At 40.9% G+C, this 72,089-nt stretch overlaps 1 protein-coding gene and 1 pseudogene across 1 annotated transcript; one reads left to right on the forward strand and one right to left on the reverse strand.

Moving 5' to 3' along the window:
• Positions 1-2,046: 2,046 nt before the first annotated feature.
• LOC146559166 (uncharacterized) lies at positions 2,047-6,289 on the forward strand. The gene is made up of 3 exons (XM_085245210.1): positions 2,047-3,120; positions 3,169-3,848; positions 6,064-6,289. Exons 1-3 carry the CDS (start codon positions 2,047-2,049, stop codon positions 6,287-6,289), a joined length of 1,980 nt encoding a protein of 659 aa, XP_085101336.1.
• Positions 6,290-45,514: 39,225 nt separating this feature from the next.
• Positions 45,515-50,954, reverse strand: LOC146559167 (uncharacterized; annotated as a pseudogene).
• Between the last annotated feature and the right edge of the window lie 21,135 nt (positions 50,955-72,089).

A 72,089-nucleotide genomic window follows, 5' to 3' on the forward strand; every position in this document is an offset into this window, starting at 1 on the left:
ACAACCACGACCCAGCGCGAAATAATCAGAGTAAACATCATTAGTATGAACACTGGCTTTAGGGGACGAATAAAGAAGCCGAATCCAGGAAATAAATTTATCACCAAAACCAAATTTCTCTAAAACTGCAAACAAGTACTCCCACTCCACCCTATCGAAAGCCTTTTCAGCATCTAAAGAAATCACAAGTTCAGGAAGTTCAGATAGACGCTTTGAGTAAATAACATTAAAGAGTGTACGGGTATTAAAAAACAATTGCCGTCCCTTTATAAAGCCATTCTGCTCTTCAGATATAATTCGAGGAAGCACATCCTCAAGGCGAGATGAAATTACTTTAGCCAATACCCTTGCATCGGCATTAAGCAGAGATAATGGCCTGTAGGAACCACAGGAGGTTGGGTCCTTGTCATTTTTGAGAAGGAGCGCTATGGTTGCTTGTGTGAAAGTAGGTGGTAATGAACCGGTTTCCAAGGATTCGTTAAACACAGACAAAAGCAATGGTGCCAATTTACCAATAAATGTTTTATAGAATTCAATTGGAAACCCATCCGGGCCCGGGGCTTTATTAGACTGCATAGCTGTAATAGCTTTTAATACTTCTTCAACAGATAATGGGGAGTCCAATTGCCCCGCATCATTAGCACCAATAACAGGGTTTGAAAGATTATGAAGAAATGCATTCATTTTAGCTTTATCCGTGGGAAATTCGGACCTGTACAACAAAGAGTAAAATGTTTTAAAGGTAGAATTAATTTCCAAGGGATCTGTAGTAATATTGTCATCAGAGTGTTTAATAATGGGGATCACACGCGAGGAGGCCTGACGTCGTAACTGATGTGCCAACAAGCGACTAGCCTTGTCACCATATTCGTAATATGAGCCACGACTGCGTAGTAATAAGCGCTCAGCCTCTTTGGTTGACATAAGATCAAATTCTGCTTGCAAATCAAGGCGCTGCTTCAGTAATTCTGGAGAAGGGTTCAGTGTATAACTTTGATCAAGGTTACTAATTGCAGCTATAAGTTCTTTAAGCCTGGCATTAATCTTTTTATTAGCACGGACAGAGTAAGAAATAACTTGACCTCTCAGGTAGCATTTAAGAGTCTCCCATAGCAGAGAATATGAGACAGAATCATCCTGATTGAAGGACAAGAACTCCTCAATAGAGCCTGAAATAAATTCACAAAATTCTTTATCCGCCAGAAGGAGAGAGTTAAATCTCCAAAGTGGAGGGCTACGTTTATGGGTAGAAAGATGAACATCCAATAGCAGAGGAGAATGATCCGATATTACAATACCAGAATAGTCGGAAGAATTAACACATGAATTAAGAGTTCTGTCGATGAAAAAATAATCAATCCTGGAATAAGACTGGTGGACCTGAGAGAAGAATGAAAATTTTTTGATTGAAGGGTTGCGAAATCTCCATGGATCAACAAGATCATTCTGTTTCTGTCACGGTCCTGGGTCTCCTGACCCAGCGTTTTTAGTTCTTTGTGATTTTCGTATTATTGTACTTGTGTGATTTATTCTATGGCTTCTAGTTTTGATCCCTTGCCCTTCATGTCTCCCTGTGTGCCCCTCTATGTATTTATGAGCCCTCGTCCCCTTTCGTGTTTATTCCGTGTCTCCCCTGCCTGTTATGTTGGTGTTCTACTCGTGCTCTCTCTCCTCCTGTCTGAACCTCTGTGCTCCCTGTTTCACCTCTCCCGTCAGTGTTCAGTTCACCCCGCCCTGTCTCGTTATGGTTATCAGTGTCACCTGTGTTCCCCGTGTGTTCCCACTCCCCTCGTTAACCCTCTGTGTATTTCTGTCTGCGTCTCCCTCTGTTCAGCGTGACGTCGTCCCTCATGTTGTGTGGATCTCCCTGTGTCTCTTCGCGTATGTGAGTTTACTTTTCCCAGTTTAGTTTTGTATTTCCTATGTTCGGCCATTCCAGCATTAAAGCTGTGATTTTGAGTTCATCCCAGTGTCTGTGAGTTTTGCGTTTGGGTCCTCCTCCTGCCTGCCACACAGCCGAGCCTTGACAGTACGACGTCACCAGATATGGACCCAGCAGCACTCAACCCACCAGAAGAACTGCGTCTGGACATTATCTACTCCGTGGAAAAACTCCTGCATCTGTGGCTCGAACATGAGGGAAAGGAATTTCGCCGCGCCGTGGAAACCAAACTACAGCGTTTAATCTCTGGTCTTCCCTGGCTACTCAGTGCGCTCCACCCACTCGAACAGGACTTAATCCGCAACGAGCTCCACCTTCATCCCCCAGCTGCTACTACCCACCTGCCTGAAGGGCCGGATGCGGAGCCGCTCGGCCCGTCAGAGCCATCATCAAAAAAGAAACGGCATTCACGCCGCCGACGCGCCACCCCACAGCCGGACATTCGGCCTTCTAATTCACCTTCTGTGCTGCCAGAAGCTCCGTTAGCTCCCTCGCCGCCACCCACAGCTCAGTTAGCTCCCTCGCCGCCACCCGCAGCTCAGTTAGCTCCCTCGCCGCCACCCGCAGCTCAGTTAGCTCCCTCGCCGCCACCCGCAGCTCAGTTAGCTCCCTCGCCGCCACCCGCAGCTCAGTTAGCTCCCTCGCCGCCACACGCTCCATTTTCACCTCTACCATCGCTTCAGTCATCAGTTCGGTCTGCCACTCAGTCGCCCTTAGCTCCATCATCCACACTACCACCTGTTTCTCCTCCACCACAACCGTCACTACACCCAGCCACTCAGGCTGCTACTCAGTCAGTCATTCAACCCATAGCCCTGCCGTTACCATACCCTGTAGCTGAGCCACTAGCCGTCCGACCCACAGCCACTTCAGCCACTCCTTCACCCGTTACACCTCCACTACAACCATCACTGCAGTCTCCAGTGTCCCCAGTGCAGTCTCCAGTGTCCCCAGTGCAGTCTCCAGTGTCCCCAGTGCAGTCTCCAGTGTCCCCAGTGCAGTCTCCTTTAGCACAGTCACCCACTCAACCACCAGCACCACAACCGTCACTACCTCTAGTTCATTCCCCTGTGAAGTCATTAACTCCACCACCTACTCCACTCTCACCACCACCGTTACTACAGACATCAGTTCAGTCCCCTGTGCAGTCATTTACTTCTCCACCGTTAGCAGCTCAGGTCCCCGTGTGTCCAGCAGCTCAGGTCCCCGTGTGTCCAGCAGCTCAGGTCCCCGTGTGTCCAGCAGCTCAGGTCCCCGTGTGTCCAGCAGCTCAGGTCCCCGTGTGTCCAGCAGCTCAGCTCGCACCTGAACCTTTGGCCCAGTTCCCCGTAGCAGTGCGGTTTTTTAGCCAGCTTAACATTGAGCCCGGGGTCCCTATCCTCTCTGGCTCTACATCAGCTCCTGCTGGAAGCTCGGATGAGCTCATCCAGGACTCCGTGGCTCCCACGCCGCCATCTGCCTCATCCGCTGGGGGTTCCAGTGAGCCCGGCCAGCACCTCCTCGTCCCCGCTGGAGGGTCCGAGAGGCCCGTTCAGCCTCCTGTCTCCGCTGGAGGGTCCGAGGGGCCCGTTCAGCCTCCTGTCTCCGCTGGAGGGTCCGAGGGGCCCGTTCAGCCCCCTGTCTCCGCTGGAGGGTCCGAGGGGCCCGTTCAGCCCCCTGTCTCCGCTGGAGGGTCCGAGGGGCCCGTTCAGCCTCCTGTCTCCGCTGGAGGGTCCGAGAGGCCCGTTCAGCCTCCTGTCTCCGCTGGAGGGTCCGAGAGGCCCGTTCAGCCTCCTGTCTCCGCTGGAGGGTCCGAGGGGCCCGTTCAGCCTCCTGTCTCCGCTGGAGGGTCCGAGGGGCCCGTTCAGCCTCCTGTCTCCGCTGGAGGGTCCGAGGGGCCCGTTCAGCCTCCTGTCTCCGCTGGAGGGTCCGAGGGGCCCGTTCAGCCTCACGCCGCATCAGCTGGAGGGCCCGAGGAGCCTGTCCAGCCGCCATCTGCGACCGCCTCGTCATCACCTAGCCCGGCTACATCCGCCTGTGCTTCTGCTACGCCTGGCCCGGCCTCAGCCTCTGCAACCTCGCCTGGCCCGGCCTCAGCCTCTGCAACCTCGCCTGGCCCGGCCTCAGCCTCTGCAACCTCGCCTGGCCCGGCCTCAGCCTCTGCAACCTCGCCTGGCCCGGCCTCAGCCTCTGCAACCTCGCCTGGCCCGGCCTCAGCCTCTGCAACCTCGCCTGGCCCGGCCTCAGCCTCTGCAACCTCGCCTGGCCCGGCCTCCGAGCCTTCGTCTGCCGCAGCCTCCTCTTCAGAGCCTTCGTCTGCCGCAGCCTCCTCTTCAGAGCCTTCGTCTGCCGCAGCCTCCTCTTCAGAGCCTTCGTCTGCCGCAGCCTCCTCTTCAGAGCCTTCGTCTGCCGCAGCCTCCTCTTCAGAGCCTTCGTCTGCCGCAGCCTCCTCTTCAGAGCCTTCGTCTGCCGCAGCCTCCTCTTCAGAGCCTTCGTCTGCCGCAGCCTCCTCTTCAGCTGCCTCGTCTGGTCCAGCATCCTCATCAGCTGCCTCGTCTGGCCCTGCGCCCACCGGGCCATGGCCGGCACGCCTGGGACTGGAGGGCCGCCGCTGCCTTCCGCGCGGTCGGCCTCCTGAACTGCTCCGTCGTCTCCTTCGCCGCCGCCGTTGCCTTGCGCACGGCCGGCCTCCTGAACTGTTTCCGCGTCGCCGCCGTTGCCTTGCGCACGGCCGGCCTCCTGAACTGTTTCCGCGTCGCCGCCGTTGCCTTGCGCACGGCCGGCCTCCTGAACTGTTTCCGCGTCGCCGCCGTTGCCTTGCGCACGGTCGGCCTCCTGAACTGTTTCCGCGTCTCCGCCGTTGCCTTCCGCACGGTCGGCCCCCTGAACTGCTCTGTGTTTTGGGTTGTTTTCTTGGGCTCCGGTGTTTTCTGTGCTCTTTGTTTTCTGTTCCGAGCCCTCCGTCCTGGGCCCCCGCCGCCCGCCCTGGGTTGTTTTCTGTTTGGTTTTGTTTTTCTGTGTTTGGGCTGTCTGGAGCCAGCCCTTGAGGGGGGGGTACTGTCACGGTCCTGGGTCTCCTGACCCAGCGTTTTTAGTTCTTTGTGATTTTCGTATTATTGTACTTGTGTGATTTATTCTATGGCTTCTAGTTTTGATCCCTTGCCCTTCATGTCTCCCTGTGTGCCCCTCTATGTATTTATGAGCCCTCGTCCCCTTTCGTGTTTATTCCGTGTCTCCCCTGCCTGTTATGTTGGTGTTCTACTCGTGCTCTCTCTCCTCCTGTCTGAACCTCTGTGCTCCCTGTTTCACCTCTCCCGTCAGTGTTCAGTTCACCCCGCCCTGTCTCGTTATGGCTATCAGTGTCACCTGTGTTCCCCGTGTGTTCCCACTCCCCTCGTTAACCCTCTGTGTATTTCTGTCTGCGTCTCCCTCTGTTCAGCGTGACGTCGTCCCTCATGTTGTGTGGATCTCCCTGTGTCTCTTCGCGTATGTGAGTTTACTTTTCCCAGTTTAGTTTTGTATTTCCTATGTTCGGCCATTCCAGCATTAAAGCTGTGATTTTGAGTTCATCCCAGTGTCTGTGAGTTTTGCGTTTGGGTCCTCCTCCTGCCTGCCACACAGCCGAGCCTTGACAGTTTCATAAAATCTGAGAATGTTTTAGACATAGATGATTGAGTCAAATTACGAGGACTAGATCGATCCAAAATTGGATCAAAAACACAATTCAGATCACCACCAAGGATAAGCAAATGTGTATTCAGAAAGGGGATGTTACTCAGCAATCTATTAGCGAATTCAGCATCATCAAAATTCGGGGCATATACATTTACCAACAAAACCTTTTTCTGCATTAGGGTACCAGCAACAATGATGTATCTACCGTTCCTATCAGCGACAACATTGGTCAAAGTGAATTGAACTTTCTTATTAATGAGAATGGCCACTCCTCTAGCCTTCGAATTAAAATTTGAGTGAAAGACCTGACCTACCCAAGGGCAATATAACCTATAATGATCCTTAATGCGAAGATGAGTCTCCTGTAAAAATGCTATGTCAGAATTTAGACGTTTCAAGTGAGTAAAAACCTTAGATCTCTTAACAGGGTTACCCATACCTCTGATATTCCAACTAATGAATCTAAGAGGCATACCTGACCCAGCAATGCTGGGGTCTATATTTCCATTAACCATTTACAAAAAGGAAGAGGAAAAAGACCAAACCAAAATGCCAGTGGCCATGAAGAGCCGAAATGGGACAGCCCCCCCCCAACCCAACCCTGAACACAAATACACCCCCAAGTCTCCACAGAACAGAACAAAGGAGACAGCAGTGTACCCCCAAAGTAGCAAAAATGATTCACCGAAGTGACTGGACTAATTGTTGTCTAAATAAAAATAAAAGCGAGAGAGGGAAAAATAACCTCTCACCAACTTCTCTACAGCATAACAGTGTGCGCGTAACAGTAAACATGTTTTTTTTTTTTAAAAAGGAAAAAAATAAAAAGGAAACCAACCAACCAAAAAAAGATCTCACAGTACAAAATATGACTTCCTCAGAAGGAGAACTTTCCAACAAATCACCGAACGTGCATAAAATTTAAAAAAACAAAAAACAAAAACAACATACATAAATAGATAAACAATTAAAACAAAAACAACCAAACAAAAAAATAAATAAATAAAAATTTAACAGAAACGAAAAACAACTCAGTCCTATGCAAATCAATGCAGCAAGCTTGGAGAAGATTGTGCCGGACTGGTCCGAAGTTCAAGAGTATATTATATGATCCAGTTTCAATAAATAACAATGAAAATAAAAGGAACCAGCACACCAACAGTACAATAACCAGCACAATGGCCTAAGAAAACAATGCACAGGTGGCGTTAAACCTAAGGAGAGCGTGAACCCTTAGCAGCATTACAGTATCAAACTGAGGAGCTAACGAGGCTCACCCAGAAATCAAAGTTTTGACATAATCACTGGCCTCCTCTGCCGAAACAAAGTCCTTCTCGACACCCTTATATGTGATGCGGAGTCGCGCTGGATGAAGCAGGCCATACCGAACACCGTCAATGCCACGGAGTTGCTGCCTGACCGTGTTGAATGCAGCACGAGCCCGTGCCACCCTGGCGGTGTAGTCGGGGAAGACTGAGATGGTCCGATCTCCAACTTTAATCTGTCGGCGTTCTCTAGCACGTCGTAAAATGTCGACACAGTCAGTGTGGTAATGAAACCTGCATACAATGGCTCGTGGACGGTCGCCAGGCTTAGGTGCGGGTTGGAGGGTCCTGTGCGAACGATCCAAAAGCGGCTCCTTCCCCAGATCAAATGCTTCTTTTAGCAAGGAAGCTACGGCGGCAGTGGTGCACGTGTCAGGGCCCTCCGGTACTCCCACTATCCTAACATTGTTGCGCCGCGATCTGGACTCCAAATCTTCACACTTACTTTCCAGCTTGGCTACATGAGCTGTGAGACCCTTGATAGTGTTTTTCATCTCAGCTATATCATCAGAGCAGACAGTAAGTGCGTGCTCCATCTCCTTCACCGTACCTTTTAGCTCAGACATGGTAGCGTCATTTGCAGCTTTATCGATCGCCAGCTGCGTCTTCACCGCCTGCAGGTCGAACTTAATGGTAGACAAAGCATCACCCAGAGTATCCTGAAGTTCCTTTTTAAAGATGTCGGCGATATCTTTCCTCAGCGAAGCCAGCAACTCGACCTTGAGAGCCTCAATATCAGGATTAGCTTGACATGTGGGGGGCTTTGCAGGAGACGACGGCTCACTCGAGGGTGTGGTCGCGGTTTGCAAACTAGGCCTCAGTTGTGTCTGAATAGTACTGCGGGTTTTAACATTTTTTGCTGCCATTTTACGCCGGCCCGAGTAAAACTTCTCAACAAGACAATCCACAAACCAAAACAGGACTGAAAATACGGCCAAAACGCGCGAATAAATAACAATTTAATCGAAATCGGCGGGAGCTCCCAGACTCGCGTCCTACTCCATCAAAGCTCAACCGGAAGTCACAGCAGCAGTTTTAAGAAAAGATTTTAAGATTAATTCCCACCCTCCTCTCACTCTAGCAGTTGAGCTGTCTCACTCTAGCGCCAACATTCCGTCCCATACACACCCATTATAAACGGCTGAAAAAAAGGATGAAACTTAAACTGGAACTGAAGAAAAAGTACAATAGATATTGAAAAGATAAATACAAGTTGAATAGTTGAATGTCTTGTCTGCGTTTGAAAGTTTGAATGGTGGCTCTACGTCAATGTATGTGGAAGTAGTTAGAGTTGAAAGAGGAGTGAATTGAAGGAGAATTTGAAGGGTCTCCCCATTGAAATACATGGGAAATTTTTGTTGAATAAAGTTGAATAAATTAAAAAATATAAATGTTAAAAATGAGAAAAATACAAGCAGTCATGTCTAAAAGAAGAGCAATCTAACGGTGTTTGAATGCTTTTACAGCATTCACACTAATTAAGAACAGAAGAGCAAAAAGGACACTTACCATAAGACAAACAGCATTAACGTTTTTCTGTGATGTCACAAAGCCATTTGTGACATCACAGAATTGCCTTTGAAGATAGCTGTAGGGGGCGGAGTCAGGTTTCAAGAAAACCTATAAATACACCCCATGTAGACAGAAACTGTAAGTTTGAGTTTCCATTTGGAACGCACATTACCTAGTTGAGTAGATAACTGGTTGCACTTGATAACTTTGCGCAAACAATATAAATACAAATTAAATACATTCATTTAAAAATAGCTGCCACACTAGAATTACAGCATAAAAAAATTGAAAAATTAAGGAGAAGAGAAAAACACCTCATGGCTTTAAACAAGGAACAGCAGAAGACAATATCAAAATTTGTTAAGGTGTGTAGAGAACGTGTGGATGATATTTCGAGCCTTAAACAGGAAGCCCGCGCCCATCTCTCACAAGTAGACCAACTAAGAAAACGTATGGCTCAATGTGAGATGAAGGCTGCAGGATCAGAGAAATATGAGAAAAAAATCCTGGACCTTCAAAAGAAATGCAAAGACTTGGAAAGGAAACATGCCACTGAAAAAAAGAGACGGGAGCAGAAAGAAAAAGATGTGGAATTTCTGTCTCGTCTTCAAGGCAAAGTCAATAGACTGAGCAAAGAAAATGAGGCCTTGAAGCAAGAATTAAAGCAAGTGACCACTGAAAAAAACCTAAAAGTAAAAGAACTGAAGGAAAAAGAAAAACAGATAAAAAATGAGCTTAGAGTCCAGGACCAGCTCAAAGAAGAGAGGGTCAACTTTGAAAAAAGGACATCACAATATCTTGTAGAGGCTAGCACGCTGTTTCAATGTAGAGACAGACTTAAAACAGTGGAGGCACTAGAAGAGAAATTAAAAGCTGAAATTAAAACATGGCAAAAAAAAGCAGAGGATTTTGAAGAGCAAAAGGACAGGGTCATTATGGAGAAAAGCGCATTGATAATGAAAAATAATGAACTGTCAGATTTGCTTTTGAGAAAGGACTTGGACAATAACAAACTAGTAAAAGAGTTAAAAGGAAAACGAGAGGAAATAGAAAGTCAGACAAAGGAAGCCTCAAAGCAGCTTTCTAACACGCAACACAAAGTCCTGCAGATGAAAAATGAACAAATAGCCAAACTTGAAAGTGAGAGGCGGGAATCCTTCAAGAAAATGACATCCCAAGATCATGAGATTGTCAGTCTGAGAAATGCTCTGAAAGAAACAGAACACAGACTAAAAATACAGATGACGCACGACAAGTTTTGGAATGAAAAACTTAATAAGGAGTTATCTGAGGCTAAGACCATGATCAGTCAATTTAAGGACACCATAGAGTCACTGACAAAAGACACAGAACAAAAGAATAGTGAACGAGAAATGATTCAAGCAGAGCTATCCAAGTCTCAGACCAGGTATTTTGCTGTGAAAAATCAACTGGAGCTCATCAAACAAAAGCAGGCAGAAGCGCAGACGGCACAGGCCAAACAACTTGCCTGTGTCAACAAGGAGCGCAAGGTAGTTAAGAAAAGGCTGGTCCAGAATTTGGCAGACAAAGAAAAGGTGGACAAAGAGCTCACAGACTACAAAGAAATTGTGTTTCAGCAGCAAGAAAACATAAAAGAGCTGGAAACTGAAATTCAAATGAGTTCAACTCAAAGACAAACGATTGAAGGACAAAAACAGGAAATTGACCATCTGACGAAGCAGGTAAAGGACCTGCGTGAGGAGAATTCCTTAAAGGTTGCCATTGAGCTGCACAAATACGCTGCAAAAACACAGGAAAAAATCTTCTCGCAGCGGCGAACAAACAGACTTAACGCTAAAAGAAAAATGCACATGTCCAGTCACGCATTAGTATTTGAACAGCGCCGCCGGGACCGCCTGTTATGCAAATATAAACAACTGGTCACAGAAAAGGACAAAGAAATTAAAGAACTGCGGCCAACGCTGAATCAGGAGGCTGCACTTCAAAACAAAGATGCCATACAGAAACTCCACAGATGTGAGTGGGAAAATCGCGACCTCAAAAAGCAGTTAGTAACAACACAGCGAATCCTTTCTGTATATGAGGCTAAGAACAGCAGCCTTGTAGAAGAAAATAAACAACTGACACTTGAGGTCAGCGCAAAGCACGCCCCGCTACCTCAGATTTCCACCAAGGCCAAGCCAAACTCTATGGCGAAATCATATCAGCAGTCTGAGGTTGGGCGCTCAACCAGATTCATCTCAAGCATTCCTCAAAAGACAGAAAAAAAGGTTTATTTCCTCCCTCCTCTCGTAGGCAAAACGTTGGCATTGCAGAATGTAAGCAGTAGACCCTCCAGATTAACCAACACACCCCCATAATTAAGTAACAGACCCCATCAGCCGGGTCATCACACCAGTAAGAACCCTGCTGCCCTGTTCCCACACCAGAAAGAACAATTTTAAACAATAATTCCCATTCATACATTGAAAGAAATAATCAGTTTTTAGACTGGTCAACAAACACAAACTGACTTTTAAAAAAATTAAAACTCAATCACTAAGAGATATGGTTAAAAACAATGCTAAAAATACACTGAGGCAATTACCTCTCTAACCCAGGAGGACCTGTATTTCCCTTAACACCAAAAATAGTAGACAACACTAAATAATAACATCTGTTTGCTGTGAGGAAGTGACATGAACACGTTCCATCTGTGTCACTACCTCACCCCCAACCAGTCGCGGCAGATGACTGCCCCTTTCTGAGCCTGGTTCTGCCGGAGGTCTCTGCCTGTTAATAGGCAGTTTTTCCTCCCCACTGTCGCCAAGTGCTTGCTCATAGGGGGTCCTCGGATTGTTGGGGTTTCTGTAATATTGTAGGGTCTTTACCTTACAATATCAAGTGCCTTGAAGCATCTTCTTGTGAACTGGCACTATGCAAATAAAAAATTATTGGACTGAACTGATTTTCCTTTTGTTTATTAAGTCTGAGTGGTTGTGTTTTAGCACTTTTGATCTACTTCTATACATTGTATTCATTCCTTGAAACGAAGTAATAATTCTAAACTTTCCACTGTGATTCTAAAACCTTATTATTATTATTATTAACCTTTATTTAACCAGGAAAAGTCCCATTGAGATTAAAAACCTCTTTTGCAAGGGAGTCCTGGCCAAGAGGCAACAACACGTTGAAATTACATACATATTATAAATAACAATTACATTTTAAAAACATTTTTCTCTGGCTCTCTCAATCTGGACTTAAAAGCATTTAATGAAATAAGATCTGCTATCTTCCAGTCTTTTTGCATCATGTTCCATGTGAAAGGGGCAGCATAAGTAAAAGCCCTCTTTCCCAGTTCAGTTCTGGCAAATGGAACATTGAGCAATAAAAGATCGCTTGAACGCAGGCTGTAAGAAACAGTACTTCTCCGTGTGAGCAGATCGCAAATGTAGGTGGGCATTTGTCCAAGCAGGGCCTTATAAATAAAGATGCACCAGTGAGCAAACCTCCTGGAGGACAACGAAGGCCATCCCACTCGAGCGTACAGATCAAAACCTTAGCAGAGAGCAGAGTGATAGGTTTGTAGCTTGAACCTATTCGCTGGAACGTTGAAGACAATATAATTACACAGCAAAGCAAGACACAAGTAGGCAAAGTTCTTCATGTTTCTCGTGCACGGGAGAGAACCGGACAGGCGCCGTTCCTTCGCTTGACCCCAGTTGCTCTCTTCGTTCTCCCGTAACACTGTTCTTTTATTGAGGTTACATGAATATGCATCGGTTCATTAACATATGACGTCTACATACACACAAAGAGTACCTTGCCTGTGTGTGTATATGTGTGTGTGTGTGTGTGTGTGTGTGTGTGTGTGTGTGTGTGTGTGTGTGTGTGTGTGTATGTGTGTGTATGTGTGTGTGTGTGTGTGTATGTATGTGTGTGTGTATGTGTGATACCTGAATCTATGCAGTGAAATGAATTAATTGCTGAATTTAAGTTAAAAACTTCGAATTAGATGAAAAATACAGAAATTTTCGCCTGAAAGCAAAAGTGCTGAACTGCTAAAAGCTGACATTTGCACAAAAGAAGTTGGAAAATAGCTGAAAATGTTTTAAATGTAAATTTAAAAAAACTAAGAAATGAGAAAAGAAAATTTAGAGTCAGAAAACATCTGAATGAATATTAAAAGTTCATATTCTTTGAATCACTGAATGACTAAATTGTGATCCCTCCACTTGGATCCACAAAGTTTACATCTCTGAGCTTTCAAAGACACTGTGTTGGAAAGAGAACAACGATGGCGACGTTTTGAGGGGAAAATGATGGCTGTAGAGCAAACACTGTGGACACAGCAGCAGTTGAAAGAGAAGTGTTTATGATGAATCTTGGCAGAGTGAGAGAGGGCTAAGCAGGCAGGTGTGAGCCTGGTTGCTATAGTGACTGCATCCAATGGCTCCATACACACGACACAGACATGCACCTCACTTCTGCTGCTTAAAATGAACAGAAACGTCAGCCTGAAACAAATCAAATTGAAATGAAAAGTACAAGTCGTATTGACAAAATTCTTTCACCGTGAGTGGCAGCAATGTCTAGTCTACTGAATTCTCAGTTTTCATGCCTGTGGAGTTTATTATATGGACGTGGTGACAGTGTAAAGACAGCCTGCTCTTCTGATTTTCAAACGAACCTTCTGAGCCATTTTAACATTAGAGTCTATGGAAGAGTTGGAGGGAGGAAGCTGTGCATTGGTGACATTTATGACAGAACCATAACACCTATTACAATAATAAACACATTGGATGAAAGAGGACAGTGATGGCTACGTTTTGAGGGTAAAATCATACCTGTAGAGCAAACGCTGCAGACACAGCAGCAGTTTTAAGAAAAGATTTTAAGATTAATTCCCACCCTCCTCTCACTCTAGCAGTTGAGCTGTCTCACTCTAGCGCCAACATTCCGTCCCATACACACCCATTATAAACGGCTGAAAAAAAGGATGAAACTTAAACTGGAACTGAAGAAAAAGTACAATAGATATTGAAAAGATAAATACAAGTTGAATAGTTGAATGTCTTGTCTGCGTTTGAAAGTTTGAATGGTGGCTCTACGTCAATGTATGTGGAAGTAGTTAGAGTTGAAAGAGGAGTGAGTTGAAGGAGAATTTGAAGGGTCTCCCCATTGAAATACATGGGAAATTTTTGTTGAATAAAGTTGAATAAATTAAAAAATATAAATGTTAAAAATGAGAAAAATACAAGCAGTCATGTCTAAAAGAAGAGCAATCTAACGGTGTTTGAATGCTTTTACAGCATTCACACTAATTAAGAACAGAAGAGCAAAAAGGACACTTACCATAAGACAAACAGCATTAACGTTTTTCTGTGATGTCACAAAGCCATTTGTGACATCACAGAATTGCCTTTGAAGATAGCTGTAGGGGGCGGAGTCAGGTTTCAAGAAAACCTATAAATACACCCCATGTAGACAGAAACTGTAAGTTTGAGTTTCCATTTGGAACGCACATTACCTAGTTGAGTAGATAACTGGTTGCACTTGATAACTTTGCGCAAACAATATAAATACAAATTAAATACATTCATTTAAAAATAGCTGCCACACTAGAATTACAGCATAAAAAAATTGAAAAATTAAGGAGAAGAGAAAAACACCTCATGGCTTTAAACAAGGAACAACAGAAGACAATATCAAAATTTGTTAAGGTGTGTAGAGAACGTGTGGATGATATTTCGAGCCTTAAACAGGAAGCCCGCGCCCATCTCTCACAAGTAGACCAACTAAGAAAACGTATGGCTCAATGTGAGATGAAGGCTGCAGGATCAGAGAAATATGAGAAAAAAATCCTGGACCTTCAAAAGAAATGCAAAGACTTGGAAAGGAAACATGCCACTGAAAAAAAGAGACGGGAGCAGAAAGAAAAAGATGTGGAATTTCTGTCTCGTCTTCAAGGCAAAGTCAATAGACTGAGCAAAGAAAATGAGGCCTTGAAGCAAGAATTAAAGCAAGTGACCACTGAAAAAAACCTAAAAGTAAAAGAACTGAAGGAAAAAGAAAAACAGATAAAAAATGAGCTTAGAGTCCAGGACCAGCTCAAAGAAGAGAGGGTCAACTTTGAAAAAAGGACATCACAATATCTTGTAGAGGCTAGCACGCTGTTTCAATGTAGAGACAGACTTAAAACAGTGGAGGCACTAGAAGAGAAATTAAAAGCTGAAATTAAAACATGGCAAAAAAAAGCAGAGGATTTTGAAGAGCAAAAGGACAGGGTCATTATGGAGAAAAGCGCATTGATAATGAAAAATAATGAACTGTCAGATTTGCTTTTGAGAAAGGACTTGGACAATAACAAACTAGTAAAAGAGTTAAAAGGAAAACGAGAGGAAATAGAAAGTCAGACAAAGGAAGCCTCAAAGCAGCTTTCTAACACGCAACACAAAGTCCTGCAGATGAAAAATGAACAAATAGCCAAACTTGAAAGTGAGAGGCGGGAATCCTTCAAGAAAATGACATCCCAAGATCATGAGATTGTCAGTCTGAGAAATGCTCTGAAAGAAACAGAACACAGACTAAAAATACAGATGACGCACGACAAGTTTTGGAATGAAAAACTTAATAAGGAGTTATCTGAGGCTAAGACCGTGATCAGTCAATTTAAGGACACCATAGAGTCACTGACAAAAGACACAGAACAAAAGAATAGTGAACGAGAAATGATTCAAGCAGAGCTATCCAAGTCTCAGACCAGGTATTTTGCTGTGAAAAATCAACTGGAGCTCATCAAACAAAAGCAGGCAGAAGCGCAGACGGCACAGGCCAAACAACTTGCCTGTGTCAACAAGGAGCGCAAGGTAGTTAAGAAAAGGCTGGTCCAGAATTTGGCAGACAAAGAAAAGGTGGACAAAGAGCTCACACACTACAAAGAAATTGTGTTTCAGCAGCAAGAAAACATAAAAGAGCTGGAAACTGAAATTCAAATGAGTTCAACTCAAAGACAAACGATTGAAGGACAAAAACAGGAAATTGACCGTCTGACGAAGCAGGTAAAGGACCTGCGTGAGGAGAATTCCTTAAAGGTTGCCATTGAGCTGCACAAATACGCTGCAAAAACACAGGAAAAAATCTTCTCGCAGCGGCGAACAAACAGACTTAACGCTAAAAGAAAAATGCACATGTCCAGTCACGCATTAGTATTTGAACAGCGCCGCCGGGACCGCCTGTTATGCAAATATAAACAACTGGTCACAGAAAAGGACAAAGAAATTAAAGAACTGCGGCCAACGCTGAATCAGGAGGCTGCACTTCAAAACAAAGATGCCATACAGAAACTCCACAGATGTGAGTGGGAAAATCGCGACCTCAAAAAGCAGTTAGTAACAACACAGCGAATCCTTTCTGTATATGAGGCTAAGAACAGCAGCCTTGTAGAAGAAAATAAACAACTGACACTTGAGGTCAGCGCAAAGCACGCCCCGCTACCTCAGATTTCCACCAAGGCCAAGCCAAACTCTATGGCGAAATCATATCAGCAGTCTGAGGTTGGGCGCTCAACCAGATTCATCTCAAGCATTCCTCAAAAGACAGAAAAAAAGGTTTATTTCCTCCCTCCTCTCGTAGGCAAAACGTTGGCATTGCAGAATGTAAGCAGTAGACCCTCCAGATTAACCAACACACCCCCATAATTAAGTAACAGACCCCATCAGCCGGGTCATCACACCAGTAAGAACCCTGCTGCCCTGTTCCCACACCAGAAAGAACAATTTTAAACAATAATTCCCATTCATACATTGAAAGAAATAATCAGTTTTTAGACTGGTCAACAAACACAAACTGACTTTTTAAAAAATTAAAACTCAATCACTAAGAGATATGGTTAAAAACAATGCTAAAAATACACTGAGGCAATTACCTCTCTAACCCAGGAGGACCTGTATTTCCCTTAACACCAAAAATAGTAGACAACACTAAATAATAACATCTGTTTGCTGTGAGGAAGTGACATGAACACGTTCCATCTGTGTCACTACCTCACCCCCAACCAGTCGCGGCAGATGACTGCCCCTTTCTGAGCCTGGTTCTGCCGGAGGTCTCTGCCTGTTAATAGGCAGTTTTTCCTCCCCACTGTCGCCAAGTGCTTGCTCATAGGGGGTCCTCGGATTGTTGGGGTTTCTGTAATATTGTAGGGTCTTTACCTTACAATATCAAGTGCCTTGAAGCATCTTCTTGTGAACTGGCACTATGCAAATAAAAAATTATTGGACTGAACTGATTTTCCTTTTGTTTATTAAGTCTGAGTGGTTGTGTTTTAGCACTTTTGATCTACTTCTATACATTGTATTCATTCCTTGAAACGAAGTAATAATTCTAAACTTTCCACTGTGATTCTAAAACCTTAGCAGAGAGCAGAGTGATAGGTTTGTAGCTTGAACCTATTCGCTGGAACGTTGAAGACAATATAATTACACAGCAAAGCAAGACACAAGTAGGCAAAGTTCTTCATGTTTCTCGTGCACGGGAGAGAACCGGACAGGCGCCGTTCCTTCGCTTGACCCCAGTTGCTCTCTTCGTTCTCCCGTAACACTGTTCTTTTATTGAGGTTACATGAATATGCATCGGTTCATTAACATATGACGTCTACATACACACAAAGAGTACCTTGCCTGTGTGTGTGTATGTGTGTGTGTGTGTGTGTGTGTGTGTGTGTGTGTGTGTGTATGTATGTGTGTGTGTATGTGTGATACCTGAATCTATGCAGTGAAATGAATTAATTGCTGAATTTAAGTTAAAAACTTCGAATTAGATGAAAAATACAGAAATTTTCGCCTGAAAGCAAAAGTGCTGAACTGCTAAAAGCTGACATTTGCACAAAAGAAGTTGGAAAATAGCTGAAAATGTTTTAAATGTAAATTTAAAAAAACTAAGAAATGAGAAAAGAAAATTTAGAGTCAGAAAACATCTGAATGAATATTAAAAGTTCATATTCTTTGAATCACTGAATGACTAAATTGTGATCCCTCCACTTGGATCCACAAAGTTTACATCTCTGAGCTTTCAAAGACACTGTGTTGGAAAGAGAACAACGATGGCGACGTTTTGAGGGGAAAATGATGGCTGTAGAGCAAACACTGTGGACACAGCAGCAGTTGAAAGAGAAGTGTTTATGATGAATCTTGGCAGAGTGAGAGAGGGCTAAGCAGGCAGGTGTGAGCCTGGTTGCTATAGTGACTGCATCCAATGGCTCCATACACACGACACAGACATGCACCTCACTTCTGCTGCTTAAAATGAACAGAAACGTCAGCCTGAAACAAATCAAATTGAAATGAAAAGTACAAGTCGTATTGACAAAATTCTTTCACCGTGAGTGGCAGCAATGTCTAGTCTACTGAATTCTCAGTTTTCATGCCTGTGGAGTTTATTATATGGACGTGGTGACAGTGTAAAGACAGCCTGCTCTTCTGATTTTCAAACGAACCTTCTGAGCCATTTTAACATTAGAGTCTATGGAAGAGTTGGAGGGAGGAAGCTGTGCATTGGTGACATTTATGACAGAACCATAACACCTATTACAATAATAAACACATTGGATGAAAGAGGACAGTGATGGCTACGTTTTGAGGGTAAAATCATACCTGTAGAGCAAACGCTGCAGACACAGCAGCAGTTTTAAGAAAAGATTTTAAGATTAATTCCCACCCTCCTCTCACTCTAGCAGTTGAGCTGTCTCACTCTAGCGCCAACATTCCGTCCCATACACACCCATTATAAACGGCTGAAAAAAAGGATGAAACTTAAACTGGAACTGAAGAAAAAGTACAATAGATATTGAAAAGATAAATACAAGTTGAATAGTTGAATGTCTTGTCTGCGTTTGAAAGTTTGAATGGTGGCTCTACGTCAATGTATGTGGAAGTAGTTAGAGTTGAAAGAGGAGTGAGTTGAAGGAGAATTTGAAGGGTCTCCCCATTGAAATACATGGGAAATTTTTGTTGAATAAAGTTGAATAAATTAAAAAATATAAATGTTAAAAATGAGAAAAATACAAGCAGTCATGTCTAAAAGAAGAGCAATCTAACGGTGTTTGAATGCTTTTACAGCATTCACACTAATTAAGAACAGAAGAGCAAAAAGGACACTTACCATAAGACAAACAGCATTAACGTTTTTCTGTGATGTCACAAAGCCATTTGTGACATCACAGAATTGCCTTTGAAGATAGCTGTAGGGGGCGGAGTCAGGTTTCAAGAAAACCTATAAATACACCCCATGTAGACAGAAACTGTAAGTTTGAGTTTCCATTTGGAACGCACATTACCTAGTTGAGTAGATAACTGGTTGCACTTGATAACTTTGCGCAAACAATATAAATACAAATTAAATACATTCATTTAAAAATAGCTGCCACACTAGAATTACAGCATAAAAAAATTGAAAAATTAAGGAGAAGAGAAAAACACCTCATGGCTTTAAACAAGGAACAGCAGAAGACAATATCAAAATTTGTTAAGGTGTGTAGAGAACGTGTGGATGATATTTCGAGCCTTAAACAGGAAGCCCGCGCCCATCTCTCACAAGTAGACCAACTAAGAAAACGTATGGCTCAATGTGAGATGAAGGCTGCAGGATCAGAGAAATATGAGAAAAAAATCCTGGACCTTCAAAAGAAATGCAAAGACTTGGAAAGGAAACATGCCACTGAAAAAAAGAGACGGGAGCAGAAAGAAAAAGATGTGGAATTTCTGTCTCGTCTTCAAGGCAAAGTCAATAGACTGAGCAAAGAAAATGAGGCCTTGAAGCAAGAATTAAAGCAAGTGACCACTGAAAAAAACCTAAAAGTAAAAGAACTGAAGGAAAAAGAAAAACAGATAAAAAATGAGCTTAGAGTCCAGGACCAGCTCAAAGAAGAGAGGGTCAACTTTGAAAAAAGGACATCACAATATCTTGTAGAGGCTAGCACGCTGTTTCAATGTAGAGACAGACTTAAAACAGTGGAGGCACTAGAAGAGAAATTAAAAGCTGAAATTAAAACATGGCAAAAAAAAGCAGAGGATTTTGAAGAGCAAAAGGACAGGGTCATTATGGAGAAAAGCGCATTGATAATGAAAAATAATGAACTGTCAGATTTGCTTTTGAGAAAGGACTTGGACAATAACAAACTAGTAAAAGAGTTAAAAGGAAAACGAGAGGAAATAGAAAGTCAGACAAAGGAAGCCTCAAAGCAGCTTTCTAACACGCAACACAAAGTCCTGCAGATGAAAAATGAACAAATAGCCAAACTTGAAAGTGAGAGGCGGGAATCCTTCAAGAAAATGACATCCCAAGATCATGAGATTGTCAGTCTGAGAAATGCTCTGAAAGAAACAGAACACAGACTAAAAATACAGATGACGCACGACAAGTTTTGGAATGAAAAACTTAATAAGGAGTTATCTGAGGCTAAGACCGTGATCAGTCAATTTAAGGACACCATAGAGTCACTGACAAAAGACACAGAACAAAAGAATAGTGAACGAGAAATGATTCAAGCAGAGCTATCCAAGTCTCAGACCAGGTATTTTGCTGTGAAAAATCAACTGGAGCTCATCAAACAAAAGCAGGCAGAAGCGCAGACGGCACAGGCCAAACAACTTGCCTGTGTCAACAAGGAGCGCAAGGTAGTTAAGAAAAGGCTGGTCCAGAATTTGGCAGACAAAGAAAAGGTGGACAAAGAGCTCACACACTACAAAGAAATTGTGTTTCAGCAGCAAGAAAACATAAAAGAGCTGGAAACTGAAATTCAAATGAGTTCAACTCAAAGACAAACGATTGAAGGACAAAAACAGGAAATTGACCGTCTGACGAAGCAGGTAAAGGACCTGCGTGAGGAGAATTCCTTAAAGGTTGCCATTGAGCTGCACAAATACGCTGCAAAAACACAGGAAAAAATCTTCTCGCAGCGGCGAACAAACAGACTTAACGCTAAAAGAAAAATGCACATGTCCAGTCACGCATTAGTATTTGAACAGCGCCGCCGGGACCGCCTGTTATGCAAATATAAACAACTGGTCACAGAAAAGGACAAAGAAATTAAAGAACTGCGGCCAACGCTGAATCAGGAGGCTGCACTTCAAAACAAAGATGCCATACAGAAACTCCACAGATGTGAGTGGGAAAATCGCGACCTCAAAAAGCAGTTAGTAACAACACAGCGAATCCTTTCTGTATATGAGGCTAAGAACAGCAGCCTTGTAGAAGAAAATAAACAACTGACACTTGAGGTCAGCGCAAAGCACGCCCCGCTACCTCAGATTTCCACCAAGGCCAAGCCAAACTCTATGGCGAAATCATATCAGCAGTCTGAGGTTGGGCGCTCAACCAGATTCATCTCAAGCATTCCTCAAAAGACAGAAAAAAAGGTTTATTTCCTCCCTCCTCTCGTAGGCAAAACGTTGGCATTGCAGAATGTAAGCAGTAGACCCTCCAGATTAACCAACACACCCCCATAATTAAGTAACAGACCCCATCAGCCGGGTCATCACACCAGTAAGAACCCTGCTGCCCTGTTCCCACACCAGAAAGAACAATTTTAAACAATAATTCCCATTCATACATTGAAAGAAATAATCAGTTTTTAGACTGGTCAACAAACACAAACTGACTTTTTAAAAAATTAAAACTCAATCACTAAGAGATATGGTTAAAAACAATGCTAAAAATACACTGAGGCAATTACCTCTCTAACCCAGGAGGACCTGTATTTCCCTTAACACCAAAAATAGTAGACAACACTAAATAATAACATCTGTTTGCTGTGAGGAAGTGACATGAACACGTTCCATCTGTGTCACTACCTCACCCCCAACCAGTCGCGGCAGATGACTGCCCCTTTCTGAGCCTGGTTCTGCCGGAGGTCTCTGCCTGTTAATAGGCAGTTTTTCCTCCCCACTGTCGCCAAGTGCTTGCTCATAGGGGGTCCTCGGATTGTTGGGGTTTCTGTAATATTGTAGGGTCTTTACCTTACAATATCAAGTGCCTTGAAGCATCTTCTTGTGAACTGGCACTATGCAAATAAAAAATTATTGGACTGAACTGATTTTCCTTTTGTTTATTAAGTCTGAGTGGTTGTGTTTTAGCACTTTTGATCTACTTCTATACATTGTATTCATTCCTTGAAACGAAGTAATAATTCTAAACTTTCCACTGTGATTCTAAAACCTTAGCAGAGAGCAGAGTGATAGGTTTGTAGCTTGAACCTATTCGCTGGAACGTTGAAGACAATATAATTACACAGCAAAGCAAGACACAAGTAGGCAAAGTTCTTCATGTTTCTCGTGCACGGGAGAGAACCGGACAGGCGCCGTTCCTTCGCTTGACCCCAGTTGCTCTCTTCGTTCTCCCGTAACACTGTTCTTTTATTGAGGTTACATGAATATGCATCGGTTCATTAACATATGACGTCTACATACACACAAAGAGTACCTTGCCTGTGTGTGTGTGTGTGTGTGTGTGTATGTATGTGTGTGTGTATGTGTGATACCTGAATCTATGCAGTGAAATGAATTAATTGCTGAATTTAAGTTAAAAACTTCGAATTAGATGAAAAATACAGAAATTTTCGCCTGAAAGCAAAAGTGCTGAACTGCTAAAAGCTGACATTTGCACAAAAGAAGTTGGAAAATAGCTGAAAATGTTTTAAATGTAAATTTAAAAAAACTAAGAAATGAGAAAAGAAAATTTAGAGTCAGAAAACATCTGAATGAATATTAAAAGTTCATATTCTTTGAATCACTGAATGACTAAATTGTGATCCCTCCACTTGGATCCACAAAGTTTACATCTCTGAGCTTTCAAAGACACTGTGTTGGAAAGAGAACAACGATGGCGACGTTTTGAGGGGAAAATGATGGCTGTAGAGCAAACACTGTGGACACAGCAGCAGTTGAAAGAGAAGTGTTTATGATGAATCTTGGCAGAGTGAGAGAGGGCTAAGCAGGCAGGTGTGAGCCTGGTTGCTATAGTGACTGCATCCAATGGCTCCATACACACGACACAGACATGCACCTCACTTCTGCTGCTTAAAATGAACAGAAACGTCAGCCTGAAACAAATCAAATTGAAATGAAAAGTACAAGTCGTATTGACAAAATTCTTTCACCGTGAGTGGCAGCAATGGCGTGTCCAGCGGGGTGGCCTGGGGGGGCACAGGCCACCCCCCAAACCAGACTGGCCACCCCAGGTGCCACCCCAAAGGCAAAACAATAAAATTCAATCAAATATCAAATGTCCGATTATGTTTTCACGGTGACGCTCAGATATCCGAGTGTAAGTGAATGCAGCATCGCTTCTGCGCTATGCGCATCACGTTAGCAAAGGTAGGAGAGCCAAGCGCGAAAGACGGCACTGCAGGAAACAATTTTTCGGTGAAAGAAAATGAGGACAGAATAAATGTCCCGGTAAGTAATATCAAGTTTGTTGAGTTTAGTAAACTTCGGTGAAATTAGAATACCAAGGAAAAAAATAACACTTAAAGAATTATTGCAGCCGTCGAATATTTCAAACAGTATGCTACTGAGGGCAGCTAACATAAGAGTTATGAGTTATAAGATATAATCTAAGTCGTAACATTGCTGTATGGAGCTGCAGATTTGGTTGCAGGTTAACATAGCTGGACTGGCCATCGGGCATACCGGGCATATCCCCAGTGACTTATTTTTTTATTTTTTTTGTAATGGCATGAACAATGAGAGGTGGTGGATTGGCCAGATGCAGGTCGATGTGTAGAAATAACTCCGTTGTTTGGTGGTGGCTATGACGGGGCTTCCACAGAGGCAACAGGTGGATGAGGGAAGGGGAGGCAGGAGGAGAGACCCGAAGCAGCCGCCAGTCCGAGTGTCAGGTGAACTGAACTTCAGGTAAGAAGTTATGACCTGCAGTCTATCTGGGTCAGATATGAACCAAGTTTAGGTGGAGTTTATTTTCATGTTGCTGACTTTTTACTGTCAGTTGCAATAACTCATACTGCGTTCTAGCCAGTTTGACGGAGTTTTTATACAGCTGGGTGGGTGCTATGATGTTACTGATAGTGAACTTTATTTTATTCATAAGGTTAGTAGAGTTGCCAACGGCTCCTTAAAAAATGGAATGGTCCCTCATTCAGAGAAAATATTACGCGTTTCATATTGAGCTGAGAAGAGACGCAGTTTGTCCCGGACTTTAGCTAGAATGGAAAAAAGACACAAAGCTGGATTTATTCTGTCCTTACGCTGCACAGCTGGCTCTTCTTCTCTCATTCTCTCCCCTCCCTCTCCTGTTGCTACTTCAATCATGAAACTGATCAATGATCAGCTGATCGGCTTTTCTCTCTTGTTTGTTTATCGCCCACTTTGCGCCAGAAAGAGGAAACCAGCGGATATTGCGCTAAACAACAGCAGCACGTTTAAGCTTGATCAGCTGTTGTTAGAATGTATTTAATATTAATTTCTAGTATCAGCTGATGTTTGCTGGAGCCACAGCTGTAAAGCTGCTGGTCATGATGTCTGTTTAGATATGTGGTGAGAGGGAAACATGAAGATGAAACCAGGAGATGTCCTTACTGAACCATCAGAGCTGAACAGGTGATGGAGAAACAGGTTTACCTTTTAGGTGACATGAATGAGTTGAAGTTATGAACTGTTTCTGAGAGATAAATAACACCAGGATCCTTTTTTATGTAGCTGACAGCTGGTAACTGTGCAGGGGCGGGTCTAGCAAAGTTTTGCCAGGGGGCCAGGTAGGGCATTAACAGGGAAAGGTGGGCACAAAGAAATACTTTTCTTTCTTATTCTCATTTAAAATACCTAGTTTTTATTAAATAATTATCTAAATCTTACAACCAAAGTTTTTATCTGACGTAAAATGTATAGAAATCATACATATACCAACAAGACTGTACATCACTGTCACAACAGCATTTGTTTTCATTCAAAGGCTTTATGGCTTTAATACCTGGTGGGCCGGTCTGTAGTAAAAATTACCAATTTTTTTGTCCCAGTCCAGCCCTGCAGGTTAATACTGGCAGTGTCACCATGCCAGCTGACTGTATTTCATCATCAGCCAGTGTTGTTCTTTATCAATATTACCAAAGTTTACCATAAGGCAGCATAGAAAGTATTTACTTGCTTTCAGGTTTTATTCAAATGTTAGTCTTTTCATTTGTTTCCCCACTTTTTTCCTGTTTCAAAATCAAACACCAGTTTGTGAGAAGATTATCTTCTTTTTTTAACAGGCAGATAAAGTTTTGCATTGGCATTGGCTAATTTGTCAATTGTTTGTTACAAATGTTCGTATTTTAATTTTCAAAAATGTTTTTGCCCAAAACATATGTGCACTATATGTCAGTAAAAAATACTATGCAAATATTGCTGTCCTTGAATGCTGAGTAAGCACTGACAAAGCACTGATTGTATCTCTTGTACTTTATCAATGCAGTATCTAAAAACTTTGCACCGTAGTGGTTAAAATCTCATTCTAATAAGAGTTAAAAGTGCATTTGGTTATTAGGTTTATAGGATTATTGAATTATGGTTAAGGGTTGGTAGAATTTTTTTTTTAAACATTATCTGACAATTAAATCTGCCACCCTTCTCCAAATCTGTGCCCCTACCTGGCCCCCCCAACAAAAATTTTCTAGACACGCCACTGAGTGGCAGCAATGTCTAGTCTACTGAATTCTCAGTTTTCATGCCTGTGGAGTTTATTATATGGACGTGGTGACAGTGTAAAGACAGCCTGCTCTTCTGATTTTCAAACGAACCTTCTGAGCCATTTTAACATTAGAGTCTATGGAAGAGTTGGAGGGAGGAAGCTGTGCATTGGTGACATTTATGACAGAACCATAACACCTATTACAATAATAAACACATTGGATGAAAGAGGACAGTGATGGCTACGTTTTGAGGGTAAAATCATACCTGTAGAGCAAACGCTGCAGACACAGCAGCAGTTTTAAGAAAAGATTTTAAGATTAATTCCCACCCTCCTCTCACTCTAGCAGTTGAGCTGTCTCACTCTAGCGCCAACATTCCGTCCCATACACACCCATTATAAACGGCTGAAAAAAAGGATGAAACTTAAACTGGAACTGAAGAAAAAGTACAATAGATATTGAAAAGATAAATACAAGTTGAATAGTTGAATGTCTTGTCTGCGTTTGAAAGTTTGAATGGTGGCTCTACGTCAATGTATGTGGAAGTAGTTAGAGTTGAAAGAGGAGTGAGTTGAAGGAGAATTTGAAGGGTCTCCCCATTGAAATACATGGGAAATTTTTGTTGAATAAAGTTGAATAAATTAAAAAATATAAATGTTAAAAATGAGAAAAATACAAGCAGTCATGTCTAAAAGAAGAGCAATCTAACGGTGTTTGAATGCTTTTACAGCATTCACACTAATTAAGAACAGAAGAGCAAAAAGGACACTTACCATAAGACAAACAGCATTAACGTTTTTCTGTGATGTCACAAAGCCATTTGTGACATCACAGAATTGCCTTTGAAGATAGCTGTAGGGGGCGGAGTCAGGTTTCAAGAAAACCTATAAATACACCCCATGTAGACAGAAACTGTAAGTTTGAGTTTCCATTTGGAACGCACATTACCTAGTTGAGTAGATAACTGGTTGCACTTGATAACTTTGCGCAAACAATATAAATACAAATTAAATACATTCATTTAAAAATAGCTGCCACACTAGAATTACAGCATAAAAAAATTGAAAAATTAAGGAGAAGAGAAAAACACCTCATGGCTTTAAACAAGGAACAGCAGAAGACAATATCAAAATTTGTTAAGGTGTGTAGAGAACGTGTGGATGATATTTCGAGCCTTAAACAGGAAGCCCGCGCCCATCTCTCACAAGTAGACCAACTAAGAAAACGTATGGCTCAATGTGAGATGAAGGCTGCAGGATCAGAGAAATATGAGAAAAAAATCCTGGACCTTCAAAAGAAATGCAAAGACTTGGAAAGGAAACATGCCACTGAAAAAAAGAGACGGGAGCAGAAAGAAAAAGATGTGGAATTTCTGTCTCGTCTTCAAGGCAAAGTCAATAGACTGAGCAAAGAAAATGAGGCCTTGAAGCAAGAATTAAAGCAAGTGACCACTGAAAAAAACCTAAAAGTAAAAGAACTGAAGGAAAAAGAAAAACAGATAAAAAATGAGCTTAGAGTCCAGGACCAGCTCAAAGAAGAGAGGGTCAACTTTGAAAAAAGGACATCACAATATCTTGTAGAGGCTAGCACGCTGTTTCAATGTAGAGACAGACTTAAAACAGTGGAGGCACTAGAAGAGAAATTAAAAGCTGAAATTAAAACATGGCAAAAAAAAGCAGAGGATTTTGAAGAGCAAAAGGACAGGGTCATTATGGAGAAAAGCGCATTGATAATGAAAAATAATGAACTGTCAGATTTGCTTTTGAGAAAGGACTTGGACAATAACAAACTAGTAAAAGAGTTAAAAGGAAAACGAGAGGAAATAGAAAGTCAGACAAAGGAAGCCTCAAAGCAGCTTTCTAACACGCAACACAAAGTCCTGCAGATGAAAAATGAACAAATAGCCAAACTTGAAAGTGAGAGGCGGGAATCCTTCAAGAAAATGACATCCCAAGATCATGAGATTGTCAGTCTGAGAAATGCTCTGAAAGAAACAGAACACAGACTAAAAATACAGATGACGCACGACAAGTTTTGGAATGAAAAACTTAATAAGGAGTTATCTGAGGCTAAGACCGTGATCAGTCAATTTAAGGACACCATAGAGTCACTGACAAAAGACACAGAACAAAAGAATAGTGAACGAGAAATGATTCAAGCAGAGCTATCCAAGTCTCAGACCAGGTATTTTGCTGTGAAAAATCAACTGGAGCTCATCAAACAAAAGCAGGCAGAAGCGCAGACGGCACAGGCCAAACAACTTGCCTGTGTCAACAAGGAGCGCAAGGTAGTTAAGAAAAGGCTGGTCCAGAATTTGGCAGACAAAGAAAAGGTGGACAAAGAGCTCACACACTACAAAGAAATTGTGTTTCAGCAGCAAGAAAACATAAAAGAGCTGGAAACTGAAATTCAAATGAGTTCAACTCAAAGACAAACGATTGAAGGACAAAAACAGGAAATTGACCGTCTGACGAAGCAGGTAAAGGACCTGCGTGAGGAGAATTCCTTAAAGGTTGCCATTGAGCTGCACAAATACGCTGCAAAAACACAGGAAAAAATCTTCTCGCAGCGGCGAACAAACAGACTTAACGCTAAAAGAAAAATGCACATGTCCAGTCACGCATTAGTATTTGAACAGCGCCGCCGGGACCGCCTGTTATGCAAATATAAACAACTGGTCACAGAAAAGGACAAAGAAATTAAAGAACTGCGGCCAACGCTGAATCAGGAGGCTGCACTTCAAAACAAAGATGCCATACAGAAACTCCACAGATGTGAGTGGGAAAATCGCGACCTCAAAAAGCAGTTAGTAACAACACAGCGAATCCTTTCTGTATATGAGGCTAAGAACAGCAGCCTTGTAGAAGAAAATAAACAACTGACACTTGAGGTCAGCGCAAAGCACGCCCCGCTACCTCAGATTTCCACCAAGGCCAAGCCAAACTCTATGGCGAAATCATATCAGCAGTCTGAGGTTGGGCGCTCAACCAGATTCATCTCAAGCATTCCTCAAAAGACAGAAAAAAAGGTTTATTTCCTCCCTCCTCTCGTAGGCAAAACGTTGGCATTGCAGAATGTAAGCAGTAGACCCTCCAGATTAACCAACACACCCCCATAATTAAGTAACAGACCCCATCAGCCGGGTCATCACACCAGTAAGAACCCTGCTGCCCTGTTCCCACACCAGAAAGAACAATTTTAAACAATAATTCCCATTCATACATTGAAAGAAATAATCAGTTTTTAGACTGGTCAACAAACACAAACTGACTTTTTAAAAAATTAAAACTCAATCACTAAGAGATATGGTTAAAAACAATGCTAAAAATACACTGAGGCAATTACCTCTCTAACCCAGGAGGACCTGTATTTCCCTTAACACCAAAAATAGTAGACAACACTAAATAATAACATCTGTTTGCTGTGAGGAAGTGACATGAACACGTTCCATCTGTGTCACTACCTCACCCCCAACCAGTCGCGGCAGATGACTGCCCCTTTCTGAGCCTGGTTCTGCCGGAGGTCTCTGCCTGTTAATAGGCAGTTTTTCCTCCCCACTGTCGCCAAGTGCTTGCTCATAGGGGGTCCTCGGATTGTTGGGGTTTCTGTAATATTGTAGGGTCTTTACCTTACAATATCAAGTGCCTTGAAGCATCTTCTTGTGAACTGGCACTATGCAAATAAAAAATTATTGGACTGAACTGATTTTCCTTTTGTTTATTAAGTCTGAGTGGTTGTGTTTTAGCACTTTTGATCTACTTCTATACATTGTATTCATTCCTTGAAACGAAGTAATAATTCTAAACTTTCCACTGTGATTCTAAAACCTTAGCAGAGAGCAGAGTGATAGGTTTGTAGCTTGAACCTATTCGCTGGAACGTTGAAGACAATATAATTACACAGCAAAGCAAGACACAAGTAGGCAAAGTTCTTCATGTTTCTCGTGCACGGGAGAGAACCGGACAGGCGCCGTTCCTTCGCTTGACCCCAGTTGCTCTCTTCGTTCTCCCGTAACACTGTTCTTTTATTGAGGTTACATGAATATGCATCGGTTCATTAACATATGACGTCTACATACACACAAAGAGTACCTTGCCTGTGTGTGTGTGTGTGTGTGTGTGTGTGTGTGTATGTATGTGTGTGTGTATGTGTGATACCTGAATCTATGCAGTGAAATGAATTAATTGCTGAATTTAAGTTAAAAACTTCGAATTAGATGAAAAATACAGAAATTTTCGCCTGAAAGCAAAAGTGCTGAACTGCTAAAAGCTGACATTTGCACAAAAGAAGTTGGAAAATAGCTGAAAATGTTTTAAATGTAAATTTAAAAAAACTAAGAAATGAGAAAAGAAAATTTAGAGTCAGAAAACATCTGAATGAATATTAAAAGTTCATATTCTTTGAATCACTGAATGACTAAATTGTGATCCCTCCACTTGGATCCACAAAGTTTACATCTCTGAGCTTTCAAAGACACTGTGTTGGAAAGAGAACAACGATGGCGACGTTTTGAGGGGAAAATGATGGCTGTAGAGCAAACACTGTGGACACAGCAGCAGTTGAAAGAGAAGTGTTTATGATGAATCTTGGCAGAGTGAGAGAGGGCTAAGCAGGCAGGTGTGAGCCTGGTTGCTATAGTGACTGCATCCAATGGCTCCATACACACGACACAGACATGCACCTCACTTCTGCTGCTTAAAATGAACAGAAACGTCAGCCTGAAACAAATCAAATTGAAATGAAAAGTACAAGTCGTATTGACAAAATTCTTTCACCGTGAGTGGCAGCAATGGCGTGTCCAGCGGGGTGGCCTGGGGGGGCACAGGCCACCCCCCAAACCAGACTGGCCACCCCAGGTGCCACCCCAAAGGCAAAACAATAAAATTCAATCAAATATCAAATGTCCGATTATGTTTTCACGGTGACGCTCAGATATCCGAGTGTAAGTGAATGCAGCATCGCTTCTGCGCTATGCGCATCACGTTAGCAAAGGTAGGAGAGCCAAGCGCGAAAGACGGCACTGCAGGAAACAATTTTTCGGTGAAAGAAAATGAGGACAGAATAAATGTCCCGGTAAGTAATATCAAGTTTGTTGAGTTTAGTAAACTTCGGTGAAATTAGAATACCAAGGAAAAAAATAACACTTAAAGAATTATTGCAGCCGTCGAATATTTCAAACAGTATGCTACTGAGGGCAGCTAACATAAGAGTTATGAGTTATAAGATATAATCTAAGTCGTAACATTGCTGTATGGAGCTGCAGATTTGGTTGCAGGTTAACATAGCTGGACTGGCCATCGGGCATACCGGGCATATCCCCAGTGACTTATTTTTTATTTTTTTTGTAATGGCATGAACAATGAGAGGTGGTGGATTGGCCAGATGCAGGTCGATGTGTAGAAATAACTCCGTTGTTTGGTGGTGGCTATGACGGGGCTTCCACAGAGGCAACAGGTGGATGAGGGAAGGGGAGGCAGGAGGAGAGACCCGAAGCAGCCGCCAGTCCGAGTGTCAGGTGAACTGAACTTCAGGTAAGAAGTTATGACCTGCAGTCTATCTGGGTCAGATATGAACCAAGTTTAGGTGGAGTTTATTTTCATGTTGCTGACTTTTTACTGTCAGTTGCAATAACTCATACTGCGTTCTAGCCAGTTTGACGGAGTTTTTATACAGCTGGGTGGGTGCTATGATGTTACTGATAGTGAACTTTATTTTATTCATAAGGTTAGTAGAGTTGCCAACGGCTCCTTAAAAAATGGAATGGTCCCTCATTCAGAGAAAATATTACGCGTTTCATATTGAGCTGAGAAGAGACGCAGTTTGTCCCGGACTTTAGCTAGAATGGAAAAAAGACACAAAGCTGGATTTATTCTGTCCTTACGCTGCACAGCTGGCTCTTCTTCTCTCATTCTCTCCCCTCCCTCTCCTGTTGCTACTTCAATCATGAAACTGATCAATGATCAGCTGATCGGCTTTTCTCTCTTGTTTGTTTATCGCCCACTTTGCGCCAGAAAGAGGAAACCAGCGGATATTGCGCTAAACAACAGCAGCACGTTTAAGCTTGATCAGCTGTTGTTAGAATGTATTTAATATTAATTTCTAGTATCAGCTGATGTTTGCTGGAGCCACAGCTGTAAAGCTGCTGGTCATGATGTCTGTTTAGATATGTGGTGAGAGGGAAACATGAAGATGAAACCAGGAGATGTCCTTACTGAACCATCAGAGCTGAACAGGTGATGGAGAAACAGGTTTACCTTTTAGGTGACATGAATGAGTTGAAGTTATGAACTGTTTCTGAGAGATAAATAACACCAGGATCCTTTTTTATGTAGCTGACAGCTGGTAACTGTGCAGGGACGGGTCTAGCAAAGTTTTGCCAGGGGGCCAGGTAGGGCATTAACAGGGAAAGGTGGGCACAAAGAAATACTTTTCTTTCTTATTCTCATTTAAAATACCTAGTTTTTATTAAATAATTATCTAAATCTTACAACCAAAGTTTTTATCTGACGTAAAATGTATAGAAATCATACATATACCAACAAGACTGTACATCACTGTCACAACAGCATTTGTTTTCATTCAAAGGCTTTATGGCTTTAATACCTGGTGGGCCGGTCTGTAGTAAAAATGCCCAATTTTTTTGTCCCAGTCCAGCCCTGCAGGTTAATACTGGCAGTGTCACCATGCCAGCTGACTGTATTTCATCATCAGCCAGTGTTGTTCTTTATCAATATTACCAAAGTTTACCATAAGGCAGCATAGAAAGTATTTACTTGCTTTCAGGTTTTATTCAAATGTTAGTCTTTTCATTTGTTTCCCCACTTTTTTCCTGTTTCAAAATCAAACACCAGTTTGTGAGAAGATTATCTTCTTTTTTTAACAGGCAGATAAAGTTTTGCATTGGCATTGGCTAATTTGTCAATTGTTTGTTACAAATGTTCGTATTTTAATTTTCAAAAATGTTTTTGCCCAAAACATATGTGCACTATATGTCAGTAAAAAATACTATGCAAATATTGCTGTCCTTGAATGCTGAGTAAGCACTGACAAAGCACTGATTGTATCTCTTGTACTTTATCAATGCAGTATCTAAAAACTTTGCACCGTAGTGGTTAAAATCTCATTCTAATAAGAGTTAAAAGTGCATTTGGTTATTAGGTTTATAGGATTATTGAATTATGGTTAAGGGTTGGTAGAATTTTTTTTTTAAACATTATCTGACAATTAAATCTGCCACCCTTCTCCAAATCTGTGCCCCTACCTGGCCCCCCCAACAAAAATTTTCTAGACACGCCACTGAGTGGCAGCAATGTCTAGTCTACTGAATTCTCAGTTTTCATGCCTGTGGAGTTTATTATATGGACGTGGTGACAGTGTAAAGACAGCCTGCTCTTCTGATTTTCAAACGAACCTTCTGAGCCATTTTAACATTAGAGTCTATGGAAGAGTTGGAGGGAGGAAGCTGTGCATTGGTGACATTTATGACAGAACCATAACACCTATTACAATAATAAACACATTGGATGAAAGAGGACAGTGATGGCTACGTTTTGAGGGTAAAATCATACCTGTAGAGCAAACGCTGCAGACACAGCAGCAGTTTTAAGAAAAGATTTTAAGATTAATTCCCACCCTCCTCTCACTCTAGCAGTTGAGCTGTCTCACTCTAGCGCCAACATTCCGTCCCATACACACCCATTATAAACGGCTGAAAAAAAGGATGAAACTTAAACTGGAACTGAAGAAAAAGTACAATAGATATTGAAAAGATAAATACAAGTTGAATAGTTGAATGTCTTGTCTGCGTTTGAAAGTTTGAATGGTGGCTCTACGTCAATGTATGTGGAAGTAGTTAGAGTTGAAAGAGGAGTGAGTTGAAGGAGAATTTGAAGGGTCTCCCCATTGAAATACATGGGAAATTTTTGTTGAATAAAGTTGAATAAATTAAAAAATATAAATGTTAAAAATGAGAAAAATACAAGCAGTCATGTCTAAAAGAAGAGCAATCTAACGGTGTTTGAATGCTTTTACAGCATTCACACTAATTAAGAACAGAAGAGCAAAAAGGACACTTACCATAAGACAAACAGCATTAACGTTTTTCTGTGATGTCACAAAGCCATTTGTGACATCACAGAATTGCCTTTGAAGATAGCTGTAGGGGGCGGAGTCAGGTTTCAAGAAAACCTATAAATACACCCCATGTAGACAGAAACTGTAAGTTTGAGTTTCCATTTGGAACGCACATTACCTAGTTGAGTAGATAACTGGTTGCACTTGATAACTTTGCGCAAACAATATAAATACAAATTAAATACATTCATTTAAAAATAGCTGCCACACTAGAATTACAGCATAAAAAAATTGAAAAATTAAGGAGAAGAGAAAAACACCTCATGGCTTTAAACAAGGAACAACAGAAGACAATATCAAAATTTGTTAAGGTGTGTAGAGAACGTGTGGATGATATTTCGAGCCTTAAACAGGAAGCCCGCGCCCATCTCTCACAAGTAGACCAACTAAGAAAACGTATGGCTCAATGTGAGATGAAGGCTGCAGGATCAGAGAAATATGAGAAAAAAATCCTGGACCTTCAAAAGAAATGCAAAGACTTGGAAAGGAAACATGCCACTGAAAAAAAGAGACGGGAGCAGAAAGAAAAAGATGTGGAATTTCTGTCTCGTCTTCAAGGCAAAGTCAATAGACTGAGCAAAGAAAATGAGGCCTTGAAGCAAGAATTAAAGCAAGTGACCACTGAAAAAAACCTAAAAGTAAAAGAACTGAAGGAAAAAGAAAAACAGATAAAAAATGAGCTTAGAGTCCAGGACCAGCTCAAAGAAGAGAGGGTCAACTTTGAAAAAAGGACATCACAATATCTTGTAGAGGCTAGCACGCTGTTTCAATGTAGAGACAGACTTAAAACAGTGGAGGCACTAGAAGAGAAATTAAAAGCTGAAATTAAAACATGGCAAAAAAAAGCAGAGGATTTTGAAGAGCAAAAGGACAGGGTCATTATGGAGAAAAGCGCATTGATAATGAAAAATAATGAACTGTCAGATTTGCTTTTGAGAAAGGACTTGGACAATAACAAACTAGTAAAAGAGTTAAAAGGAAAACGAGAGGAAATAGAAAGTCAGACAAAGGAAGCCTCAAAGCAGCTTTCTAACACGCAACACAAAGTCCTGCAGATGAAAAATGAACAAATAGCCAAACTTGAAAGTGAGAGGCGGGAATCCTTCAAGAAAATGACATCCCAAGATCATGAGATTGTCAGTCTGAGAAATGCTCTGAAAGAAACAGAACACAGACTAAAAATACAGATGACGCACGACAAGTTTTGGAATGAAAAACTTAATAAGGAGTTATCTGAGGCTAAGACCGTGATCAGTCAATTTAAGGACACCATAGAGTCACTGACAAAAGACACAGAACAAAAGAATAGTGAACGAGAAATGATTCAAGCAGAGCTATCCAAGTCTCAGACCAGGTATTTTGCTGTGAAAAATCAACTGGAGCTCATCAAACAAAAGCAGGCAGAAGCGCAGACGGCACAGGCCAAACAACTTGCCTGTGTCAACAAGGAGCGCAAGGTAGTTAAGAAAAGGCTGGTCCAGAATTTGGCAGACAAAGAAAAGGTGGACAAAGAGCTCACACACTACAAAGAAATTGTGTTTCAGCAGCAAGAAAACATAAAAGAGCTGGAAACTGAAATTCAAATGAGTTCAACTCAAAGACAAACGATTGAAGGACAAAAACAGGAAATTGACCGTCTGACGAAGCAGGTAAAGGACCTGCGTGAGGAGAATTCCTTAAAGGTTGCCATTGAGCTGCACAAATACGCTGCAAAAACACAGGAAAAAATCTTCTCGCAGCGGCGAACAAACAGACTTAACGCTAAAAGAAAAATGCACATGTCCAGTCACGCATTAGTATTTGAACAGCGCCGCCGGGACCGCCTGTTATGCAAATATAAACAACTGGTCACAGAAAAGGACAAAGAAATTAAAGAACTGCGGCCAACGCTGAATCAGGAGGCTGCACTTCAAAACAAAGATGCCATACAGAAACTCCACAGATGTGAGTGGGAAAATCGCGACCTCAAAAAGCAGTTAGTAACAACACAGCGAATCCTTTCTGTATATGAGGCTAAGAACAGCAGCCTTGTAGAAGAAAATAAACAACTGACACTTGAGGTCAGCGCAAAGCACGCCCCGCTACCTCAGATTTCCACCAAGGCCAAGCCAAACTCTATGGCGAAATCATATCAGCAGTCTGAGGTTGGGCGCTCAACCAGATTCATCTCAAGCATTCCTCAAAAGACAGAAAAAAAGGTTTATTTCCTCCCTCCTCTCGTAGGCAAAACGTTGGCATTGCAGAATGTAAGCAGTAGACCCTCCAGATTAACCAACACACCCCCATAATTAAGTAACAGACCCCATCAGCCGGGTCATCACACCAGTAAGAACCCTGCTGCCCTGTTCCCACACCAGAAAGAACAATTTTAAACAATAATTCCCATTCATACATTGAAAGAAATAATCAGTTTTTAGACTGGTCAACAAACACAAACTGACTTTTTAAAAAATTAAAACTCAATCACTAAGAGATATGGTTAAAAACAATGCTAAAAATACACTGAGGCAATTACCTCTCTAACCCAGGAGGACCTGTATTTCCCTTAACACCAAAAATAGTAGACAACACTAAATAATAACATCTGTTTGCTGTGAGGAAGTGACATGAACACGTTCCATCTGTGTCACTACCTCACCCCCAACCAGTCGCGGCAGATGACTGCCCCTTTCTGAGCCTGGTTCTGCCGGAGGTCTCTGCCTGTTAATAGGCAGTTTTTCCTCCCCACTGTCGCCAAGTGCTTGCTCATAGGGGGTCCTCGGATTGTTGGGGTTTCTGTAATATTGTAGGGTCTTTACCTTACAATATCAAGTGCCTTGAAGCATCTTCTTGTGAACTGGCACTATGCAAATAAAAAATTATTGGACTGAACTGATTTTCCTTTTGTTTATTAAGTCTGAGTGGTTGTGTTTTAGCACTTTTGATCTACTTCTATACATTGTATTCATTCCTTGAAACGAAGTAATAATTCTAAACTTTCCACTGTGATTCTAAAACCTTAGCAGAGAGCAGAGTGATAGGTTTGTAGCTTGAACCTATTCGCTGGAACGTTGAAGACAATATAATTACACAGCAAAGCAAGACACAAGTAGGCAAAGTTCTTCATGTTTCTCGTGCACGGGAGAGAACCGGACAGGCGCCGTTCCTTCGCTTGACCCCAGTTGCTCTCTTCGTTCTCCCGTAACACTGTTCTTTTATTGAGGTTACATGAATATGCATCGGTTCATTAACATATGACGTCTACATACACACAAAGAGTACCTTGCCTGTGTGTGTGTGTGTGTGTGTGTGTGTGTGTGTGTATGTATGTGTGTGTGTATGTGTGATACCTGAATCTATGCAGTGAAATGAATTAATTGCTGAATTTAAGTTAAAAACTTCGAATTAGATGAAAAATACAGAAATTTTCGCCTGAAAGCAAAAGTGCTGAACTGCTAAAAGCTGACATTTGCACAAAAGAAGTTGGAAAATAGCTGAAAATGTTTTAAATGTAAATTTAAAAAAACTAAGAAATGAGAAAAGAAAATTTAGAGTCAGAAAACATCTGAATGAATATTAAAAGTTCATATTCTTTGAATCACTGAATGACTAAATTGTGATCCCTCCACTTGGATCCACAAAGTTTACATCTCTGAGCTTTCAAAGACACTGTGTTGGAAAGAGAACAACGATGGCGACGTTTTGAGGGGAAAATGATGGCTGTAGAGCAAACACTGTGGACACAGCAGCAGTTGAAAGAGAAGTGTTTATGATGAATCTTGGCAGAGTGAGAGAGGGCTAAGCAGGCAGGTGTGAGCCTGGTTGCTATAGTGACTGCATCCAATGGCTCCATACACACGACACAGACATGCACCTCACTTCTGCTGCTTAAAATGAACAGAAACGTCAGCCTGAAACAAATCAAATTGAAATGAAAAGTACAAGTCGTATTGACAAAATTCTTTCACCGTGAGTGGCAGCAATGGCGTGTCCAGCGGGGTGGCCTGGGGGGGCACAGGCCACCCCCCAAACCAGACTGGCCACCCCAGGTGCCACCCCAAAGGCAAAACAATAAAATTCAATCAAATATCAAATGTCCGATTATGTTTTCACGGTGACGCTCAGATATCCGAGTGTAAGTGAATGCAGCATCGCTTCTGCGCTATGCGCATCACGTTAGCAAAGGTAGGAGAGCCAAGCGCGAAAGACGGCACTGCAGGAAACAATTTTTCGGTGAAAGAAAATGAGGACAGAATAAATGTCCCGGTAAGTAATATCAAGTTTGTTGAGTTTAGTAAACTTCGGTGAAATTAGAATACCAAGGAAAAAAATAACACTTAAAGAATTATTGCAGCCGTCGAATATTTCAAACAGTATGCTACTGAGGGCAGCTAACATAAGAGTTATGAGTTATAAGATATAATCTAAGTCGTAACATTGCTGTATGGAGCTGCAGATTTGGTTGCAGGTTAACATAGCTGGACTGGCCATCGGGCATACCGGGCATATCCCCAGTGACTTATTTTTTATTTTTTTTGTAATGGCATGAACAATGAGAGGTGGTGGATTGGCCAGATGCAGGTCGATGTGTAGAAATAACTCCGTTGTTTGGTGGTGGCTATGACGGGGCTTCCACAGAGGCAACAGGTGGATGAGGGAAGGGGAGGCAGGAGGAGAGACCCGAAGCAGCCGCCAGTCCGAGTGTCAGGTGAACTGAACTTCAGGTAAGAAGTTATGACCTGCAGTCTATCTGGGTCAGATATGAACCAAGTTTAGGTGGAGTTTATTTTCATGTTGCTGACTTTTTACTGTCAGTTGCAATAACTCATACTGCGTTCTAGCCAGTTTGACGGAGTTTTTATACAGCTGGGTGGGTGCTATGATGTTACTGATAGTGAACTTTATTTTATTCATAAGGTTAGTAGAGTTGCCAACGGCTCCTTAAAAAATGGAATGGTCCCTCATTCAGAGAAAATATTACGCGTTTCATATTGAGCTGAGAAGAGACGCAGTTTGTCCCGGACTTTAGCTAGAATGGAAAAAAGACACAAAGCTGGATTTATTCTGTCCTTACGCTGCACAGCTGGCTCTTCTTCTCTCATTCTCTCCCCTCCCTCTCCTGTTGCTACTTCAATCATGAAACTGATCAATGATCAGCTGATCGGCTTTTCTCTCTTGTTTGTTTATCGCCCACTTTGCGCCAGAAAGAGGAAACCAGCGGATATTGCGCTAAACAACAGCAGCACGTTTAAGCTTGATCAGCTGTTGTTAGAATGTATTTAATATTAATTTCTAGTATCAGCTGATGTTTGCTGGAGCCACAGCTGTAAAGCTGCTGGTCATGATGTCTGTTTAGATATGTGGTGAGAGGGAAACATGAAGATGAAACCAGGAGATGTCCTTACTGAACCATCAGAGCTGAACAGGTGATGGAGAAACAGGTTTACCTTTTAGGTGACATGAATGAGTTGAAGTTATGAACTGTTTCTGAGAGATAAATAACACCAGGATCCTTTTTTATGTAGCTGACAGCTGGTAACTGTGCAGGGGCGGGTCTAGCAAAGTTTTGCCAGGGGGCCAGGTAGGGCATTAACAGGGAAAGGTGGGCACAAAGAAATACTTTTCTTTCTTATTCTCATTTAAAATACCTAGTTTTTATTAAATAATTATCTAAATCTTACAACCAAAGTTTTTATCTGACGTAAAATGTATAGAAATCATACATATACCAACAAGACTGTACATCACTGTCACAACAGCATTTGTTTTCATTCAAAGGCTTTATGGCTTTAATACCTGGTGGGCCGGTCTGTAGTAAAAATGCCCAATTTTTTTGTCCCAGTCCAGCCCTGCAGGTTAATACTGGCAGTGTCACCATGCCAGCTGACTGTATTTCATCATCAGCCAGTGTTGTTCTTTATCAATATTACCAAAGTTTACCATAAGGCAGCATAGAAAGTATTTACTTGCTTTCAGGTTTTATTCAAATGTTAGTCTTTTCATTTGTTTCCCCACTTTTTTCCTGTTTCAAAATCAAACACCAGTTTGTGAGAAGATTATCTTCTTTTTTTAACAGGCAGATAAAGTTTTGCATTGGCATTGGCTAATTTGTCAATTGTTTGTTACAAATGTTCGTATTTTAATTTTCAAAAATGTTTTTGCCCAAAACATATGTGCACTATATGTCAGTAAAAAATACTATGCAAATATTGCTGTCCTTGAATGCTGAGTAAGCACTGACAAAGCACTGATTGTATCTCTTGTACTTTATCAATGCAGTATCTAAAAACTTTGCACCGTAGTGGTTAAAATCTCATTCTAATAAGAGTTAAAAGTGCATTTGGTTATTAGGTTTATAGGATTATTGAATTATGGTTAAGGGTTGGTAGAATTTTTTTTTTAAACATTATCTGACAATTAAATCTGCCACCCTTCTCCAAATCTGTGCCCCTACCTGGCCCCCCCAACAAAAATTTTCTAGACACGCCACTGAGTGGCAGCAATGTCTAGTCTACTGAATTCTCAGTTTTCATGCCTGTGGAGTTTATTATATGGACGTGGTGACAGTGTAAAGACAGCCTGCTCTTCTGATTTTCAAACGAACCTTCTGAGCCATTTTAACATTAGAGTCTATGGAAGAGTTGGAGGGAGGAAGCTGTGCATTGGTGACATTTATGACAGAACCATAACACCTATTACAATAATAAACACATTGGATGAAAGAGGACAGTGATGGCTACGTTTTGAGGGTAAAATCATACCTGTAGAGCAAACGCTGCAGACACAGCAGCAGTTTTAAGAAAAGATTTTAAGATTAATTCCCACCCTCCTCTCACTCTAGCAGTTGAGCTGTCTCACTCTAGCGCCAACATTCCGTCCCATACACACCCATTATAAACGGCTGAAAAAAAGGATGAAACTTAAACTGGAACTGAAGAAAAAGTACAATAGATATTGAAAAGATAAATACAAGTTGAATAGTTGAATGTCTTGTCTGCGTTTGAAAGTTTGAATGGTGGCTCTACGTCAATGTATGTGGAAGTAGTTAGAGTTGAAAGAGGAGTGAGTTGAAGGAGAATTTGAAGGGTCTCCCCATTGAAATACATGGGAAATTTTTGTTGAATAAAGTTGAATAAATTAAAAAATATAAATGTTAAAAATGAGAAAAATACAAGCAGTCATGTCTAAAAGAAGAGCAATCTAACGGTGTTTGAATGCTTTTACAGCATTCACACTAATTAAGAACAGAAGAGCAAAAAGGACACTTACCATAAGACAAACAGCATTAACGTTTTTCTGTGATGTCACAAAGCCATTTGTGACATCACAGAATTGCCTTTGAAGATAGCTGTAGGGGGCGGAGTCAGGTTTCAAGAAAACCTATAAATACACCCCATGTAGACAGAAACTGTAAGTTTGAGTTTCCATTTGGAACGCACATTACCTAGTTGAGTAGATAACTGGTTGCACTTGATAACTTTGCGCAAACAATATAAATACAAATTAAATACATTCATTTAAAAATAGCTGCCACACTAGAATTACAGCATAAAAAAATTGAAAAATTAAGGAGAAGAGAAAAACACCTCATGGCTTTAAACAAGGAACAGCAGAAGACAATATCAAAATTTGTTAAGGTGTGTAGAGAACGTGTGGATGATATTTCGAGCCTTAAACAGGAAGCCCGCGCCCATCTCTCACAAGTAGACCAACTAAGAAAACGTATGGCTCAATGTGAGATGAAGGCTGCAGGATCAGAGAAATATGAGAAAAAAATCCTGGACCTTCAAAAGAAATGCAAAGACTTGGAAAGGAAACATGTCACTGAAAAAAAGAGACGGGAGCAGAAAGAAAAAGATGTGGAATTTCTGTCTCGTCTTCAAGGCAAAGTCAATAGACTGAGCAAAGAAAATGAGGCCTTGAAGCAAGAATTAAAGCAAGTGACCACTGAAAAAAACCTAAAAGTAAAAGAACTGAAGGAAAAAGAAAAACAGATAAAAAATGAGCTTAGAGTCCAGGACCAGCTCAAAGAAGAGAGGGTCAACTTTGAAAAAAGGACATCACAATATCTTGTAGAGGCTAGCACGCTGTTTCAATGTAGAGACAGACTTAAAACAGTGGAGGCACTAGAAGAGAAATTAAAAGCTGAAATTAAAACATGGCAAAAAAAAGCAGAGGATTTTGAAGAGCAAAAGGACAGGGTCATTATGGAGAAAAGCGCATTGATAATGAAAAATAATGAACTGTCAGATTTGCTTTTGGGAAAGGACTTGGACAATAACAAACTAGTAAAAGAGTTAAAAGGAAAACGAGAGGAAATAGAAAGTCAGACAAAGGAAGCCTCAAAGCAGCTTTCTAACACGCAACACAAAGTCCTGCAGATGAAAAATGAACAAATAGCCAAACTTGAAAGTGAGAGGCGGGAATCCTTCAAGAAAATGACATCCCAAGATCATGAGATTGTCAGTCTGAGAAATGCTCTGAAAGAAACAGAACACAGACTAAAAATACAGGTGACGCACGACAAGTTTTGGAATGAAAAACTTAATAAGGAGTTATCTGAGGCTAAGACCGTGATCAGTCAATTTAAGGACACCATAGAGTCACTGACAAAAGACACAGAACAAAAGAATAGTGAACGAGAAATGATTCAAGCAGAGCTATCCAAGTCTCAGACCAGGTATTTTGCTGTGAAAAATCAACTGGAGCTCATCAAACAAAAGCAGGCAGAAGCGCAGACGGCACAGGCCAAACAACTTGCCTGTGTCAACAAGGAGCGCAAGGTAGTTAAGAAAAGGCTGGTCCAGAATTTGGCAGACAAAGAAAAGGTGGACAAAGAGCTCACACACTACAAAGAAATTGTGTTTCAGCAGCAAGAAAACATAAAAGAGCTGGAAACTGAAATTCAAATGAGTTCAACTCAAAGACAAACGATTGAAGGACAAAAACAGGAAATTGACCGTCTGACGAAGCAGGTAAAGGACCTGCGTGAGGAGAATTCCTTAAAGGTTGCCATTGAGCTGCACAAATACGCTGCAAAAACACAGGAAAAAATCTTCTCGCAGCGGCGAACAAACAGACTTAACGCTAAAAGAAAAATGCACATGTCCAGTCACGCATTAGTATTTGAACAGCGCCGCCGGGACCGCCTGTTATGCAAATATAAACAACTGGTCACAGAAAAGGACAAAGAAATTAAAGAACTGCGGCCAACGCTGAATCAGGAGGCTGCACTTCAAAACAAAGATGCCATACAGAAACTCCACAGATGTGAGTGGGAAAATCGCGACCTCAAAAAGCAGTTAGTAACAACACAGCGAATCCTTTCTGTATATGAGGCTAAGAACAGCAGCCTTGTAGAAGAAAATAAACAACTGACACTTGAGGTCAGCGCAAAGCACGCCCCGCTACCTCAGATTTCCACCAAGGCCAAGCCAAACTCTATGGCGAAATCATATCAGCAGTCTGAGGTTGGGCGCTCAACCAGATTCATCTCAAGCATTCCTCAAAAGACAGAAAAAAAGGTTTATTTCCTCCCTCCTCTCGTAGGCAAAACGTTGGCATTGCAGAATGTAAGCAGTAGACCCTCCAGATTAACCAACACACCCCCATAATTAAGTAACAGACCCCATCAGCCGGGTCATCACACCAGTAAGAACCCTGCTGCCCTGTTCCCACACCAGAAAGAACAATTTTAAACAATAATTCCCATTCATACATTGAAAGAAATAATCAGTTTTTAGACTGGTCAACAAACACAAACTGACTTTTAAAAAAATTAAAACTCAATCACTAAGAGATATGGTTAAAAACAATGCTAAAAATACACTGAGGCAATTACCTCTCTAACCCAGGAGGACCTGTATTTCCCTTAACACCAAAAATAGTAGACAACACTAAATAATAACATCTGTTTGCTGTGAGGAAGTGACATGAACACGTTCCATCTGTGTCACTACCTCACCCCCAACCAGTCGCGGCAGATGACTGCCCCTTTCTGAGCCTGGTTCTGCCGGAGGTCTCTGCCTGTTAATAGGCAGTTTTTCCTCCCCACTGTCGCCAAGTGCTTGCTCATAGGGGGTCCTCGGATTGTTGGGGTTTCTGTAATATTGTAGGGTCTTTACCTTACAATATCAAGTGCCTTGAAGCATCTTCTTGTGAACTGGCACTATGCAAATAAAAAATTATTGGACTGAACTGATTTTCCTTTTGTTTATTAAGTCTGAGTGGTTGTGTTTTAGCACTTTTGATCTACTTCTATACATTGTATTCATTCCTTGAAACGAAGTAATAATTCTAAACTTTCCACTGTGATTCTAAAACCTTAGCAGAGAGCAGAGTGATAGGTTTGTAGCTTGAACCTATTCGCTGGAACGTTGAAGACAATATAATTACACAGCAAAGCAAGACACAAGTAGGCAAAGTTCTTCATGTTTCTCGTGCACGGGAGAGAACCGGACAGGCGCCGTTCCTTCGCTTGACCCCAGTTGCTCTCTTCGTTCTCCCGTAACACTGTTCTTTTATTGAGGTTACATGAATATGCATCGGTTCATTAACATATGACGTCTACATACACACAAAGAGTACCTTGCCTGTGTGTGTGTATGTGTGTGTGTGTGTGTGTGTGTGTGTATGTGTGTGTGTATGTGTGTGTGTGTGTGTGTATGTATGTGTGTGTGTATGTGTGATACCTGAATCTATGCAGTGAAATGAATTAATTGCTGAATTTAAGTTAAAAACTTCGAATTAGATGAAAAATACAGAAATTTTCGCCTGAAAGCAAAAGTGCTGAACTGCTAAAAGCTGACATTTGCACAAAAGAAGTTGGAAAATAGCTGAAAATGTTTTAAATGTAAATTTAAAAAAACTAAGAAATGAGAAAAGAAAATTTAGAGTCAGAAAACATCTGAATGAATATTAAAAGTTCATATTCTTTGAATCACTGAATGACTAAATTGTGATCCCTCCACTTGGATCCACAAAGTTTACATCTCTGAGCTTTCAAAGACACTGTGTTGGAAAGAGAACAACGATGGCGACGTTTTGAGGGGAAAATGATGGCTGTACACTGTTAAAAAAAATTCCGTTATAAAACGGAAAAAGTGCTGGTAATTAATTACCAGCACTTTTTCCGTTATTGTACTGGCACTTCCGTAAACCTTAAAACGGATATTTCTGTAGATTTACCCGAGTTTTTCTGTACCATTGACGGACATTTCCGTCAAACCTAAAATGGAAAATTCCGTATTTTCCATAAATTTCGGCGTTATTGCACAGACAATTCCGTAAACCCTATAACAGATATTTCCGTAGATTTACCTGACTTTTTCTTTACCATTTACGGACAGTTCCATCAAACCTAAAATGGACTATTCCGTATTATTTAAGTACTCAATCCATACCATTTACGGACACTTCAGTCATCCTAAAATGTTTAATTCTGTACCATTCTCTATACCGTTTACCATCAATAAAGCACAAATGTAGAATCACAGCAATTATTTATTTCCTTTAACAGCTGCCAGTGCTTTAAAGTGATTTCACTTTTTGTGGTGAATGATTTGCAATATTTACACTACAACCATTAAAACATTCAGAACATCACCTTCACATTCAGAGAAATTTTACATACATAAACCAGCTGTTTTCTCAAAGAAGTACAGCCATGTCCTTTAACAGGGAGATGCCAAATCTAGCAACTTTTTAGCATCCACAGGCTGACAGGCATTAATAACAAATTGATTTGTTAAAGACAATGACAAAATAAGACAATAAAACTGCCAGCATTGCTGTTGCTGTCTCACCTGTCAGTGCAAAATGAGGAGCCCCCTCCAGGAGGATGCAGAAACCTACACCTCCAACTCCACATATCACACCGACAGGCAGAGCTCTGCAACCAGTGGCTGACCTTTCTACAAAAAACAAATAGAACATTAGAAGTATTACATTATACAACTTTTCTATAAAACATCAGTGCAGCAATAACAACCATGACCTTAGAAGGATGACTGTGCAACATGCCATAAAGAGATTTTTAAAACTCTTAAAACAACTTAAAACTAAAAAAAAATTAAAACTTACACCTCCAACTCCACAATGACAGGAAAAGCTTAACTGGAATGACAAATATCGCCCACCTTCCCTCCCCCTTAACATGGGGGATTTGAAACTGCAGCATGTGTGTTGTGGGCATCTAGTTAAAACATCTGAACTCACCTAATACTGTAAAAATCTGTATTTCTACTCCCAAGCCCCATGTTTTTGGATTTGCCTTTATGTGTGTGTGTGTGTGTGTGTGTGTGTGTGTGTGTGTGTGTGTGTGTGTGTGTGTACATTCAGTCCAAAAAGGTATTTTCTGAGCTCTGAGAACAGCTCAAATGGCCCATTCAGATTCCTTCTGCTTGCATTCAAATTCCTTCAGCTGAGAAACCAGCTTGCACACCTGTGGAGGAATGAAGTGCCGTTTCTTCCCCTTCTTCTCTGCCTTGGAGCCTCGCTCAGGATTGACCCCAAAGAAAACTCTGAGGGAAAAAAAAAAAACAATAGTGATATGCAGACAAAGTTTGCACATGTAGTGTGGCTTGACAGGAGTGGAGCAGTTCAATAAAATCCTACATTTGTTTTCTTCAATATGCCCCTATGTGTGAACCTCTCTATCATTCTAGTTGACCATCTGTCTAGAACCCAATGTTGTTGTGGTGCTGGTGCCAGTGGCTAAGCTCTCTTCCTTTGTCTTTTCAAGACACATGCATTCACACTGTGCATATACAGAAATGTTTGCAAGGGTGAGAAGTCTGCTTATCACCAACACATGACAGCATGCATCCTCAATGTGTATGCAGGGATATTATAAATGCACAGAACACAGAAGGGGATAGAAAACACAGTTGACATTGTCCTATCAAAAGGTGTAACAGCACATTTGAACACGGACTGTCCTGCACAGCAAATCCAGCATGTCCAAATTAACACTGTCGGATTTGATTTCAACACTATTAAAGTGTCTATATGGGTCCACACCAGAGAGTGTTAATTTAACTCTTTTTGGAGAGTTGGTACGTTAACTCTGATTTAGTGTTAAACACCAAATCTGTCTGGAGTTGATCATTTAACACTTGGTGTTAAGAGTTTATATATTAACTCTCAAAGAGTATTTTAGTTTAACTACGTAAGAGTTATCTTCTAATTCATTCTAAAAAGTGGGAATTTTACTGTTCTGATCTTCTAGAAATTTCTTTTGGAAATAAACATTTACTAAAAAGATGCAATGGTTGTTGAAAAACATTTATTCTGAACTGTGCACCACAATTTCAAAACATTTTCTGAAAGATGTAACAGTGTACATGTTCTCACTTTCATTAGAATTTTGTTTATCAAAAGGTCTGACATGGTAAATGCAAATAACAGCATTCTCATCACTTATTTCTTCAATACAATATGCATGTCCTTCATTCATCACTTTGTGGAACTTCAACGCACTTCTGCTCTCTCCCATATTCCATCTTCACAAGCATATCCTGTGCGGAGATCGAATAAAAATTAGTTGACAGTAATTAATGGCACAAATAATCCAGTAAACAATTGCAGCACAGTAAAAAAAAAAAAAAGGAATCTTCTTTGAGCCATTACTTGTGTAAAGTATTTTCCCAAAAGACAAGGACACAGGCAACAGGTAATACTGAACTAAATGTAAAACCTCAACCTTTTTCATTTTTACCTAAACCGTGTGCACAAAACTCTGGAGGGATCTATGCTAACTTAGAATCCAGTCAGGACGTCTGCTACTGCTGTTTGCTCGTTTGTTTGTTTTTTATGGGCGATCGTTTTCAGGCTTCAAGTAGCACCATTATACCAACATTTCACATTCTAGACATTGTTTTAGGTGTATTTGACCAAAGATTTGACTGAAAATTAACATGCAAGCTTTTTTTCAAGGCTGTGGTATTTGCCTGCAAACAATACCTTTCAGCTAGCTAAAACAGAATATTATGCTATCACCGAGCAACATGGCTAATGCCTTTCACACAGCTTTGTCTCAACTCCAAAGAGCCACAGAAGTAAAAGCTAATAACAATTGAAACAATCTTTGAAAAAATGACTTACCAAGCATGGCAAACAACTCAAATATGTAGAGCAAAATGTTCTGAAACGGCTTCACTTCAGCTTCGATTGGAGCCGTGCTGGGGGCGGAGTCTGTGAATTTACTCTGTTGGTGTCATAGCCCCTCTAGGAGTTCAGAGTTAAGAGGTCAAGAGTTAATGTTTCCATTTTAACACCTCCAGATTTGACAGCGAAACACTCATTTTTAACACTCGATTTTAACTACTATCATTTTACACCTCAGAGTTACATTAAAAGAATGTGACTCTACTTAGAGTAAAATTAACTCTACTTTTGCAAGGAGACTATTAACACCAAAAAATTTAACACTTTTGAATTTTCTGTGTGGGGGTTATTCAAACATGGAGTGGAGAAACTGTGACATTCAGTGCACGTTACACATCAGTACAAGTATTAACATTTGGGCATGAATCCACTATGTAGTATTTTTTAAATTAATATGTTTAGTCTTTCCTTCGGGGGGGGGGTCCCTGGAACAACATATTTTGAGTTTGGGGTCTGCAGCCAAATAAATTTCAGTTTGTGTGTCTTTGACATGAAAAGGTTTGACCACCACTGACATAACCTGGTCTCAGGTGCTAATGGTTTTAAAGAGATAGCTCAAACGAATTTTGTGTCAACAAACCATTCTGAGAAAAATATGTTTTTGCTCCATTTCCCAACTGGAATCATGTTATGTTTGTTTTGTTATTGATTGACTTAGGACACTATTTAAAGCAAAAAGCATGTTACCTGCCCTTTAAAAAGATATGACACATTTATTCCAACAATAGTCTTCAACAGGGAGCTACAAAATCTCTGAACAAATCCATATTCAGGGGGATCATAAGCCAATAACAGCTGATCTAAAAGCTCACAGCATGTGACGACACATTTTGAGCTTGTACATCTCAGACAAACGGGTTTAGTGTAGATTGACAAAAAGCAGGTCAGGTGCAGAAAGGCACGGCAAAGTCACATTTACAAAGTATTTCCAAACAATGAGTGCTTACCTTTGCATGAATTCGAGAGTAAAAACCATCTCCGGTGGGTATTGGACGTTGCAGACATAAAACATGGAGAAGACGTAGCTCAAGGCCACAATGGGAGAGGTGATGTGGTCATTGACAAGTAACCCATCAACAGCAATCTTGAATTGCTGGTCACCTTAAACACAGATAAAAACCATGTACCATTTACAAAAAAAAAAAAAAATCCTATATTTTAAGGCAAGCAAAACATTTCTTTAATAAATATGACACAACAACAGCTTATAACAACAGCTAACAACAGCTTGCTGGGATACAAAAAAAGATTTAACTACAAACCTCTGATTAGGATGCATGGGGTCACTGGGAGTTCGACTTCAGGATCTGCAGAGATCTGTTTTAGTGACAGACATGATACATGAATTAATGTTTCCAGTACACACAAACCTGCTGGCAAATTGACTATCTGCTAGTGTCTTCATCAGACAGAGGTAGCCATTATGCAAAAACATTAATGTAAATAGTTTATAGATAGAGAGTTTATAGAGAATATCAGCAGCACAATTAGGGGAATCTATACTTCCTACTGTGGTTGGTTACTTGGTTCACCACTGGATGCAAATAATTATCTTGCACACAGTTTAAAATCTACAACATCTACCTCTTTTTTGTGGAAGAGTTTATAAGAGTCTTCCTTGAAGTATTTTGAAATGCCACAGGTGAGCTGTATTGGACCTTCGCCCATCTTCATCCCTTTGGAGTCAAGGAAGTCATTGATCCCCTTTTCTTTTTTGGAAAGTTCCTGTTCAAGGTTCAAGGTGTTAATTTTGTACAAGTACATAAGACTAACACTCATTTTCGTTTGGAGCTATGGAGAGAATTTTGAAAAAAATAAAAATAAAAATGAATTATTTCATTTTCATTTGCAACCTGTTCTGTTTTGATCTCAAATGTCCTGCTTTTTTGGTTGTCACTTCCTGATTTTTGGTCTCAAATCTATTCCATTTGATTGTTCATCCAAGTTATTCTATTTGATTGGTTGCCAGTTTATCTTTTTTGGTCTCAACTCTCTTTTTGGTTGCAAATCTTTTTCTGATTGATTAATAAAGACAAAATTCTCTCCATATGGAGCAGCACAGCACAATCATAATAATAACAATAACAACACACCTGTGCCAGCTTGTTTTGTACAGAGAAGCCAAGGAGTTTAGATGCATGATCAAACAGGTGAGGAACTTCAAACAGGAACGGCCACTCATCCTTTACAACGGCAATAGTGGTATCATCATCGTTGAGGATTTCACGCTGAATGGGATATGTTTCAGTCATCAATTTTCGAACAGATGACTCCTAAAGATATGAGGCAGTTAGACAAACAGTCGAACAGTTAGTCAAACTAACCAATTAAAATAATAAAACAGGGTATCAATTTCAATTGACTATGGGCATAGTGATCTACAGACGATCTACAATTTCACAATGTGTCCTAAATTGTACTTGGACCCAGACCTTATCGCATTACTCCTGCTATATACTATTGCTGTGTGAATGGTTGTATGTCTAGATGGTGGACTGTAGGAACCGAATTGCCCTTCGAGGATTAATAAAGCTTTCTGTATCTGTAATGGATGATTGCAGACCCACCTGAAGATCCTGGGTTTGAAAGGCACGTTTCAACTCATCTCGTTTAGACAGCAGGTCTTCTCTACACACGGCCCCCTCAATGATTGGATCCCACGCCACACATCCATACAGATCTGAATTCCTGGGCCTTTGTTGAATTTTCACCCCCTGCTTGCCTCTTCAGTGAGCTTTGTGGCCTCTTCATATTTTCAATTCTGTGTTCCAGCTGACGAAAGAGAGTTTCAGAACCATCTTTTGCAAAAGGTTTGTTTCCAAACGGCTCTGTCAGCTTGAAGGAGGCAGGATATTGTCCTACAATCATACTGGCGAGTTCCCTCAGCTTTTGTCTACCAGGTCTTCCTGGGTGTTTATGGAGGTAATCTTCAGCGACGATCCGAACCATCTCTCGTCTGTCTTTCCCCATTATGTACTTTTTTTCACGCAACTCATCCATGACTTTTGAGGGAAATTTGTGCCATGGTACAGAATATGCGTCTTGGGATGGGGAGTCGGCTGTCTCAGGTGGTGTTGAGGGCAGCTGAAACCTCTGTGGTTCAGGTGTTGATGAGGGGCCAGGCCGGGTGAACTGCGGTGGAGTTTGTGAATCTATGGATGACATGACAAACATCTCCATAAATTAAACACATCACAATTGTTGCAAATCAATTAATACATTGGTCCTCAATGTCCAGTTTGGGTCAACCAGGAATACAAATGGACCTAATTATGAAAACCAATTATAGAGTAATTATTGCCATGTACAGCTGATGGCAACTTTTTTTTTGCATTTTTGGAATAAACCTTTGTAGTTTCAGAAAACTTGCATTAAAACAGAGGGGCAAAAACTCACCTGCTTCCAATGCTTTGACAGCTCTGACGAATCTTTTGCACTGAATGAATGGCAGAGTGTCTTTAATGTCCTCCGGGTCCACAAGGCTCAGGTCATCTACAGAGAGAACTCCTAATTCCTCCAGTTTAGCCATGAGTGTATCCATCTGATCGCTACTGAGCGATGGCATTGCTTTCTTGACATAGTTTTTCACAAGTTCCATGTTGGTGTGTGTTTAAGAGGAATGAGCCACCGAGTACCTCTCTGGTAAGAATAAAGTGGATGATAATCAGCAAGTTTGTTCAAATCATGGCAACTGAACAGGTCAGAAGCATTTTCATCAAGTTCATAGAGTCCAAGCTCAGGTATCCAGCTGGCAGTTTTCCCTCGAAGCAAAAGTAGGACAGTAGTTTCATTTTTTACAAAAATGCTTGCTATTTGTCCTAACTGCAGTAGTCCTTTTGTGTAGCTCAGTAAGACCAGCATTCCATTTGCATATGTAGTGCCTTTAACCTGCACACTCTCTGTGACAACTGAGTTACTTGAGTTCAAATCAAATTCTCCAACCACTGTCTTTATGTTCTGGTCATAGAGCTCTGGATAGAACCGTGTTGAGTCTGAGACATGAACCTGGGAACGAAACAAGGTACCACAAGACTGATAAGCCTGAAGCAACTGGTGCCGTTCAGCCAGAGACTTGGTTACATTTATGAAGTTCTTACTTGCTCTAATGCACCTTTTAAAATAAGAATGTTTTGATTCAAAGCGCATTGTCCAAGTATATATGAGTGGGCCAAATTGTAAAGTCAAGTGTGCATAGTGAAGCAGATAGTGGTGTTTTGGTCTAAGTTGAACTCTTGGAAACAGCTCTTGCCTCAATTCCACATACAGTTCAATCAGTCCCTTCATGAAAGCAATCTGCAACTCTGAGAGCCGAGGTGCACAGACAAATTCAACAAGCTCCCTCAGAAGTAGTACAAGTCCCCATACTTCATTATCAGCATCTTCAATTGTGTCATGCACCAAAACAGGCAAGAATTTCAAAAGCCACCTGTTTTGGGCTGCATGTCCTCCAAGCCTGGCTCCTGTAGTGGGAATAGTGTTTAGCTTGTCGCTGCTTTCACCAGGAAATGATTTGATTCTTTCATTAAGAACCTCATAACTGAACCACTTTTGTGTTCTGATTAAGAACTGCAAAAACAATGCCAAATCATAATCTACTACCCCCTCAAACAGATCATGAGCTAAACAAGCTGGTAAGCCTGGCTGACACACATGAAAGTTGGACAGTTTGTTGAAAACACTGTCACATTTAACACCGTGATGAGTGTGTACTTCATTGTTACTTTCCAGAAACCGCACAGTCTCATTATGATCAGCTGGATTTCTATGAGTGAAAACTGTGAGAGGGTTCGACTGAAATTCACTTTTTGTTGCCAAACAGTATCTGCAGAAATATTGAGCTGTGCTGAAATTTTCTGTAAAGCCACCAACCATGTGGGAGCCCAGATTATCGCCCATTATGCACGCAACAGTGCCTTTATATATTTTTCCATTGAAAGATATGCCCCTGGATTAGCCACCTCAAAAGCATCCTGAAAGAGCATTACCTTTAAACTGTCTGGGTCTGAGGAAAACATGGCATTGGATTTGATGGCCCACCCATCAGTGACATCACACAGTACATCATCTTCAGAATTTGAACTAGGACTGTGCTGATCTAAACCTTGCTGTTTCAGAATTACTTTGAGGGTTTCCAGTATTGGGATGTAATGATAGTGCCTCTTCTGGCCACTGCGATTGCGTCCAAGAAAGACTTCAACAGGTTCAACATAGTCATAGTGTGACTTGTAATATTTCAGCCTCTTGTGTTGCGTAGTTAAATGACCCTTTTCATGTAATGCCTTGTGCATAGGGCTCTGCTCGTATATACTATTCCCAAGAGATGTTACAGTCTCCTTTGGAACACCATACTGCCCCAGTTCACAGGCTAGTGCATCCACAGTATATTCCTGTTGAATATCACTTATAGTTCTCATTTCATTTGCTATTTCTGTTATTGTGGAGGCTGGAACCAAATATTTTGCCTGTAAACCCAAGTAAAACTGAGCAAGACTCTCTGTGAAGTTGTCTTTCACTTGATCACTGCAGAAATTATCACTTTGTTCTGCATCAATGTTAAAACTTTCAGGTTCTTCAGGTGATCCTTCACCTTGGAAAGACCGTTCTGTTAGTTCACATATATGAACTGGGGCTATCTTGGTAACATCCCACCCTTTATGGTATCTGGAAATATGCGTTAAAAATGATGACTTTACATTGAATGTCTTAGAACATCCATCAAAGGGACATGTTACAGTCAAACCCTCATCTATGTGACCACTCAAATGACACTTTAAAGTTTTAAGATCATCATATTCACTGCTGCAAAAATTAAACAAGCACCTTAACTGTACAGACACATTACGGTTCCATGTTTGTGTGCTCCTTCTGTCTACATGAGCTCGTGACATATGCACAGCAAGGCTACTGTATGTGTTAAACTTCCTTCTGCAATCCCTATGGCCACATAAAAAAGATACATTATTATTATTTCTGTGTGTTCGGCAATGTTTCAAGTAATCAGTCGAAGACCGAGCGTTAAAGCCACAAATGTTACAAGTCAACATTTTTAAGAGATTGAATTTGCCAATTGAAGGATAGCCAGAATCAGAACAGAATCAATATGAAAACAATAAATTTATATCAGCACAGTGAAGCACATTCACTTTTCAGGTACCTTCAAATAAGTAATCTGCGTTGGGCTGCATGGGCCACTCTCTTTGGGCTGCAATGTTTTCTGCAATGAAATCTGATTCTACTTAACTATCACCCCTTTTAATTATTACCATGTTCAGTTGCATGCTAACGTAACACAGCGAGCTATAACAATACACACATGTGGCTAATTTACACACACACACACACACACACACACAAGCGCGCGCATCCAACTTATGGGCTAACGTTAACTTTAGTTGGGCAAACCACGCTTCAAAATAACGCAAAACCCACACATTCAAATGTTACCATGAAACACACACGGCTACCAACTGACTATCGAGACCAAATTTCATGTAAGAGGGAGGGAAAAAATGGTTTTTGACGTACTTACGAAGCGCAGGCGGCTGGCTAATGCTAACGCAGCTAGCAGCAAACGTCCACTCACATACACACCACTACCAACTGCCTATCGAGACCAATTTAATGTACGAGGGGGAACAAGGTGGCACTCAATTCTCATTCTCATTCCACACAACCAACCTGTTTCCAACTTTCCTTGTGACTTGCAGAAATTTAGGTAGGCACTGACCGCACTGAAAGTAATGGCGTCGGAATATTCTGGGTGGGGCAGAAAATTCTGCCTTGCGCAACAGCAAACTTTCCGTATTTCGCAAAACGGAGCGAATCCGTAGCAAATCCACGGTAAAGGGACCCCTAAATTTACGGATTTTTTTAACGGTGTAGAGCAAACACTGTGGACACAGCAGCAGTTGAAAGAGAAGTGTTTATGATGAATCTTGGCAGAGTGAGAGAGGGCTAAGCAGGCAGGTGTGAGCCTGGTTGCTATAGTGACTGCATCCAATGGCTCCATACACACGACACAGACATGCACCTCACTTCTGCTGCTTAAAATGAACAGAAACGTCAGCCTGAAACAAATCAAATTGAAATGAAAAGTACAAGTCGTATTGACAAAATTCTTTCACCGTGAGTGGCAGCAATGTCTAGTCTACTGAATTCTCAGTTTTCATGCCTGTGGAGTTTATTATATGGACGTGGTGACAGTGTAAAGACAGCCTGCTCTTCTGATTTTCAAATGAACCTTCTGAGCCATTTTAACATTAGAGTCTATGGAAGAGTTGGAGGGAGGAAGCTGTGCATTGGTGACATTTATGACAGAACCATAACACCTATTACAATAATAAACACATTGGATGAAAGAGGACAGTGATGGCTACGTTTTGAGGGTAAAATCATACCTGTAGAGCAAACGCTGCAGACACAGCAGCAGTTTTAAGAAAAGATTTTAAGATTAATTCCCACCCTCCTCTCACTCTAGCAGTTGAGCTGTCTCACTCTAGCGCCAACATTCCGTCCCATACACACCCATTATAAACGGCTGAAAAAAAGGATGAAACTTAAACTGGAACTGAAGAAAAAGTACAATAGATATTGAAAAGATAAATACAAGTTGAATAGTTGAATGTCTTGTCTGCGTTTGAAAGTTTGAATGGTGGCTCTACGTCAATGTATGTGGAAGTAGTTAGAGTTGAAAGAGGAGTGAGTTGAAGGAGAATTTGAAGGGTCTCCCCATTGAAATACATGGGAAATTTTTGTTGAATAAAGTTGAATAAATTAAAAAATATAAATGTTAAAAATGAGAAAAATACAAGCAGTCATGTCTAAAAGAAGAGCAATCTAACGGTGTTTGAATGCTTTTACAGCATTCACACTAATTAAGAACAGAAGAGCAAAAAGGACACTTACCATAAGACAAACAGCATTAACGTTTTTCTGTGATGTCACAAAGCCATTTGTGACATCACAGAATTGCCTTTGAAGATAGCTGTAGGGGGCGGAGTCAGGTTTCAAGAAAACCTATAAATACACCCCATGTAGACAGAAACTGTAAGTTTGAGTTTCCATTTGGAACGCACATTACCTAGTTGAGTAGATAACTGGTTGCACTTGATAACTTTGCGCAAACAATATAAATACAAATTAAATACATTCATTTAAAAATAGCTGCCACACTAGAATTACAGCATAAAAAAATTGAAAAATTAAGGAGAAGAGAAAAACACCTCATGGCTTTAAACAAGGAACAGCAGAAGACAATATCAAAATTTGTTAAGGTGTGTAGAGAACGTGTGGATGATATTTCGAGCCTTAAACAGGAAGCCCGCGCCCATCTCTCACAAGTAGACCAACTAAGAAAACGTATGGCTCAATGTGAGATGAAGGCTGCAGGATCAGAGAAATATGAGAAAAAAATCCTGGACCTTCAAAAGAAATGCAAAGACTTGGAAAGGAAACATGCCACTGAAAAAAAGAGACGGGAGCAGAAAGAAAAAGATGTGGAATTTCTGTCTCGTCTTCAAGGCAAAGTCAATAGACTGAGCAAAGAAAATGAGGCCTTGAAGCAAGAATTAAAGCAAGTGACCACTGAAAAAAACCTAAAAGTAAAAGAACTGAAGGAAAAAGAAAAACAGATAAAAAATGAGCTTAGAGTCCAGGACCAGCTCAAAGAAGAGAGGGTCAACTTTGAAAAAAGGACATCACAATATCTTGTAGAGGCTAGCACGCTGTTTCAATGTAGAGACAGACTTAAAACAGTGGAGGCACTAGAAGAGAAATTAAAAGCTGAAATTAAAACATGGCAAAAAAAAGCAGAGGATTTTGAAGAGCAAAAGGACAGGGTCATTATGGAGAAAAGCGCATTGATAATGAAAAATAATGAACTGTCAGATTTGCTTTTGAGAAAGGACTTGGACAATAACAAACTAGTAAAAGAGTTAAAAGGAAAACGAGAGGAAATAGAAAGTCAGACAAAGGAAGCCTCAAAGCAGCTTTCTAACACGCAACACAAAGTCCTGCAGATGAAAAATGAACAAATAGCCAAACTTGAAAGTGAGAGGCGGGAATCCTTCAAGAAAATGACATCCCAAGATCATGAGATTGTCAGTCTGAGAAATGCTCTGAAAGAAACAGAACACAGACTAAAAATACAGATGACGCACGACAAGTTTTGGAATGAAAAACTTAATAAGGAGTTATCTGAGGCTAAGACCGTGATCAGTCAATTTAAGGACACCATAGAGTCACTGACAAAAGACACAGAACAAAAGAATAGTGAACGAGAAATGATTCAAGCAGAGCTATCCAAGTCTCAGACCAGGTATTTTGCTGTGAAAAATCAACTGGAGCTCATCAAACAAAAGCAGGCAGAAGCGCAGACGGCACAGGCCAAACAACTTGCCTGTGTCAACAAGGAGCGCAAGGTAGTTAAGAAAAGGCTGGTCCAGATTTTGGCAGACAAAGAAAAGGTGGACAAAGAGCTCACACACTACAAAGAAATTGTGTTTCAGCAGCAAGAAAACATAAAAGAGCTGGAAACTGAAATTCAAATGAGTTCAACTCAAAGACAAACGATTGAAGGACAAAAACAGGAAATTGACCGTCTGACGAAGCAGGTAAAGGACCTGCGTGAGGAGAATTCCTTAAAGGTTGCCATTGAGCTGCACAAATACGCTGCAAAAACACAGGAAAAAATCTTCTCGCAGCGGCGAACAAACAGACTTAACGCTAAAAGAAAAATGCACATGTCCAGTCACGCATTAGTATTTGAACAGCGCCGCCGGGACCGCCTGTTATGAAAATATAAACAACTGGTCACAGAAAAGGACAAAGAAATTAAAGAACTGCGGCCAACGCTGAATCAGGAGGCTGCACTTCAAAACAAAGATGCCATACAGAAACTCCACAGATGTGAGTGGGAAAATCGCGACCTCAAAAAGCAGTTAGTAACAACACAGCGAATCCTTTCTGTATATGAGGCTAAGAACAGCAGCCTTGTAGAAGAAAATAAACAACTGACACTTGAGGTCAGCGCAAAGCACGCCCCGCTACCTCAGATTTCCACCAAGGCCAAGCCAAACTCTATGGCGAAATCATATCAGCAGTCTGAGGTTGGGCGCTCAACCAGATTCATCTCAAGCATTCCTCAAAAGACAGAAAAAAAGGTTTATTTCCTCCCTCCTCTCGTAGGCAAAACGTTGGCATTGCAGAATGTAAGCAGTAGACCCTCCAGATTAACCAACACACCCCCATAATTAAGTAACAGACCCCATCAGCCGGGTCATCACACCAGTAAGAACCCTGCTGCCCTGTTCCCACACCAGAAAGAACAATTTTAAACAATAATTCCCATTCATACATTGAAAGAAATAATCAGTTTTTAGACTGGTCAACAAACACAAACTGACTTTTAAAAAAATTAAAACTCAATCACTAAGAGATATGGTTAAAAACAATGCTAAAAATACACTGAGGCAATTACCTCTCTAACCCAGGAGGACCTGTATTTCCCTTAACACCAAAAATAGTAGACAACACTAAATAATAACATCTGTTTGCTGTGAGGAAGTGACATGAACACGTTCCATCTGTGTCACTACCTCACCCCCAACCAGTCGCGGCAGATGACTGCCCCTTTCTGAGCCTGGTTCTGCCGGAGGTCTCTGCCTGTTAATAGGCAGTTTTTCCTCCCCACTGTCGCCAAGTGCTTGCTCATAGGGGGTCCTCGGATTGTTGGGGTTTCTGTAATATTGTAGGGTCTTTACCTTACAATATCAAGTGCCTTGAAGCATCTTCTTGTGAACTGGCACTATGCAAATAAAAAATTATTGGACTGAACTGATTTTCCTTTTGTTTATTAAGTCTGAGTGGTTGTGTTTTAGCACTTTTGATCTACTTCTATACATTGTATTCATTCCTTGAAACGAAGTAATAATTCTAAACTTTCCACTGTGATTCTAAAACCTTAGCAGAGAGCAGAGTGATAGGTTTGTAGCTTGAACCTATTCGCTGGAACGTTGAAGACAATATAATTACACAGCAAAGCAAGACACAAGTAGGCAAAGTTCTTCATGTTTCTCGTGCACGGGAGCGAACCGGATAGGCGCCGTTCCTTCGCTTGACCCCAGTTGCTCTCTTCGTTCTCCCGTAACACTGTTCTTTTATTGAGGTTACATGAATATGCATCGGTTCATTAACATATGACGTCTACATACACACAAAGAGTACCTTGCCTGTGTGTGTGTATGTGTGTGTGTGTGTGTGTGTGTATGTGTGTGTGTGTGTGTGTGTGTGTGTATGTATGTGTGTGTGTATGTGTGATACCTGAATCTATGCAGTGAAATGAATTAATTGCTGAATTTAAGTTAAAAACTTCGAATTAGATGAAAAATACAGAAATTTTCGCCTGAAAGCAAAAGTGCTGAACTGCTAAAAGCTGACATTTGCACAAAAGAAGTTGGAAAATAGCTGAAAATGTTTTAAATGTAAATTTAAAAAAACTAAGAAATGAGAAAAGAAAATTTAGAGTCAGAAAACATCTGAATGAATATTAAAAGTTCATATTCTTTGAATCACTGAATGACTAAATTGTGATCCCTCCACTTGGATCCACAAAGTTTACATCTCTGAGCTTTCAAAGACACTGTGTTGGAAAGAGAACAACGATGGCGACGTTTTGAGGGGAAAATGATGGCTGTAGAGCAAACACTGTGGACACAGCAGCAGTTGAAAGAGAAGTGTTTATGATGAATCTTGGCAGAGTGAGAGAGGGCTAAGCAGGCAGGTGTGAGCCTGGTTGCTATAGTGACTGCATCCAATGGCTCCATACACACGACACAGACATGCACCTCACTTCTTCTGCTTAAAATGAACAGAAACGTCAGCCTGAAACAAATCAAATTGAAATGAAAAGTACAAGTCGTATTGACAAAATTCTTTCACCGTGAGTGGCAGCAATGGCGTGTCCAGCGGGGTGGCCTGGGGGGGCACAGGCCACCCCCCAAACCAGACTGGCCACCCCAGGTGCCACCCCAAAGGCAAAACAATAAAATTCAATCAAATATCAAATGTCCGATTATGTTTTCACGGTGACGCTCAGATATCCGAGTGTAAGTGAATGCAGCATCGCTTCTGCGCTATGCGCATCACGTTAGCAAAGGTAGGAGAGCCAAGCGCGAAAGACGGCACTGCAGGAAACAATTTTTCGGTGAAAGAAAATGAGGACAGAATAAATGTCCCGGTAAGTAATATCAAGTTTGTTGAGTTTAGTAAACTTCGGTGAAATTAGAATACCAAGGAAAAAAATAACACTTAAAGAATTATTGCAGCCGTCGAATATTTCAAACAGTATGCTACTGAGGGCAGCTAACATAAGAGTTATGAGTTATAAGATATAATCTAAGTCGTAACATTGCTGTATGGAGCTGCAGATTTGGTTGCAGGTTAACATAGCTGGACTGGCCATCGGGCATACCGGGCATATCCCCAGTGACTTATTTTTTATTTTTTTTGTAATGGCATGAACAATGAGAGGTGGTGGATTGGCCAGATGCAGGTCGATGTGTAGAAATAACTCCGTTGTTTGGTGGTGGCTATGACGGGGCTTCCACAGAGGCAACAGGTGGATGAGGGAAGGGGAGGCAGGAGGAGAGACCCGAAGCAGCCGCCAGTCCGAGTGTCAGGTGAACTGAACTTCAGGTAAGAAGTTATGACCTGCAGTCTATCTGGGTCAGATATGAACCAAGTTTAGGTGGAGTTTATTTTCATGTTGCTGACTTTTTACTGTCAGTTGCAATAACTCATACTGCGTTCTAGCCAGTTTGACGGAGTTTTTATACAGCTGGGTGGGTGCTATGATGTTACTGATAGTGAACTTTATTTTATTCATAAGGTTAGTAGAGTTGCCAACGGCTCCTTAAAAAATGGAATGGTCCCTCATTCAGAGAAAATATTACGCGTTTCATATTGAGCTGAGAAGAGACGCAGTTTGTCCCGGACTTTAGCTAGAATGGAAAAAAGACACAAAGCTGGATTTATTCTGTCCTTACGCTGCACAGCTGGCTCTTCTTCTCTCATTCTCTCCCCTCCCTCTCCTGTTGCTACTTCAATCATGAAACTGATCAATGATCAGCTGATCGGCTTTTCTCTCTTGTTTGTTTATCGCCCACTTTGCGCCAGAAAGAGGAAACCAGCGGATATTGCGCTAAACAACAGCAGCACGTTTAAGCTTGATCAGCTGTTGTTAGAATGTATTTAATATTAATTTCTAGTATCAGCTGATGTTTGCTGGAGCCACAGCTGTAAAGCTGCTGGTCATGATGTCTGTTTAGATATGTGGTGAGAGGGAAACATGAAGATGAAACCAGGAGATGTCCTTACTGAACCATCAGAGCTGAACAGGTGATGGAGAAACAGGTTTACCTTTTAGGTGACATGAATGAGTTGAAGTTATGAACTGTTTCTGAGAGATAAATAACACCAGGATCCTTTTTTATGTAGCTGACAGCTGGTAACTGTGCAGGGGCGGGTCTAGCAAAGTTTTGCCAGGGGGCCAGGTAGGGCATTAACAGGGAAAGGTGGGCACAAAGAAATACTTTTCTTTCTTATTCTCATTTAAAATACCTAGTTTTTATTAAATAATTATCTAAATCTTACAACCAAAGTTTTTATCTGACGTAAAATGTATAGAAATCATACATATACCAACAAGACTGTACATCACTGTCACAACAGCATTTGTTTTCATTCAAAGGCTTTATGGCTTTAATACCTGGTGGGCCGGTCTGTAGTAAAAATGCCCAATTTTTTTGTCCCAGTCCAGCCCTGCAGGTTAATACTGGCAGTGTCACCATGCCAGCTGACTGTATTTCATCATCAGCCAGTGTTGTTCTTTATCAATATTACCAAAGTTTACCATAAGGCAGCATAGAAAGTATTTACTTGCTTTCAGGTTTTATTCAAATGTTAGTCTTTTCATTTGTTTCCCCACTTTTTTCCTGTTTCAAAATCAAACACCAGTTTGTGAGAAGATTATCTTCTTTTTTTAACAGGCAGATAAAGTTTTGCATTGGCATTGGCTAATTTGTCAATTGTTTGTTACAAATGTTCGTATTTTAATTTTCAAAAATGTTTTTGCCCAAAACATATGTGCACTATATGTCAGTAAAAAATACTATGCAAATATTGCTGTCCTTGAATGCTGAGTAAGCACTAACAAAGCACTGATTGTATCTCTTGTACTTTATCAATGCAGTATCTAAAAACTTTGCACCGTAGTGGTTAAAATCTCATTCTAATAAGAGTTAAAAGTGCATTTGGTTATTAGGTTTATAGGATTATTGAATTATGGTTAAGGGTTGGTAGAATTTTTTTTTTAAACATTATCTGACAATTAAATCTGCCACCCTTCTCCAAATCTGTGCCCCTACCTGGCCCCCCCAACAAAAATTTTCTAGACACGCCACTGAGTGGCAGCAATGTCTAGTCTACTGAATTCTCAGTTTTCATGCCTGTGGAGTTTATTATATGGACGTGGTGACAGTGTAAAGACAGCCTGCTCTTCTGATTTTCAAACGAACCTTCTGAGCCATTTTAACATTAGAGTCTATGGAAGAGTTGGAGGGAGGAAGCTGTGCATTGGTGACATTTATGACAGAACCATAACACCTATTACAATAATAAACACATTGGATGAAAGAGGACAGTGATGGCTACGTTTTGAGGGTAAAATCATACCTGTAGAGCAAACGCTGCAGACACAGCAGCAGTTTTAAGAAAAGATTTTAAGATTAATTCCCACCCTCCTCTCACTCTAGCAGTTGAGCTGTCTCACTCTAGCGCCAACATTCCGTCCCATACACACCCATTATAAACGGCTGAAAAAAAGGATGAAACTTAAACTGGAACTGAAGAAAAAGTACAATAGATATTGAAAAGATAAATACAAGTTGAATAGTTGAATGTCTTGTCTGCGTTTGAAAGTTTGAATGGTGGCTCTACGTCAATGTATGTGGAAGTAGTTAGAGTTGAAAGAGGAGTGAGTTGAAGGAGAATTTGAAGGGTCTCCCCATTGAAATACATGGGAAATTTTTGTTGAATAAAGTTGAATAAATTAAAAAATATAAATGTTAAAAATGAGAAAAATACAAGCAGTCATGTCTAAAAGAAGAGCAATCTAACGGTGTTTGAATGCTTTTACAGCATTCACACTAATTAAGAACAGAAGAGCAAAAAGGACACTTACCATAAGACAAACAGCATTAACGTTTTTCTGTGATGTCACAAAGCCATTTGTGACATCACAGAATTGCCTTTGAAGATAGCTGTAGGGGGCGGAGTCAGGTTTCAAGAAAACCTATAAATACACCCCATGTAGACAGAAACTGTAAGTTTGAGTTTCCATTTGGAACGCACATTACCTAGTTGAGTAGATAACTGGTTGCACTTGATAACTTTGCGCAAACAATATAAATACAAATTAAATACATTCATTTAAAAATAGCTGCCACACTAGAATTACAGCATAAAAAAATTGAAAAATTAAGGAGAAGAGAAAAACACCTCATGGCTTTAAACAAGGAACAGCAGAAGACAATATCAAAATTTGTTAAGGTGTGTAGAGAACGTGTGGATGATATTTCGAGCCTTAAACAGGAAGCCCGCGCCCATCTCTCACAAGTAGACCAACTAAGAAAACGTATGGCTCAATGTGAGATGAAGGCTGCAGGATCAGAGAAATATGAGAAAAAAATCCTGGACCTTCAAAAGAAATGCAAAGACTTGGAAAGGAAACATGCCACTGAAAAAAAGAGACGGGAGCAGAAAGAAAAAGATGTGGAATTTCTGTCTCGTCTTCAAGGCAAAGTCAATAGACTGAGCAAAGAAAATGAGGCCTTGAAGCAAGAATTAAAGCAAGTGACCACTGAAAAAAACCTAAAAGTAAAAGAACTGAAGGAAAAAGAAAAACAGATAAAAAATGAGCTTAGAGTCCAGGACCAGCTCAAAGAAGAGAGGGTCAACTTTGAAAAAAGGACATCACAATATCTTGTAGAGGCTAGCACGCTGTTTCAATGTAGAGACAGACTTAAAACAGTGGAGGCACTAGAAGAGAAATTAAAAGCTGAAATTAAAACATGGCAAAAAAAAGCAGAGGATTTTGAAGAGCAAAAGGACAGGGTCATTATGGAGAAAAGCGCATTGATAATGAAAAATAATGAACTGTCAGATTTGCTTTTGAGAAAGGACTTGGACAATAACAAACTAGTAAAAGAGTTAAAAGGAAAACGAGAGGAAATAGAAAGTCAGACAAAGGAAGCCTCAAAGCAGCTTTCTAACACGCAACACAAAGTCCTGCAGATGAAAAATGAACAAATAGCCAAACTTGAAAGTGAGAGGCGGGAATCCTTCAAGAAAATGACATCCCAAGATCATGAGATTGTCAGTCTGAGAAATGCTCTGAAAGAAACAGAACACAGACTAAAAATACAGATGACGCACGACAAGTTTTGGAATGAAAAACTTAATAAGGAGTTATCTGAGGCTAAGACCGTGATCAGTCAATTTAAGGACACCATAGAGTCACTGACAAAAGACACAGAACAAAAGAATAGTGAACGAGAAATGATTCAAGCAGAGCTATCCAAGTCTCAGACCAGGTATTTTGCTGTGAAAAATCAACTGGAGCTCATCAAACAAAAGCAGGCAGAAGCGCAGACGGCACAGGCCAAACAACTTGCCTGTGTCAACAAGGAGCGCAAGGTAGTTAAGAAAAGGCTGGTCCAGAATTTGGCAGACAAAGAAAAGGTGGACAAAGAGCTCACACACTACAAAGAAATTGTGTTTCAGCAGCAAGAAAACATAAAAGAGCTGGAAACTGAAATTCAAATGAGTTCAACTCAAAGACAAACGATTGAAGGACAAAAACAGGAAATTGACCGTCTGACGAAGCAGGTAAAGGACCTGCGTGAGGAGAATTCCTTAAAGGTTGCCATTGAGCTGCACAAATACGCTGCAAAAACACAGGAAAAAATCTTCTCGCAGCGGCGAACAAACAGACTTAACGCTAAAAGAAAAATGCACATGTCCAGTCACGCATTAGTATTTGAACAGCGCCGCCGGGACCGCCTGTTATGCAAATATAAACAACTGGTCACAGAAAAGGACAAAGAAATTAAAGAACTGCGGCCAACGCTGAATCAGGAGGCTGCACTTCAAAACAAAGATGCCATACAGAAACTCCACAGATGTGAGTGGGAAAATCGCGACCTCAAAAAGCAGTTAGTAACAACACAGCGAATCCTTTCTGTATATGAGGCTAAGAACAGCAGCCTTGTAGAAGAAAATAAACAACTGACACTTGAGGTCAGCGCAAAGCACGCCCCGCTACCTCAGATTTCCACCAAGGCCAAGCCAAACTCTATGGCGAAATCATATCAGCAGTCTGAGGTTGGGCGCTCAACCAGATTCATCTCAAGCATTCCTCAAAAGACAGAAAAAAAGGTTTATTTCCTCCCTCCTCTCGTAGGCAAAACGTTGGCATTGCAGAATGTAAGCAGTAGACCCTCCAGATTAACCAACACACCCCCATAATTAAGTAACAGACCCCATCAGCCGGGTCATCACACCAGTAAGAACCCTGCTGCCCTGTTCCCACACCAGAAAGAACAATTTTAAACAATAATTCCCATTCATACATTGAAAGAAATAATCAGTTTTTAGACTGGTCAACAAACACAAACTGACTTTTTAAAAAATTAAAACTCAATCACTAAGAGATATGGTTAAAAACAATGCTAAAAATACACTGAGGCAATTACCTCTCTAACCCAGGAGGACCTGTATTTCCCTTAACACCAAAAATAGTAGACAACACTAAATAATAACATCTGTTTGCTGTGAGGAAGTGACATGAACACGTTCCATCTGTGTCACTACCTCACCCCCAACCAGTCGCGGCAGATGACTGCCCCTTTCTGAGCCTGGTTCTGCCGGAGGTCTCTGCCTGTTAATAGGCAGTTTTTCCTCCCCACTGTCGCCAAGTGCTTGCTCATAGGGGGTCCTCGGATTGTTGGGGTTTCTGTAATATTGTAGGGTCTTTACCTTACAATATCAAGTGCCTTGAAGCATCTTCTTGTGAACTGGCACTATGCAAATAAAAAATTATTGGACTGAACTGATTTTCCTTTTGTTTATTAAGTCTGAGTGGTTGTGTTTTAGCACTTTTGATCTACTTCTATACATTGTATTCATTCCTTGAAACGAAGTAATAATTCTAAACTTTCCACTGTGATTCTAAAACCTTAGCAGAGAGCAGAGTGATAGGTTTGTAGCTTGAACCTATTCGCTGGAACGTTGAAGACAATATAATTACACAGCAAAGCAAGACACAAGTAGGCAAAGTTCTTCATGTTTCTCGTGCACGGGAGAGAACCGGACAGGCGCCGTTCCTTCGCTTGACCCCAGTTGCTCTCTTCGTTCTCCCGTAACACTGTTCTTTTATTGAGGTTACATGAATATGCATCGGTTCATTAACATATGACGTCTACATACACACAAAGAGTACCTTGCCTGTGTGTGTGTATGTGTGTGTGTGTGTGTGTGTGTGTGTGTGTGTGTGTGTGTGTGTGTGTGTGTGTGTGTATGTGTGATACCTGAATCTATGCAGTGAAATGAATTAATTGCTGAATTTAAGTTAAAAACTTCGAATTAGATGAAAAATACAGAAATTTTCGCCTGAAAGCAAAAGTGCTGAACTGCTAAAAGCTGACATTTGCACAAAAGAAGTTGGAAAATAGCTGAAAATGTTTTAAATGTAAATTTAAAAAAACTAAGAAATGAGAAAAGAAAATTTAGAGTCAGAAAACATCTGAATGAATATTAAAAGTTCATATTCTTTGAATCACTGAATGACTAAATTGTGATCCCTCCACTTGGATCCACAAAGTTTACATCTCTGAGCTTTCAAAGACACTGTGTTGGAAAGAGAACAACGATGGCGACGTTTTGAGGGGAAAATGATGGCTGTAGAGCAAACACTGTGGACACAGCAGCAGTTGAAAGAGAAGTGTTTATGATGAATCTTGGCAGAGTGAGAGAGGGCTAAGCAGGCAGGTGTGAGCCTGGTTGCTATAGTGACTGCATCCAATGGCTCCATACACACGACACAGACATGCACCTCACTTCTGCTGCTTAAAATGAACAGAAACGTCAGCCTGAAACAAATCAAATTGAAATGAAAAGTACAAGTCGTATTGACAAAATTCTTTCACCGTGAGTGGCAGCAATGTCTAGTCTACTGAATTCTCAGTTTTCATGCCTGTGGAGTTTATTATATGGACGTGGTGACAGTGTAAAGACAGCCTGCTCTTCTGATTTTCAAACGAACCTTCTGAGCCATTTTAACATTAGAGTCTATGGAAGAGTTGGAGGGAGGAAGCTGTGCATTGGTGACATTTATGACAGAACCATAACACCTATTACAATAATAAACACATTGGATGAAAGAGGACAGTGATGGCTACGTTTTGAGGGTAAAATCATACCTGTAGAGCAAACGCTGCAGACACAGCAGCAGTTTTAAGAAAAGATTTTAAGATTAATTCCCACCCTCCTCTCACTCTAGCAGTTGAGCTGTCTCACTCTAGCGCCAACATTCCGTCCCATACACACCCATTATAAACGGCTGAAAAAAAGGATGAAACTTAAACTGGAACTGAAGAAAAAGTACAATAGATATTGAAAAGATAAATACAAGTTGAATAGTTGAATGTCTTGTCTGCGTTTGAAAGTTTGAATGGTGGCTCTACGTCAATGTATGTGGAAGTAGTTAGAGTTGAAAGAGGAGTGAGTTGAAGGAGAATTTGAAGGGTCTCCCCATTGAAATACATGGGAAATTTTTGTTGAATAAAGTTGAATAAATTAAAAAATATAAATGTTAAAAATGAGAAAAATACAAGCAGTCATGTCTAAAAGAAGAGCAATCTAACGGTGTTTGAATGCTTTTACAGCATTCACACTAATTAAGAACAGAAGAGCAAAAAGGACACTTACCATAAGACAAACAGCATTAACGTTTTTCTGTGATGTCACAAAGCCATTTGTGACATCACAGAATTGCCTTTGAAGATAGCTGTAGGGGGCGGAGTCAGGTTTCAAGAAAACCTATAAATACACCCCATGTAGACAGAAACTGTAAGTTTGAGTTTCCATTTGGAACGCACATTACCTAGTTGAGTAGATAACTGGTTGCACTTGATAACTTTGCGCAAACAATATAAATACAAATTAAATACATTCATTTAAAAATAGCTGCCACACTAGAATTACAGCATAAAAAAATTGAAAAATTAAGGAGAAGAGAAAAACACCTCATGGCTTTAAACAAGGAACAGCAGAAGACAATATCAAAATTTGTTAAGGTGTGTAGAGAACGTGTGGATGATATTTCGAGCCTTAAACAGGAAGCCCGCGCCCATCTCTCACAAGTAGACCAACTAAGAAAACGTATGGCTCAATGTGAGATGAAGGCTGCAGGATCAGAGAAATATGAGAAAAAAATCCTGGACCTTCAAAAGAAATGCAAAGACTTGGAAAGGAAACATGCCACTGAAAAAAAGAGACGGGAGCAGAAAGAAAAAGATGTGGAATTTCTGTCTCGTCTTCAAGGCAAAGTCAATAGACTGAGCAAAGAAAATGAGGCCTTGAAGCAAGAATTAAAGCAAGTGACCACTGAAAAAAACCTAAAAGTAAAAGAACTGAAGGAAAAAGAAAAACAGATAAAAAATGAGCTTAGAGTCCAGGACCAGCTCAAAGAAGAGAGGGTCAACTTTGAAAAAAGGACATCACAATATCTTGTAGAGGCTAGCACGCTGTTTCAATGTAGAGACAGACTTAAAACAGTGGAGGCACTAGAAGAGAAATTAAAAGCTGAAATTAAAACATGGCAAAAAAAAGCAGAGGATTTTGAAGAGCAAAAGGACAGGGTCATTATGGAGAAAAGCGCATTGATAATGAAAAATAATGAACTGTCAGATTTGCTTTTGAGAAAGGACTTGGACAATAACAAACTAGTAAAAGAGTTAAAAGGAAAACGAGAGGAAATAGAAAGTCAGACAAAGGAAGCCTCAAAGCAGCTTTCTAACACGCAACACAAAGTCCTGCAGATGAAAAATGAACAAATAGCCAAACTTGAAAGTGAGAGGCGGGAATCCTTCAAGAAAATGACATCCCAAGATCATGAGATTGTCAGTCTGAGAAATGCTCTGAAAGAAACAGAACACAGACTAAAAATACAGATGACGCACGACAAGTTTTGGAATGAAAAACTTAATAAGGAGTTATCTGAGGCTAAGACCGTGATCAGTCAATTTAAGGACACCATAGAGTCACTGACAAAAGACACAGAACAAAAGAATAGTGAACGAGAAATGATTCAAGCAGAGCTATCCAAGTCTCAGACCAGGTATTTTGCTGTGAAAAATCAACTGGAGCTCATCAAACAAAAGCAGGCAGAAGCGCAGACGGCACAGGCCAAACAACTTGCCTGTGTCAACAAGGAGCGCAAGGTAGTTAAGAAAAGGCTGGTCCAGAATTTGGCAGACAAAGAAAAGGTGGACAAAGAGCTCACACACTACAAAGAAATTGTGTTTCAGCAGCAAGAAAACATAAAAGAGCTGGAAACTGAAATTCAAATGAGTTCAACTCAAAGACAAACGATTGAAGGACAAAAACAGGAAATTGACCGTCTGACGAAGCAGGTAAAGGACCTGCGTGAGGAGAATTCCTTAAAGGTTGCCATTGAGCTGCACAAATACGCTGCAAAAACACAGGAAAAAATCTTCTCGCAGCGGCGAACAAACAGACTTAACGCTAAAAGAAAAATGCACATGTCCAGTCACGTATTAGTATTTGAACAGCGCCGCCGGGACCGCCTGTTATGCAAATATAAACAACTGGTCACAGAAAAGGACAAAGAAATTAAAGAACTGCGGCCAACGCTGAATCAGGAGGCTGCACTTCAAAACAAAGATGCCATACAGAAACTCCACAGATGTGAGTGGGAAAATCGCGACCTCAAAAAGCAGTTAGTAACAACACAGCGAATCCTTTCTGTATATGAGGCTAAGAACAGCAGCCTTGTAGAAGAAAATAAACAACTGACACTTGAGGTCAGCGCAAAGCACGCCCCGCTACCTCAGATTTCCACCAAGGCCAAGCCAAACTCTATGGCGAAATCATATCAGCAGTCTGAGGTTGGGCGCTCAACCAGATTCATCTCAAGCATTCCTCAAAAGACAGAAAAAAAGGTTTATTTCCTCCCTCCTCTCGTAGGCAAAACGTTGGCATTGCAGAATGTAAGCAGTAGACCCTCCAGATTAACCAACACACCCCCATAATTAAGTAACAGACCCCATCAGCCGGGTCATCACACCAGTAAGAACCCTGCTGCCCTGTTCCCACACCAGAAAGAACAATTTTAAACAATAATTCCCATTCATACATTGAAAGAAATAATCAGTTTTTAGACTGGTCAACAAACACAAACTGACTTTTTAAAAAATTAAAACTCAATCACTAAGAGATATGGTTAAAAACAATGCTAAAAATACACTGAGGCAATTACCTCTCTAACCCAGGAGGACCTGTATTTCCCTTAACACCAAAAATAGTAGACAACACTAAATAATAACATCTGTTTGCTGTGAGGAAGTGACATGAACACGTTCCATCTGTGTCACTACCTCACCCCCAACCAGTCGCGGCAGATGACTGCCCCTTTCTGAGCCTGGTTCTGCCGGAGGTCTCTGCCTGTTAATAGGCAGTTTTTCCTCCCCACTGTCGCCAAGTGCTTGCTCATAGGGGGTCCTCGGATTGTTGGGGTTTCTGTAATATTGTAGGGTCTTTACCTTACAATATCAAGTGCCTTGAAGCATCTTCTTGTGAACTGGCACTATGCAAATAAAAAATTATTGGACTGAACTGATTTTCCTTTTGTTTATTAAGTCTGAGTGGTTGTGTTTTAGCACTTTTGATCTACTTCTATACATTGTATTCATTCCTTGAAACGAAGTAATAATTCTAAACTTTCCACTGTGATTCTAAAACCTTAGCAGAGAGCAGAGTGATAGGTTTGTAGCTTGAACCTATTCGCTGGAACGTTGAAGACAATATAATTACACAGCAAAGCAAGACACAAGTAGGCAAAGTTCTTCATGTTTCTCGTGCACGGGAGAGAACCGGACAGGCGCCGTTCCTTCGCTTGACCCCAGTTGCTCTCTTCGTTCTCCCGTAACACTGTTCTTTTATTGAGGTTACATGAATATGCATCGGTTCATTAACATATGACGTCTACATACACACAAAGAGTACCTTGCCTGTGTGTGTGTATGTGTGTGTGTGTGTGTGTGTGTGTGTGTGTGTGTGTGTGTGTGTGTGTGTGTGTGTGTGTGTGTGTGTATGTGTGATACCTGAATCTATGCAGTGAAATGAATTAATTGCTGAATTTAAGTTAAAAACTTCGAATTAGATGAAAAATACAGAAATTTTCGCCTGAAAGCAAAAGTGCTGAACTGCTAAAAGCTGACATTTGCACAAAAGAAGTTGGAAAATAGCTGAAAATGTTTTAAATGTAAATTTAAAAAAACTAAGAAATGAGAAAAGAAAATTTAGAGTCAGAAAACATCTGAATGAATATTAAAAGTTCATATTCTTTGAATCACTGAATGACTAAATTGTGATCCCTCCACTTGGATCCACAAAGTTTACATCTCTGAGCTTTCAAAGACACTGTGTTGGAAAGAGAACAACGATGGCGACGTTTTGAGGGGAAAATGATGGCTGTAGAGCAAACACTGTGGACACAGCAGCAGTTGAAAGAGAAGTGTTTATGATGAATCTTGGCAGAGTGAGAGAGGGCTAAGCAGGCAGGTGTGAGCCTGGTTGCTATAGTGACTGCATCCAATGGCTCCATACACACGACACAGACATGCACCTCACTTCTGCTGCTTAAAATGAACAGAAACGTCAGCCTGAAACAAATGAAATTGAAATGAAAAGTACAAGTCGTATTGACAAAATTCTTTCACCGTGAGTGGCAGCAATGTCTAGTCTACTGAATTCTCAGTTTTCATGCCTGTGGAGTTTATTATATGGACGTGGTGACAGTGTAAAGACAGCCTGCTCTTCTGATTTTCAAACGAACCTTCTGAGCCATTTTAACATTAGAGTCTATGGAAGAGTTGGAGGGAGGAAGCTGTGCATTGGTGACATTTATGACAGAACCATAACACCTATTACAATAATAAACACATTGGATGAAAGAGGACAGTGATGGCTACGTTTTGAGGGTAAAATCATACCTGTAGAGCAAACGCTGCAGACACAGCAGCAGTTTTAAGAAAAGATTTTAAGATTAATTCCCACCCTCCTCTCACTCTAGCAGTTGAGCTGTCTCACTCTAGCGCCAACATTCCGTCCCATACACACCCATTATAAACGGCTGAAAAAAAGGATGAAACTTAAACTGGAACTGAAGAAAAAGTACAATAGATATTGAAAAGATAAATACAAGTTGAATAGTTGAATGTCTTGTCTGCGTTTGAAAGTTTGAATGGTGGCTCTACGTCAATGTATGTGGAAGTAGTTAGAGTTGAAAGAGGAGTGAGTTGAAGGAGAATTTGAAGGGTCTCCCCATTGAAATACATGGGAAATTTTTGTTGAATAAAGTTGAATAAATTAAAAA

This window comes from Mchenga conophoros, linkage group LG14, assembly GCF_057382185.1.
Source record: "Mchenga conophoros isolate Kocher_MC1m ecotype Shallow Benthic linkage group LG14, M_conophoros_male_GT1.1, whole genome shotgun sequence".
Lineage (NCBI taxonomy): Eukaryota > Metazoa > Chordata > Actinopteri > Cichliformes > Cichlidae > Mchenga > Mchenga conophoros.

Excerpts from the sequence above, each read along its gene's own strand:
- LOC146559166 (XM_085245210.1), top strand. The coding sequence starts at position 2,047 with ATGGACCCAGCAGCACTCAACCCACCAGAAGAACTGCGTCTGGACATT. Across the intron at positions 3,121-3,168 it reads CTCCACCGTTAGCAGCTCAG|GTCCCCGTGTGTCCAGCAGC; the intron begins GTCCCCGTGTGT and ends CCAGCAGCTCAG. Across the intron at positions 3,849-6,063 it reads CCTCCTGTCTCCGCTGGAGG|AGGCATACCTGACCCAGCAA; the intron begins GTCCGAGGGGCC and ends AATGAATCTAAG.